The sequence below is a fragment of the Melanaphis sacchari genome, unplaced genomic scaffold (genome assembly GCF_002803265.2).
Source record: "Melanaphis sacchari strain LSU unplaced genomic scaffold, SCAv2.0 Contig77_pilon_pilon, whole genome shotgun sequence".
In the NCBI taxonomy this organism is placed as follows: Eukaryota; Metazoa; Arthropoda; class Insecta; order Hemiptera; family Aphididae; genus Melanaphis; species Melanaphis sacchari.
In genome coordinates, this window is record NW_020271547.1 from 1,025,890 (window position 1) to 1,086,837 (window position 60,948).

General features: G+C 24.6%; 2 protein-coding genes across 2 annotated transcripts; both read left to right on the forward strand.

The window, feature by feature from the left end:
- The first annotated feature begins 39,581 nt into the window (after positions 1 to 39,581).
- On the forward strand, positions 39,582 to 45,983 carry LOC112601382 (L-xylulose reductase-like). Its single transcript, XM_025348992.1, has 5 exons — positions 39,582 to 39,726; positions 42,546 to 42,786; positions 44,608 to 44,722; positions 44,939 to 45,149; positions 45,880 to 45,983. The coding sequence occupies exons 1-5, from the start codon at positions 39,582 to 39,584 to the stop codon at positions 45,981 to 45,983; spliced, it is 816 nt and encodes a 271-aa protein (XP_025204777.1).
- Positions 45,984 to 48,849: 2,866 nt separating this feature from the next.
- On the forward strand, positions 48,850 to 57,000 carry LOC112601321 (spermidine/spermine N(1)-acetyltransferase-like protein 1). Its single transcript, XM_025348864.1, has 4 exons — positions 48,850 to 49,110; positions 54,454 to 54,505; positions 55,194 to 55,265; positions 56,144 to 57,000. The coding sequence occupies exons 1-4, from the start codon at positions 48,991 to 48,993 to the stop codon at positions 56,293 to 56,295; spliced, it is 396 nt and encodes a 131-aa protein (XP_025204649.1). The 5' UTR covers positions 48,850 to 48,990; the 3' UTR covers positions 56,296 to 57,000.
- The last annotated feature ends 3,948 nt before the right edge of the window (positions 57,001 to 60,948 follow it).

Consider the following 60,948-nt stretch of genomic DNA (forward strand, 5'->3'; position numbering starts at 1 on the left):
TAGTGGTATCAATTCGATTTTCCGATTATTTTTTTTATACATTATATATTACGTTATTTAATTGAATTTCAGTTGATGGATTTCGATTTTTCATCATTGTGTTTAGAATCGTTTTAAGTTTCTATGTTCTGCATGATTTTCCATTATTGCTTGATATTGTTAACATAAAAACTTTTATTTTTTTATTTTTATATTTTAAACTTGTATTTTTGTTTTGATAATCTGAACTAAAAAAAAAAAAATATTTTTTTTTTATAATTGCTACACGCGCATACAAATATTAAACGTATTATTAATTGTTTTAAAGGATTATTTAGGTATAGATAAGCCATTCTACATCACTTCACAAAATTGTCTGTTGTCCAATATTATATTAATTAAAGTTATAAATCACATTAAAATCACGTAGATAAAAAAACTAAAATTAATTCATAACTGTTGAAACAACATTTAATATAATGTATTTTATTCGCAGTAAGTTACTCGTTTCTTGTATGGTTTAAAAATGTTTTCTAGTCATCTTAGAAATGATCTGTCAAAGTTTCTTTTAAAATTTTACTACCCTTGCTTCCAATGTATTATGAATTGATATAAATATACACGTATCTTCAAAATGACTTAGATAATTTAATTACCTAAGTTATTTATAACACTAAAATGTCAATGTCTATTTTTCTGATAACGTTTACGTACAACATCATTGGACTAATGGTTCATTCACTATATTATATATTTAAAGCTAATACTTTGAAAGGTAGCTTATGGTAATCCAATAACGGATAAGAAACAACATTTAGGTACACGAACGCTCGCAAGCCTCGTAGTTTTTACCAGCCACGACTTAAAATAATTGTGCTAACAAAAAACAAATACCTAATTTGTTTAATGCGAATGAAATATATCAAAATTTACGAAATGATAAATGATAATAATTGAATATCAGCTGATTGAAAATCAAGTTTGCATCACCTAGATATACTATGAAATATTGACCGTTATTGGCTTATGATTCACTTGCATAAAACGTGTGATAGACTGCAGAAAACCCATTCAAATTAATAACTGCCCGATACTTATAGTCCTCTCACTGGAACAATCTTCTTGCAAACTTCGCCTCGAAATATAGAAATATTATGTCTAATATCCTTAAAAAAAACTTGCTTTTTAATAACTTACGCTTAAATATATCATACATAATCTAATTCAATCGATTACGTATGAGGCATTATCTACTACCCTGCCACTCATTTAAACTTAGCTTAAAGGATTCTCCATTTTGTATACTTCATTTAAATGAATATGACTGTAACCTTTCCCATATTTTACTTAATTGACCTGTTCTGCAGGCTAAACGCTTAATTTTAATATACTCTCTTAAATTTCTTAACTTATCTTTTTTTAATCTCTGCTCCACAATCAATGCAAAATCCATAATTTCTATATAAAATCATAATTTATTTATTTAATATTAGATGCTGCCTTTATTAGATAATATATTGTAATTAATATTCTCTGTTTTAACTTTTTTTAATTGTTAAGCTATCATAGTTTTAATACTAATAGCTATTAAAAAATAAAAAACTATCCGATACGGTTTTTGTGAATCTTGATTTTAACTATGATCTTCAGTTAATTCCCAAAATTTTGCGATTTCTCTGTATAATAAACAATATAACTGCACAATTGAGGATTATTATATTCGTTACATATCAACTGCGTCTACCGCTATAATATTACTTCACGCAACCAAAGTATGCGAACCGTATACAAATTGATAAGATTATTTTTTATAACTATATAAGGACGGCTAAAGATATTATTATTTTTTTTTTTTTTTATATATTCTCTCTTTGTTCATTCGTAAAAACACGCGCAGATTTTGTTATAAGTATACGATCGCATGTATAAATGCCCCCGCGGGGTTATGGTTCTTATTTGAAATGGACGCAAATACGCCGCGATTAATATAAGTACCTAACGTTATATAATTTATATCATACCCGAAAAAAGCAATAAAATTTCGGGGCAAATAAACGTTTTGTTTTTAATTAAATTCATTACCATCCGTAGAGTATCAAATAATTATACGGCGGCTGCACCGTCCCATAAAATCGATTGTGTTATGCGTATTATCCATCATTTGGACAGATCTTTTGCGATGAGAATATTTTAGAAATACTAACATAAATCTAAATGTTCGCGATACTAAATATACAAAAATTAAATTATTCTCCATTATAAAAAAAAAAGAAATAGTGTCGATTCGATTTTGTAACCTAATCTAACTTAACCTTAGCCTGTGCTATCTGTAAGTTATATACATATAAAAAGTGTACAATATCAACGTTGTTTAAAAAGTGTAAATTCTAAATAGTCAAATCAAGTTGGAACAAACAAATAAAAAAAAAAGAAGTTTGAAAAAAAATATAATGGTATAATGGATATTTATACTACATTTGTATATCATAACTAAAGGATTCTAACACTCGCCTCGCTTTTCATCTTGGCAATTAATATCTGTAATTTAAAATATTTAAGAATGAAGTTATAAAACATTAAATATAATATAAAATCTTTTTAAATAATAGAGATATTTTACTATTTAATTAACCATAATAATTTTTTTTTTTAATTGCAATAAAAACTATAATGTGGAAGACAAAATATACTGAACTTTTTTTATATACAAATATACATAATAAAGAGATAATGTATCAAATTATTACCCACCTATGTAATTATGTCAATTTCTGAATTATATTTTATTTTCATAACATCATTAATTAATTAATGAAATAAGATTTGCATATTTTTATATTACGTTACTATATTCAGAAAAAAAACATTTCTCCTTATTTAACATTTATAGTGAAGCAATGAAGATACTTTACGTATATTGAATATTACTGAAATAGTCAGAAACGATAGTAATTTCATAACTACGATTAATAAACAGTTAAACCTAATCACTGAATAATACTAATTAATTCAGAAATCACCATCCTCTCCACACATTTTTTCTAGCATTCAGCTAGACAACTTTTCGAAATAAAGTTATAAAATCTAAAGACAATTTCACACTGAACTATGATAACGAATGAACCTTAATTTCTAGAAAACAATTATTTTTAAATTTGAAATCTGTGATAATATTTAAATGTAATTAAGAAATTCGAGTGTTTGTATTTATGGACCAGCCCCTAAAATTGTATGTAATATGACACACTTTGTGTACTACAGAAAGTGAAGTGTACTTAAAATAATATTTATTTTGATAAAATATACAGCACTCTTTAAAATAATTGATTTATTAATATAACTAAAGGTTATAATATAATATATAATACAATATTTTAATAATATATTACGAGTAGAGTGAATTAAATCAATTTTTTTGGTTAGGGGGGGGGGGGGGGGTAAATGTTGTAAAATAATATATTTATACATATTATTATTTAATTTATATCATTTGTTTTAGGTTAAAAAATTCACAATCCTTGGTGCTAGTTTTTAGAATATTGATTTTTTATTTAAATTTGGCCGATTCGAGACAATCGGAACTATGTGTGTAATACAAAAATTTGGATATTTTAGGGGGCTGTTATAGATTATAAATAATAATTAGTAATTGATTTAACTATTCCCTGAGTGAGATCGGACGATACTCTCTAATACAGAATATAAGGACTTTTATGACATTATTACTTAATATGTCATTTACTAATCGCAAGATTTAATTAATCGCGGCACCAAATTATTTTTCGAAAATCTTGGTTTATGTTATTACAGTTGAATGTTTGTATTGATTGTAATGGTTCTATTAATACTGCTGTGTCATATACGACGTTTATTTTCAATTTTGGTATTCTGGGTTTAAAATATATTATAATATAATATTTTTAATTTTAATAACGGTTGTTTCATACGAAGAATCGGTAAACGCTATAACCTCGCACGTCGATCGAGTTGAAATACTATTGTATTTCAGATTTATTGTTGTAACCTGTGTATGAATTGTTCGAAAACTTGAATTGACCAATCGAAAAATATCGTTTCAATGGTTACATGAACACGGCAGAAGTGGAATAACGCCTTTAAAGAGGGGTCACAACCATTGTGTCGTATCTTGAATTCCGAACACAACAAACTTTTTAAACGTACCCAATCATATATTATTACCAACTAAGCAACCAATACCATATTCACTTACTAATAAATTATGATCATGATTGTATATTATCAGTGAACAGCCTAACTATAGACTGTAAAAACGTGGCCAATAGTTGAATATATTTAACTTAGTGATGTTTATGATATTGTAATAGTAACTACGATTAAATTTTAACAATCACAAATTGTTAAGCCAATTACAAAAAAAAAACAAGAATTTTACACGTTACGGCGAATTGTGTACTCTCCTTAAAAACGCCATGATACGCAGCTTATGGGTGTAATGGTAATACCACAGATATAAATTATATTTATCTGTGGATAATACTATAACGAGGCAACCACCAACAGCCGTATACTCGATAGCCGTAAATAATATCGTAAATGGACTCGTGCGACCGGTAACCACGATATTTTACGTCAAACATGAGACGTCAGTCGGTGTTTCACCGGTAAATGGGTTTGACGATCGCGTGCGTGTATCTTCTGTGGACTATTTTCTGAAAATCTCGTTTTCTTGTCGCCGCTTGTGAGTGCGTGTGATTTATTTTAATATAATATATTATAATAGTGTTATATTGTGCGACGAATTTCTGTCGAAATAAGTACTATGCGAGCGTATTTGCGAACATCTACACTTCCGGCGATGTAGGAAGTCTTATACATTAATGTGATCAAAGACCGAGAAACAGGCCGCCCGTTGCCCGAGGATTACGCCATGCCTAGAGCGATGTGACAAGATAAGACGCACATCAGTCACCTATATATTTTATTTAAAGGTTCTTTGTATATAAAGGGATAATAACTAGGCAGCTTATTGTTCATATTAAAGTTTAGCCTCTCTACGATCGTAATTTATATGATTACAATATGATGCAATAAGTACATACGAGTCTATAAAATACTAATAATTTATTAATAAAAATAATCACTTTAAAACTGCGGGTATTTCTACTTAACCAACACCATGTTTTTCGTAATTTTTTTTAAACTTATATAACTTATGTAATCAGGTAAAATTATAGTAATAATGAAGTCAAAATTTGACGGTGAAACTAAGTTTTGAAGACTACGAAATGTCGTATTTATACGTGAATAGGTCAGTACAACTTATAATAATGTAAAAGTGTCCAAATAATCAATTTCATATAAACATAAAAAATAGGGTTCTCGATAAATTATAATAATTGAAGGATTTACAAATAAAACATGTAACTGAAGTTGAAATTAAGAAATATTATAGAAAATTATTGAATATTTTAAAATATTATTTTTCTACTACAATAATTTGAGTAACATTTTAAAATTCATAATTTAATATATACATTATATATAAAATATCATAAACTACGTTTTAAAAAAATATTGTTATTTAAAAATAAAATGTCGTATAATGAAATCGAATTTTGGAAAAATGTAAAAGTTATTGAAACATTTACCACATAAAAGTATCAACTTACCTCGTTTTCCGATCGATAACTACATGGCATTTTTCCATTGTCCACAAAAGAGTATTGATATAAAATAAAACATCGTTGTTAAACCAATATATCTTTATTTTTACTCGGAACATTAAACAATATGCTCAAATTATTGCAAGTCAAATGTATAAACAACTTTTTTCGGCACATTATGATTTATGATACCTAATAAATAATAATAGTCTTAGTAAATTGAAACACGAGTCAAGAAATCTCATGGATTGCTCGTATTAGTTTCGCAATAAAAAAAAAAAAAATTCAACTTTAGAAATTATGTTCACAATAAAATATTATGTTTATCGGATATTTAAAAGTATTAAATAGAAAAAAACAGTGTAACAGAAGTAGTTTCCAACAATTAATTATGATTTTTCTTAACTAAACAATAACATTATATCGGTATGGTATAATTTACTAATGGAAAACACGACAATAAATATTACCTAGTTTGTTCAGAAATAGTTGTATTTTTATTATATATTCTTTTTCGTTGTAAATTTCAACGATATTTTTGACCCATGGCGAGAAAAAAAAGTCGTCTATTACTACATACAACGCTTTTTAAAAGTTAATATTTTCTACTTTGAAACAATCGCGTTAAAAGCTTTTAAAACGAATTGTTATTAATATTTATATACAGCAATGGATGAAAAATAATGATTTTTCTTCTGCCCTATCTGATAATATATACTTTTAAAATGGCACCTACGTTAGGTTACCCCACCCATGAAATTTTTTCTGATTTGAAGTGAATTGAGGCTATAGAATTCTTAAATATGATGTATAAACGAATAATTTATTAATGTTCAATATTTCTATGGACTGGAATATGAACATTTTGTTTTATATTTAAAGACATTTTTAATAGTAAAAAAAAAGAATATGTCAAAAGTAAAAATTTTCACAAATGCAACAGAATACAACAATGCATGCGGAGAAAGGCCATCCAATAAAAGAACCCGGAAAAGAAGTGAATTGGATGCAAGTTTAGCTTTTAATGAGTCTGTAATTTGAAGTAAAATTGTTTATTATGATTTAAGACTAACCGATTTACTGATTTTATAACTAAACGACTAAACTTAAAAAATCGGGATTAGAATAAAAAAAATAGAAATCTTACATCCAATAAAAAGTTGCTCACGGATTTTTTAACAATTAAAAATTATTGAGAATACCATAATTTTTCTAGATTTGGTTGCTATGGTAATTATTTTTCATTATTAAAATAAACCTAACCTAACTCTAACGTATTAAAGAAATTCATCAAAATCATTAATGATTTTCTTCGTACTCATTGATACAGACTCAGTGATGAGATATTATTAACTGACACCTATACACAACGGTGCAATTTCTCTGAATTTAACCATTTAATATGAAATGAATAATTTATTCAAAAATAAAGACTGCTAGTTGATACTTAATATAGCGTAAGTGACTTAAAAGAGAAGCCGCACACAAACGACACTTCAGGGAACTATTTTTTTTTTTTTTTTTTTTAACTCATTGAGATTAATGAAACTTGATTCTCGGTACCATACACTAACTACGTAATAAACTTAAAAAATAAAATGCACTTGTTGTGCGTGTTTAATATATATACAAAATAGAGTCATCGCCGACGGGAGATTAAACGATTTCGCAACATCTCGAGAAAACTTTACTCTGCACAAAATACTTCATAATCACGCGTTAAGCCATCTACGTTAATTAAACATTTATACACAAATATAAGTCGTCGTCGTAATATTGTATTTATAAATAATTATTAAAGCTATGAATTTGCGGTTGATCTTTATTTTTAATTTATAATTGTCTGATGATAATGATAAATGAAACAATATCAAAACACAATATACGCCATATAATCTTTAACGCATTTACATACGATTATAGGTAAATTGTTAGATAGATTAGTGTGAATATTTATCAAGACTCAAGAGTGATAACCATAAGCGTATCCAAGGAAGAAAACAAATTTTAGAAAAAAAATACAACCAGCTTTACAATACTTTACATTCACATCGTTGAACTTTATTTATGCCGATTATATTGTGTTATTCGACAACAAAATGAAAACAATAAGTACATTATAAAAAGAATTAAAAAGGTATAATGTACTTAATATATACATAATTAATATTATATAGCACACACACATATAATATATTTATAAATTCATTGTGAAACCATAAAAATTCAATTTACATAACTATGATTAACGCGGTTTGTCGGATTATGATAGTTATAATATTGTGGCAAAAAAAAAACAAAAAAATTTCTTTTTTTAAAAACATTTCTTGCATGCCAAAATAACTACTTTAGTTACTTAAGTGTAGCAGTAGATAAACTGATTAATATCAGCTATCATTATTTTAATTTAATTTACTGATCGTACCAGCAAACACAATAATATAACATATTTATTTTAATATTATACGAGTACCTACTCTCAATATTCTCGTCAACTGATAACCATTCATCTTTTATATATTCGGTAAAAGTTTTCATCAACATAATTTATTATACATAATAAAACAAATCCAAATTTCTAATAATTTGTTTTTTTTTTCATTTTATAAAAATTGTTTTTTTATTTTTAATTAGATATAAGATATGTCAAAATGTTATACAGATTTATTTTATTTTTATATAACTTACTAATGATTAGCTTAAAATAAATTTTAATTAAATATTTTTTCCTAGTTAAGTATTATAAATACTAATTAAAATAGTTTATTTCATAGTATATTATTATTTATCTACAATTGATTGTTGAGATTTTTTTACATACTTCATAATTTTGCTATGAAAAAAATATCAAATATAACTTTTATATATATTTATATTATTATGAATTTCATTTTATGCAATGACATTAATGATTTATTTTAAAATATGATCTATTTTTATTGGTTTATGATAATTATAAAAACATATTAACACGTTTTTTAGTTATATAAGTTGATAAAATACGGTATAAATATATATTATTTTAATAATTAAGTACTAATAATATAATAATGCAATAGTTTTGAAAAAAATTATTTCAATCTATTGTAATACTTTCAGTAAAATAAATAATTTCAATAGCTATTTAGTATGTTTATATAAAAAAAACATACCATCATGAAATATTCTTCATGATATAGACTGACAGACCGTCTCTGCTCAGAATCATTTTTTATATACGATAGTTTATCGTTGAATTCAAATTTAATACTCCCATAATAGTGACTTATTCAACATGTTATGTACAATAGAGCGGTATCCCCTTGCCTGCTCTTTTTAAAATTTAAATTTCCTTTCAAAATTAAGTTAAAAAAAAAATTTTTAATTTAAGAATAATAAATACTTTTTTATAAATTATTTTATAAACGAGAGGTAAGAAATGAAAAATGTCAATCAAGATACATTTGGGATGAAAACTTCTAACAAAAAAAACAATTATCATTTTTGATGCCTTTAATATATTAAAATTACAAACACTATAAGCAATTTAGATTTTTAATCTAACAACTTTTAACATAAACGATTAATTTATGACATATGTGACAATGCCACAATATGATTATATCAATTTAAATTTTAAATTAAAATAAAATAAAATTATATAAATCATAATTTATTATGAGTAGAAATTATATTTCCAGAATTAAGTGTATTATAATATATGACTTTACAGATACAAATCATTAACTTTTATAGTTTCATTCTTAAATTTTTTATTTTATTTGAGAAAAATTATTTCAACCATAATTTTAACTATTAAAGTATCAACAAAAATATATTAGTAAAATATTTAAATTATTATTTCAATCATTAAAATTAATATTTATTTTACTTCCATTGTAGTTTTGAATTCAATAGATTTATTTTTTTAATAATCAACCACACGCATAAACACATAATAGTTAGTACATATTTAAGTAATTTTCTTTGTGTTTTCATGTATAGTAATCTAAAATAAACGTTCGTTCATTTATAATTTACAAATTATTATATTTGATGGTTCATAAAATATAAATATCAAAAATAATTGTCATTCAATTTGTAAACACACCCCAAAAATCAAATATGGGTGTTTCGATCACGACTGGTGCAGCAACTTTCTTTTAAACGTCACACTGAACATCCTTAGTGACTTTTAAATGATTAACTATTTTCATTTATTTTCTTTCTTGAAAATATAATATACCATTTGGTGGTTCTAATTTTTTTTAAGTTATATATTTTTTAAAGTTTAAGTAAATAATTAAATTGTATAATATCTTCATTTGTATAATTTAGATGATTATAATATAGGGATCAATATTAACCTGTCAAATAAAAAAAATAAATAAAAAAATAATAACGAATTTAATAACATCATTTTACAGCAATAAATTAATCTAAGAGTGATTAAATGAGTTTTTTTGGTATCTCAATGTTTTCTATTTACACCGAAATAAGTTTAAATGAGTGACAGAGTTTGACTTTCTGGTACTTTAATTTGTCAGTAAAATTAATTTGTTCGCGAGGTAAATATATACATAATAACTAATATTGGGGTTCTGAAAAAAATGAATATTTAATTATGAATAGTGGCTGCACATAAAATATTTATGGCTAAATGCATATATTATATTATATGTGTAACATTATAGTCATATAAGCCAATTGTGGTGGTTGGCCAGTATGATGGTTGCATTTCAGTTATGTTTGGTAAGTGAGAATGGTCTTTGGGTAGGCGACAGTGGTAGTATGGTGATGGTAGTGGCTGTACGGGTAGTGAGCTTGAAGCGGAGAATTGTCTACAAAAGGTCCAAACTTACCAAAGGATATTAAATTACCCAAAGGAATTTCCCACTGCGTTCAGTTATTCACTATCTCTCTCTCTCTCTCAAACACTATCTTTCTCTCGTACACACAAGTACATTCTATTTCTCACTTTCCTTTTTCTTTCTATCTATTTGCCCGTCCGTCTGTGAGAGTATACACTCCGAATATCCTGTTTTCCGCCAGTTGACATGAACAAGGTTCATTGTTTTACATGGGAAAATATCCTAAGAGGTTTTATCACACCCCGTGTGTCGCATCCCCCCCAGTTTCGATCGTTTCCATTTCCACACCCCTGCGGCGGCCAACACCCACGAAAGTACCCATAGCCACCACCACCTAGGTGTATATATATAATGTTGTATACGTACACATATATATACTCGCACATAACGAGACCCTGGAGAACCACACGTACACGTAAACTAGGCCCGCGTATAGCAATAATTTTTATAGCCCACGATGAATAAGGCAGACAAAACTGTGTAACGAACGGTCAGCGCAGTTTTACAATGAGTTTCCGTGTGTATTATATATAAATTATAATAGTAAACAATACAATACCTCGACACATATTATCATATTATAGGTAGTATAATAAGAGCCGCAGTGACATACAAATATTAGAATTTTATTTTCTGTTTTTATTTTTGTTATTATATTACTGTTTTTCTTTATATAATGTATGCGGAACGCTTATGCAATGAGCTTAGGGACCGGTCTCGTGTAAAAATTCAGTACAAAACGCTCGTAAAACTTGATCCGGTACCCTGAATCCTTGACATATACATACCGCCGCAGAATACAGAACGTGCAACAAAATTGGCAAAAATGTGAAAAAATCAATAATCATTTTAGTTAAAATTTTAAAATATATAGTATAATTAATATAGTACTTTGAATCGGTTATCACGTATTCCACATACATATCTAGTACTAAGTACTTATATCATCGTACTTTTAGATAGTTCAGAATATTGCTGCGTGATACGTATCTTCAAATGATATAATACATATTATTTAAAATGTAACAAATCATTGTGCGATGAGAATGTTAATTTTTACCGCTTTATAAAAATTAATTGTTTACAATATTTTTCTTAGGTTCTAATATCCTAATAAAAATATAAGTCAAATAATGGTCTACCAGATTAAATAAACTATCAAAGTTGATTATAAATAAACATTTTATCACATCATCAAAAATTAAAAATCTTTACACGATAAGTAAGAATACTACATTTACAAGAGATAATTATAGTAGAATTTGTTTTACATTGATTGTTTGTCTTGAAATATATATGTCAGCAGGAGAGGAGTCAAATCGATTGCAATCAGGGTAATAAAGAACACGTGAAAAAAGACTACGGATGTGGGTCGTTTGAAGAACCGCAGAATTAAATATAATCAATTATGGTAATTTGATAATAAAAAAATTTCCCTGGGTAATTAATACATTATATTACCGGAATAAATAAGTTTTGCGTGAAAAACGTTTTATAATGTTGATTATCGACATAAAATATATAAATATATCTTCAAAAATTAATTTACCTCTTTTAATTTTTCAACTTAAAGGTTGTTTCATATCCAGCTCACTCGAAAGTTTTGAATGGGAAAATAACAACATACGTTCAATAGGCGTGGTCCTGTATTATAAGCCATATGCAAATGTGCACTGATCCCCAACCAACGAACACTTTACAACTCTTTAACTTTTCAACAAGGGAGAGTACAGTTTCTCGTTTTCGCGTTTAACAACCACAAATGTCGGTGGTATGTAATGCGAAAAAAAGTTTGAATTCTCTCTCCGTGTGAATGTACGTGTGTGTGTACTTATATATATGTGTGTGTGGTTTATAGTTTTACGCTGTGTAAAAAAATCAAAAAAAATCAATACCTACTAGTGGTTGTGACGCAAATTTTTCATGACAAAACAAAACGCTTTATTTTCGAGTTGAAGGATAGTCAACTATAACACTACTACAAGAGAGTATAATAGGATAGAAATACTGATACTAGCCATATAATATATGTGTCACAAGTCATACAATATATGAAATAACTTTTTACGCTAAACTAAAGTGTGTGAATAAATGTTATTTCATTTATTATGTCAACTTCAGAAATAGGACGTACACTTATAATGTATATGAGTATTATATATAACTTAAAAAATATATCTTTAACATTTTATCAGTTATTTAGTTATTACTGTTTAAAAAAAGTGAATAAACCATCTCTACACAATAGTCTCGTTGTACTTAAGTATATTTATAATATACCTCATATATATTATTATATACTTAAATATATTCTATAATAATCAAGTATGTTATTAATTATTATTAGTTATTGTATATGCGTGTTTGTTGTAAAAAGGTGGAAAATCCAAATATAATATAAATGTATTTGGTATGCTATCAAAACCATCCAAAAATCTATCATCGGGTCAGAAAAACTCACTGTCAATTTATTAACAGATGGATATTTAGGGAAATATAATTGTGTACGATTTATTAAATAAATAAAATGCACCCGTTTACGTATTTGTTGCACTGAATTGCAAAGTCTATACACGCGTACTTTCTGTAGTGCATATTTTTACATAATGTTTCAAACGACTTGATTATAAAGGAGAGTACACTTAAGAAGGAAAAAAACGAAAATCCTCGTTGGTGTTCCTACATAACAATGTTAATTCCAAAGTGGCATCACAATATTTCACATTGTCCATAAGTTATACTTGAAGTATTGCAATACTTACGAACAATTGACATTTAAATGCAAATTTTAATTTTTCTAACCATTTTATCATTTTAATCTACTTTTTTAAATATAAAATATAAAATATAAAATTTTTAACGAAAATATAGGTACCTCATCATACAAAACCGATTTAGCTATTATTTAAGACTTAAGTTCTAAAGTAATAGTTATTGATATAAATTAAAAACTTAGAACTCAAAATCACAAAAACTATCATGGGGTCAAGGAAAATCAATAAATTGTGAGCAATACATATTAGAATTTGTTAGAAACATATGCGGTATGAATATACACTCGCCTGCTTATATCGTAATACAGGTAAATATACTATATATGTATTATACATATTCCTACTTATATCTAATGTAAAATTCGTTTTATTTTGAACGCTGTACTGAAGATTTTTGGACTTAATAGATACCTTATTTTTTTTTTACTAATTGATAATATTAAATAAATACAAAATTTGTATTGATTACTAGTATTTTTTTTTTTCACTGTACATCATGTTTATAGTTAGATGTTATTTTCTTGTATATACAATTTAATTTAAAAATACTGTAATGCTGTGGAATAAACTATTATTCAATTACAAAGGAGCTTAAATTTTTTATAAGTAAACGTGAACCATTGTCATTTGAATTCGTGTAGAAAAGACTTAAAGCATTGACGCATCGTATATTTGACATATCTTAGAAGTATAAATCAATTTCTAAATAAATCTGAAAACCCACATTATTTTTTTAAATAATAATTTTAAGCATTACCTATATTTATTTACGAAATTGTAGTTAAATTTTTATAAACCAAAATTAAATTAATTTCAAAAATTACCTAACAGTAATATTATTTTTAAATTTGAAAAAAAAACGCAATCTTGTCATATGTTCATTATAAGAACATTGTTAACTACCCGTATACAAAATGATCAATCATTCTATATATAAATAATTGAAAAAATATATAATTATTAATTATTAGTTTTAAAAAGAAATGTAATAACTAATTAAATATTTGATATTTAATATGTGTGAAAAGTATTATTTACAAAGTTAGAATAAATAAATTGAAATCATTTATTCCATTATTAAATTAAACAATTCACCTATTAATAACTTTAATAATTCATCAGATATTTTTGTACAGTTTATTCCACCCAAACCTTATTGTTATTTTTATATTTTTCTCAAATATTATAATAACCATATAATATAAAATAAATATCTATTACAATTCTATTATGATAAAAATACGGTAAAATATTAAACACAATAATTTCAATATAAATGTCATCTAAATTATTAATTTTAAATACTAAACTGTTGATCGCTTTTCCGTGAAAAAAATATTTACTAAAAGTACATATTATCATGTGTATATTATATATATATATATATATATACATATATATATATGTATGTATATAATTATATAAACTATTGGTTTAAAGTGCAATAAGCATTAGAATAATGGAATATAAAAATCTACATTATAATTTGTAATAAATATAATATAATATATATATATATATATATATATATATTACACATAGGTACCTAATATCGTGTCATACTCATATAACTACATAAAATATATTATAATATATGCAGCAGCTGGACATTGTACATACATATTTTGATAAACTCTGTTTTATTTCCTACTCGTCCATTTCCTATAGCTTTTTTGGAGTTAATGCAAAAGGACCATCCTTTCCGTTATGACAAAATAATTACAAGAGCTCAGATAATGGTTTTGTCGTGTTTCGAATAGAGCAATAATTTTTAGGACAATATTTAAAATGTACCGTAAAAAATTATATTTATTTTAACAACAAAAACTGTTTTAATGAATTATTATCAGTTGTACCAATATTATTTATGCTTCCATAATTTGTTAACAGCGATAAAATAGTTAAGTTATTAAAAAAAAAAAAAAATACAAAAACATAAATAATTTAAACACAAAAAAAAACTATTTGACTATTTTAAATGTGACAAAATACCTTTAAACATTATGCACAATACTTTTTGAAATACTATATTGGTTTTAAAACATAACCGAAAAAACATTTTTAACAATTTAGTAAAGTATTAGTTTGAATTATTTTTTAACTTTTACTGTTTGAAATACAAATAAATTACTTATAATTTAAGTTTTTTTTAATTTCCATACTTTGAATACCTAATTAGAGTATTTTATTTTATTCAAACCACTCAAAATATCAGTTTTTCAATCTTTTTTTTTTTTTAATAAATTTTATTAACAATTTTTAACAATAATAATAACAATAAAAAAATGTTTTTAAAAGATTTATATTTCAACGTTAACAGGTAGCATATAAAAAAGAAACCGTGCTTTTATTCAAATCAATTAAACCATATTGTCAACAAAACAACAAAAAAAAAATTAAATTTTATATTTTTCATGGACGATGATGCTTAATTATGGCTTATCCTAAACAGTATTTAAGTTTAAACTCATCTTATTTTTGGTATTCATCTTTAAATTATCAAATAACAATATTCTTACCTTTGCGTAAAATAAATATATAAATTACAAATAGTTGTATGTAAACAAAAATATTACTGAAATATTAAACTTGATACTTACTGTTAATTGTTAAACACCAAGTTTAAAGTTTATAATAAAGGCTACTTCTATTTTTTTTTTTTTATATATAATATATATGTTTTCGTTTTCATTATTTCATTATTTTGATTTAAAAAAAAAAAAAACACTATCTCCAAAGTAAATAATGTGTTTATTTTTAAATCAATAGTTAAATAAAATTATTATATCTATATTTCTATACCAATATTTTTCTCATTACATACATTATAGATTTTTTTTTTTATTATTCATGTTTACTCTACTTGAGAAATAATTACTGTATTTAAAAACTATTAGTTATTGAGTTGAAATTAAAAAAATTAATATATAGCTATAATTTTTTCATAGATAATAGAAAAATTTAGGTTTTATAATTAATTTGATTTTATCTAGATCAATTAAGTTTTCCTTATAATTATAATATTATTTCTTCCCTAGTACATACATTAATATTATTATATTTACATACATATGTAATGGGTAATATGTAGTGGCGTTAACTATACTTTCTGTACTTGGTACCTAACATATTATTTTCCACGATTAAATCGCAATCATTTCTATTTCATATTTATGTTAAAATTAAATTTCAATAAAAAAAATTCTTAGAAAAATAATGTGAAAAGAAAATACGTTTTTGTTTTTATCTTAATGCCATGTATTACAGAACACAATAATAAAAAAAAAAACCAAGCGGAATGCATTTCGTAAAACTCGTTGCGCGTTTACTGTGTGCACACGTATAAAATATATACGACAATAATATATTATTTTGTATAGGCGTATATAATAATAATAATAATAATAATATGCGTACTCTTATATTTTTTTTGTATCGAGACGAATTATATTTTTCTTAAAGTTTGTTCACGTAGCGCGAGAAGGAATCAGCCAAGGGGAAAACTGAGATTAAAGTCTATACCCCGCGAAATTGAGAACAATATTCCGGACACAACTTCCCATTTGCATAATCAGACATGGTACACTAGTTTGTAATTTTCATTTTTTCTTTTTATTTTTTTTCCTTATTCGATCCGGATCTTTGCTCGCACTCTGTATACACACCATACCCGTTGCAATGCGATGCATTTTGATTACACCCGTAACCAAAAATACAAAAATGTGTATTTTTTAACAATTTATTTTATTATGTATACTAAGAAGCAATACATTATAGATATCAAATAACAATTAAAATATAAAATAATAAAATATTAAGGTTAAATTTTAACACAGTAGTATGGTATTCCTTAGATATATAGTTGATATAATCAAACATTACAAAAATACTACGTGTAAAAATAATTAAACTATACTTGTTAATACGCGTATTTATTGAATTTTTAAAATCTGTAGTATCATACAATTATTTTACATAATTCAACGATGACTGTCTGTATATACATGGTCTCTTGATAATATAATTTAAAATTTGTAACAAATTTAATGGTAGACATATAAAATCGATATCGATGATAAAATTAACCCTGCTTATTATCTTATATCAACAAAACTACATTTTATTTATTCATTTTTATTTATATACATACCTAAATTAATTTTTTTATCATTAACAGTTGAAAATAGTTTTATCATTGTTAATATATAGATTTGTTTAATGTGTACAATATTATACAATTAATCACTTGTTATAACTTGACAAGAGTATTAAAAAGTATAAAGAGCTTAAAATATAAAGGCATGCGTGCTTAATCAAACATTATCTAATTGTAAACTTGAATTTTGATTGCTCCAATTGCTCGATTTACACGCAAAACTTAAATTTTTCATTGTAATATTTTTTGTATGTATCGTGTATATATATGATATATGATAATATTTCAGTATACATATGTATTATGTGCATATATAGGTAATACCTTTCTTTTCGAATAATCATATTTTTCTTTTTCTGTAAAAAAAAACTTTCAATAATTTTATTAATTTTATCTTTAGTACATTTATTACACTCAGAGTCGTTAAATATGATTAAAATAAATATATTTTTTCATTTAACATAATATATATAATATTAAGAACGAATTTCATTTGATTTAAAATTAATCTTTTATTTAAAATTCACGTAATTTGATGAATTTGTTTTAAAATAATATTAAGTGTTTACTACAACTTTTTAACTAAATAAAAATATATTGTAAAAAATTCTAATCTAAGTATACATATTAAGGCACTTATCAACTATTTGCAATATGACTTTAGTACACCGAGTAATAGTTAACACGATTCGATATTAGGTTTATATTGTAGGAAAATCAGATAATTTTACGACTTAATATTTATAATGATATTCTAATAAGTTATATAATAATAGGTGTATATCAATTAAAAATCTATAATAAGTGAATAATTAAATTTGTATTACGCATAATTAGTTATTACTTCAGTTAGGTGCATTATTATTATTTTTCTTATTATAGAACGTACAAATGAAAACTTGCTCTTAATCAATAATTAAAATGTAATTGAACCAATTTCTTTATTTCAATTTAAATTAAATTTTTTATTTGATTATACATATTTATTTTTTACACAATCATGTATAATACATATACCTGTTATATCTAGTATACCTAGTATACCTAGTATACCTAGTATATACCTAAACAAAATACTATTTTCCTCAATCCCAAAATAATTTCTTTTAACAGTAATGGAAAACAATTATTTTTCTTTCTTTTATATCATATCTTTAACAAAGTTAAAAAAACAAATTAAATTACTTTTATACATGATCATTATTTAAACAAATATATATTATATATTTAAATGTTATTAGTCTTATAAGTTTTAATTCTATTAAAACTTAAATTTGAATAAACTTATCTAAAAAAAAAAATTAAAGTAAAGTACTTATATTATCGAAATATGTATTAAATAAATAGTAGATACACAAAAACTATAAAAAAAAAAATAATTTGCCATTAGTATAATTTATTTCTTACTATTATTATTATTATTTAACCATCGTTTAGAAAACTTGACAATAAACTCAACATACATACTAAAATTTATTGTACACATTTACTTCGCATTAACAAATAAATAATAATAAAACCTACATGCATATCATGCACCTTTTCGTGTCATAAAAAATCTAAATGACCATATATTATACATACTTTGTTTTAAATATTTAGCTGAAACCGCCAAAGTAGATTTCATTGCCTTTCAGAATAATTTAAATATTATATTATATTCTATAACCTCAACTTACGAACTCGATAGAGAGGACGTGTATTATATGCAGTACGACGTATATGAGCGATTCGGAACTTACACCTTTGTTTATTACAAGTATAACAACATTCAACCCGTGGGACTTGTATATTATAATATATTATTATGTATACGTGAATATGTTTAATATGTATAAAAAAGATTACTTCTAAAACGTGTGTGGTCTGAGATGTGTATAACGTATACATTTAAGTGTTAACAGCTAAATACTATACTTCACTAATATACGCCAGACAAACTCGCGGTTAAAAAGTTTGACTAATTAACAACGATATTCCGTTTATAAGAAATTCTAAGGAATATATTCTTTCCCAAAAATAAATCATAACTAAACTCATATGTTACTCTCAGTAGATGCATTAAATAAAACCATTTCGTTTCAAATAAAAAGGTAAAAGAATCATAGTGTCTTTCACTTTAAAGTTATACAATTTCCTCTCGTGTCAAAGCTAATTATACGTTGTACATATTAATATATCATACATAATCTCTTAAATGTATAAATCTATATAAATAGTATGTATTACATCATGTTCATAATTTATACGAGGTCTCTATTTTCTCGTAGTGATATATCAAGAAATTTAAATCTTTGAAGTCTCAACTAGAATTAAGTTTATTATTAATGCAGCCAGTGTCGATATTTTGTTAATTTCAACAAAAATGAGGAGTTCTCTTATATATATATATTTAGAGCTTTTCTATTCATTCATAACTGCTTATCACATATTACTGTAACCAGTAGGTATATTGATTTTCGTTTGGATGGTTTGCATATTATTCTTTGTTTATTCATTAAAAAAAATATATTATCTAGGTATTTTATTATATAAAACTGTTCACTTACACAGACTTATCCTGTTTTGGTAACTTTTAAATCGCTTGCTAGGATGTAATATATGTTATTCATGAAGATTAACATGACAATTGATTTATCACTTATATAACTAAACTAAACCAATCGTCGCACTGATGATACACTGTAATAGTTTAACAAGTTTAAAAAGTTACATTAATTCGTTTTCACATCAAATAAATTGATAAGTTGATATATGTGTATATGTAATTGCATACATTTTTTATGAAATAAACTCTAAAATTCTGAATTAAACCATTGTATTTTAAAATTAAAATTTTAAATAAAAATAAATTATATAATAATTGAACAGCTTTAAACCAGGTTTGAGTATAAAAATTTAATTTGATTTTTATTGTATGTATTGAAATATAGTTATTATTGTTATTAAACCGCAATACAATTATGAGAAACAATAGGTATATCTTATAATAAAATATATAAATATATGTATGTATGTTTTTTTTTATTTTTTATTTATATAAAATATTTCAGCATATTGCATGTTCTTACAAATTTTGATATATGTGTGTAAATATGATAACTAATTAGTAAAATTTAGTGATTGATAAAAATTTCAATTATAAAACGTGAAATCAAAAAGACGGTTTGTGTGCTTTGGCTTCTGATGGCGCGTGAAGTTCTATCGTTCCCTTGGGGTACTCTAGAACCATTGCCATTCGCCGTCGTATATATTGTGTGCGATTGCCGTCCAAACTATTTTTTTTCTTTACGTTGACAAAGTTTCAAGGCTGAAAAAGAAAAAGTAATCTATACAAATGTCCATAAGTTGGCGAGAAAATTAAGTGTATTTTTTTAGTGATTCGTTTTATAAACGTATTTTATTATAATAACAAGTAGAAAATTGGAAATACATACAGTTTTGTTATTAAAATATCAATACTGAGGTTACATATGTCAAATTGCTCAATTCTCATTCTTAAATAGTGAATGTTGTCATAAAATAATGATACCATCATTTTGTCTTAAAAATCAATCATGTTATTAATTCTTTAAGTCACTCAACACAGAGATATATACATTATACCTACACCTAGTAACAAATAACTATCTATGCGTATACTCAAAACGACAATAATATGATAAATATAATGTTATAAATAAATATATATATATATAACAGGTAAATCGAATCAAATTTCCAGCAAATTTTTTTAAATGCCTTTTTTTTATTTATTCTCGACCAAAGGTGTCTTTAATTTTAATGCTTTTGTTTATTTTGCCTTTAAAAATACCAACGTTCTTTTTTTTCAACAATAGCATAAAAAACATGTATTTTTTGTACTTAATTACATGTTTTATAGATTTAAAAATAGATACTTGAATAATTTTCAAAATGAAAAAAAATAAAAATGGTTTTTACTGGATTTTTTTTTCAATAATTTGAGTTAAATGCCTCAACTAAATTTTCAAATATACGTATCCCAACTTTTTTTCTAATCAAAACACATTTTTATTAAAAAAAAAAAAAAAAAAAAAAAACAATACAAAATATGAGTAAGTATTGATAGCTGATACAGTGTTATATAATAAATATATAATGATTACTTTTTATATTCAGGTATAAAAAGAAATAAGTAACCAAAATTTTGTTCAAAAAAAAATCTACAACCTTATAACCACAAACGATAAGAGATTAAAAATTATTATCCTAAAAGACAAGAAGATAATTATTTAAGAGAACGTCGTACCCACACATACCCTCGTCTTACCAATACGCATCGTAGTAAATTTGCGTTTAGTAAAATCTATTTTATACTGTATGCTTTAATATTAAAGTCAATTTACCTGTTATTAAACTTAAAGGTAAAAATATTATCTAGAGCATCACGTAGATTTTTATTAATATTTTAACTTTAAGTCAATTATGAGTGTTTAAAATTGTTATACTTTACACTGCTATTACTCAGTTTAAAATAAAAATATCAATAAAAACCTACATGGTTCCCTAGATAATATTCTACCTTTAAGTTTAATAACAAGTAAATTAACTCTAATACCAAAGCTAATAACATAAAATGGATTTTGCTCAACACAATTCACTATGATATACGTTAGTAAGACGGAGATAACATATAGAGGTACGACGTCCTCTTAAGATTAATGAATAATGTTCATTTACAATGTTAAATGTATTTTATTAGTCCCGTTGAGAGATCATATACCTCTCCTGACTCCTGCAGTGTCAATCTATTTCCTTACATGTTTCTTGTTATGATTAACATTTTTAACTGATTTCAAACATTTTGAACAAAATATTAATGTAAAGAGAGTCGTGCTGTGGGAAGGACAAAAAAATCAGTGCCTTGAGGACACATTTTAAGAGGGTGCCAAAAAGTTCATCGCCCAATTTAATAACACTTTACAACAATATTTTAACAAATCATTTCTAACAAAATATGAGTTTTAGAACAATTCTTGCAATCACAATAATTTTATTATTAGTATAGTATTTGGTTATTACCAAATTATCGTATTCTTTATCCTGATTCACTACTCCGTATCCACAATAAGCAGCACTCACATGCTACAGTTGAACTCTTCCAATATATTCGCGATGTTTGAGTGACCGTGTTATGTCATTATCAGAACTCAATATTTATACATGAGTTGTGTTGGTATGGTAAGCCATTATTTTATTTTAAATTTGTGTACTTAGGATCTTTTAAATTATTTTTAAAATAAGAATTGTTACTACTTATATATCATTAATATTATTAAAAATGTAATTAGTTATTATGTTCATTTAATAAGTATCCACACTAATATTAATTCTGTATGTATATTTATACTGCAATAGTTATTTTTGTATAATGAACCCCAAATAGCTATTAAATGTACAAAATATAAAAAAAAAAAACAAAAATATTAACAGTTATAAAATAAAATTTTAGCAAATCAATGAGGAAAATAGTTCAATAATAAATTATTAAAAGAAAATCATCCTACAACTTTGACTGATAATTGTAATACAACTAATACTAATAAAATAATAGACAAAACTAGTAAAACTAATTCCAAGAAAGTTCAAAGAAATTGATAGCTGAAAATAAAATATTAAAAGAAACTACTGTATCTAAAGTAAACAGAGCAGAAAGTGTAGAGGTTTAAAATGATACTGAAAGTAAACTATGGGTTAGCGAAGTTGATGAAACATTATAATTGATTTTAGTGATCCCTCTTCTCAGCCATCAATTTCTGATAAAATTTGTATGTTATTAATTAATCATGGTCCGGAACTCAGACTAATTTTTCTGAAAATGAAACTGATAAAAGACGTTTTACTACCAATTATTGGTTTATTAAATTTTTTTTTAATTATGAAAAAGTTGAGCCTTATTGGCTAATGTATAGCAATAAAACTAAAATTATATATTTTTTCCTATGTATGTACAAGCACGATTTCAAAAAATCAATGAGCATGCACGATTTATCCCTTGTGCTGCAGGTATAATTTAATTGGTGTACATGTTGCTACCGTATCGGTAAAATCATTTCATTTTTCGGAGACGTACAAAATATATATTTCACTATTTTTGTAAATCAACAAATTTATGGAAAATAAAGCTTTACATAAAATATCTACTAATTCAACTTTTGGTGATAGGAAATAGCTACAATAGAAAATATATTAAAGCAATTTAATTTGCAATTTGTATTTTTTAATCATGTGGAATAAAATATTTAATTTAATTTAATTGCATGAATAAATTATTACGAAGCTCAAAGATTAACATTGGTTAGGTGTCAAAAATGTTTAGTAAACAATTATCATTTGTAAAAAAAATTAAAATAAAATCTGAATTCAAAACAAAAATAATAATAAGTGAATAAAGCTTAGGTATCATGTAAAGATTTTTCCATAGATCAATTATTAACTATGAAATACTAATATATTGTTTTTGATAATATGATGACTGAGATGAGATGGTGTTTCAAAAAAATGTCTGTTATTTCTGATAATTTTGAATTAATTACTAGCCATCCACTTTTTGTGACTCTGTCACATCAGTTGAAATATTGATTCAACTGACTTAGCAATTAGAATGATGAAGATATAAGTCCAGAAATAATTAACAAAATAGAATTTTTTAAATATCAAGCAAAATCAATATTACGAGATATTTTATAAAACACTAATTTTTTAAATATTTTAAATGTAATAAAATCATATGAACTTGATTCAACTTTTCCAAACTTGGTGATTTCATATAGATTGTATCTAACCATGCCTGTTACTGCCGCATCCGGAGAATGTTTCTTTAGTAAATCAATCAAAATATACTTACGATCAACAATGTCCTATGAAAGATTAACTAACACAGCAATATTATCAATTGAAAATAAAATAAACAATATCGATTTTGAAGACGTTATAGAAGATTTTGTTTTAATCAAGTCGAAGAAAATTAAATTTTAAATTATAAATTACATATCATTTTACTATGAATAATGTTCATAGAATATTTTCCACTTATCACTATTAAAGCATTATATGTATTAAATGTATTTATTAAATTTTATGCTACTAAATTATTTTTACAAAAATGTTTAAAAATGCATAATAAAATATCAACTATAATACCAAATAAGTTAAAAAAGATTTAATAGTAAATTAATGTAGGGGATGTGAATATTTTTGATTTTGCTTCGGGCATCAAATTATTACGATTCGGCTTTGTATAATTATAAGTATCTAAAAGTAAAATAAATTATCATAAATAAGTTAATTAAAATATTGAAAGTATACATTTAAAAAAAATACCACTATTACCACAATTGATTGCGAAGTCTACCACCCACGCACGTTTATGGTTGAAACTTTTAAAGTAAAAAAATATAACTTACTATGAAATATTTATGGTGATAAGTTTTGAAGATTTGTTAAAGGAAATGTGACGACGAAGCCACCTACGATTATACTATGTATATTAATTAGCTAGAAACACAAATTTGTTTTGGGTCATCTAAGTTCACTATAATATTTCTTTTCAAAGCTAATTCCATTTTATACTATAATATTACTATAACCATAGATATAACTATTTATTAATTTTCAAACTGTGAACTAATATTGAAAATAAAATAAAAATTAATTTAAATAAATGATAAGGTGTTTGGCAGACGTACTCGTATACAGTTCAAAGTTTTATTAAATGAAATTAATTTAACTGATTAAATAAACTTTTTTTCCTTTGGCAGTTATATAATAGTTCGAACAACAAAGTTGGACGTTATCATCGAATAAAAAAAATCCTTTGAAATGTATTTTTTATTTTTTCTCTTGCAAACACGACAAATGAATCAAAAAACAAACAATCAAATCAAAGAAAAAAAAATCAACCACCATAAATAAAACTAGATAAAATACGTTTTATTAGCATATTATAAAATTAAAACCCAAATATTATGATCAACCTAACAACAATAGATTATATTAACGCAAAGATAATTGTAAGGTTATTAATAATAATATTTTACGTGAATATATTTATTAGGTATTTGTAGGTACCGTAAATTTATTATATTATATTACTGTTCAAAGATGTTTTAGATTACATTTTATAACATTATATATTTCTTATTAATAATAACTATGCATCACAGAAATTATGAAAATATATTATTTTGCATATTTTTTTATCAATTCCGTTTATTTAAAATATTTCGATAATTAATAAACAATAGCCATATTTTTATTCTATTTAAAAATTTTAAATCAAAAAATTAAATATTACTTATTGTATGATTAAAGTTGAAGCATACAATTCCACTGATGTTTTAGTTTATAGAAAAAATTTTTTATTTATTTAGTTTTTATGAGATTATCAACATTCATGGTTGTTGTGCGAGAAGTGTGATAATATATATCATTTTTACTGTTAAATCGAAGTGTACCTAACAATATATTATTTATGTAGTTATTTTAAAAAATTTAAGAAACACACTAACAATTATTAAATTTAAATAACAATGATATTTGTTCACATTAAATTATTTATAAGATTACATTTTAAACTCACTTGTTAGGTTAGGCACTTGTTTATATTTATCATTATACCACAATATCCCATTTTTCGAATTAACTATACGAGGAAAACGTAAAACACATTAACTCATCAGTCATCCAATATATAGCATTGTTTAAAAATGTAACCTAATTTAAGGAATGATACATTTGGACAAGAATTGTGTTAGAAATTTTAAACCAATTCAGAAAAAGTGAATACCTAATTTCAATCAATTTATATTATCAATACCTATGTTAAATGAGTACTTTATTTAATTATATTATTTACATAGTCTTATAACTGCATAGTTTAAGGCTTTAGAATGTTCAAATAATTGAGATAACATTGTACAATCCTATTATAAAATGTTTATTGTCATTAAATATAGGTACCTTTTGATACAATTAAGTGCAAACATAGTAATACCACATTACACTAAATTTACATCAGAAAACAGACTATGTATTCATAATTAAATAGCTTTATTTAAACATTTTAAATTAAATTTATGAAAAATAATTTCAAACTTTTATAAATCTGCAAAGGAACACATTTAAAATATATAACTTTTATGCAATTTTTAACAGTGCAGATTTTTTTTTTTTTTAATAAGATGTAGACAAGTTTGGTCAAAAAGAAACTGAAATTGTATTTTCATAAAATTCTTTATTAAACTATCTGTCACAAATTTGAACACAAGTTTAATTGATTTAATAATAAAAGTAATGAAATAAATATAAAAGAGTGAAATGATCCTAATGGAGGTACTTCGTCGTGAAATTTAGTTTTAATAATAATAATAGTTATATTAGATGTAAATAGTTAATATTTTTATTTATTTATTTTTTTTTTTTTGAGTTATATTTAAAACTATTTTTATATACAAATGAATTTTTTTCATTCAAATTTAATTTTTTTAAATATTATTTTGAATAAAATAAAAAAATTTCATTCGATTTTCTATATAAATTATAATTTCCTTTTTCCTTTTTATAAAAATTACAATGATTTAAATACTTAAATTATATTTGGATATAGTAATAAATATTGATTAAATACAAAAAAAAAAAATAATTAATAATTAATGTATTCCTTTTGATTGAGATAATTTTCCATCAATAACTTACTTATATTGATCAGTTTTCATTTCAAAAAATATAAGAATTTGTGCTGCATGTTTTTAATATCATCATTGTGGCTATTGGCCATGTAACATTTGAACAAAAACAATACATTTTTAATAAATTTTCCAAATATTTGTAAAGCAGTATAAAGATATTCGCCATAATTAGGTATATAAATATCTTTTTAAGAAACCAATCATACCACTTAATTACGCTTGTATGAGAAGTTCCGGTGATCCAGTGTAATAGATAAATAGTAAATACATTAAGCCATAAAAGCCATAATAACTTAAAATAAAGTAATATTAAGCCCACATTGGACGATATTTTAACATCTAATTTGCCGTGGAAGTCTCGTAAGAATAAAATACCTCGTTTTAAAAATTAAAAATATATAATTTTATTAACAAGTAAGGCAAGCAAGAGTACTACCAAGAAAACAGTTTTTAATAATTTTATTTTTCAAATTTCGAACATTTTACGTTACAGAAAGAATTTATTGTGTTTTAAGTTATTGATCAGAAATCAACAAAATAATTTGCATGACCAATTAATAATTTGATGGCATCACAAACATTTTATAGCTTTTTTCGGATTTGAAAAAAATTGGAGATGTCAATTGAAATATTTATCAGATATTTAGTCAATTTCCATTTTCTGAGTAATTAAATTTTCGGTAATTGCAGCGTAATGATTTTAAGTTGTAAACTGGTTTATTGAATTACTCCGTTTGATTTTAAGTGATGTATTATAGCAGGTTTCAGCAAAAGTGGCTCTCGACAGTGGCGCAACTAGTGACGCTAATTCAGAAAAACAGTGGTTCTCCACATTGGAATGTAAACAACAGGTGGTCGAACAAAAATATAACAGCAATTAATTAATTATATAATATTAAAATGAGTAATTAATTTAAATTTGCCGCACTTTGTTCGCGCCTGTTTAGTAAACCCTACGTAAAAAATCCACCAGTCACGATAACTTCGAGGGCCACTTTTGCTGAACCTAAGTGAAGAAGTATGCTGATGCTTTTGGGAAAGCAGAGACATTACTAAAATTCAATCAACAGATTATAAATCGTTCGAATCGATGTTTAATGGTTTGATTACGATTAATAATAGTAATTGAAGATATCTATTTGTTATTGTATGACTTCTTTTGAGACAGTGAGAGCAACTGCATATTATTTTGATTATAAATATCGAGCGTGGTGGCATGTTATTTTGATTAGGCATTTTGTGTAACAGTAATATTAAAAATATATAGTTTATCTTACATTTGGGTTAAACGGGCCCATTATGTGGTAGATGAAGTTTAAAATACTGGGCCGTTCGATTTTTCCCTTTTCAACGAAACTAATTTTGTTAAAATTGGTAAAGATATATATAAAACATGAAAAGATATCGCAGACAAAATAATAAACATGTGTGCTCGACGAAAGTTGTGCACTAACTGTGATATACACGTACTTACAGTGTAAATTCCAGAATTTCATTTACAAGTACGTGTTATATTATATTTATAATATATACATTAATTATATTATACGATATAGCTATAGTGAACGAGTCATGGCGACTTCTATGCAATAAAATATGGTGTCATTTCCGCCATTCCAACTTCCAACCCATACACACACAAGCATAAGTAACACCATCCACCATGCAAAAACAAGCTTACATTATATTATATTTTACTAACACGTACGCTCAACTAATTATCAGCCTCCGCCACCAACCCTACACAATCACCTTTACGTATAATCGCTCGCCCGTCGTGTAACTTACATGACATACACTAACGGTTTTAGTTTCAGATAACAATTAGTATATTATTATTATTATCATTACTATTGTTGTTGTATAACACGGTTGCCTCTACCACTATTATACCGCCACTGGCTATGTAAGTAATAATATTAACTTACCGTTTTACGAGTCCCAAAACGTTTTCTGCTCTGTTATAATAACGATAATAATAATAATAATAATAAGTAATAACTGAGTTTTAGAACACCTATGCAGCTTTAACTGTATGAATAATAGTTACGTTCTAAAATATGACTTACAGTTTTCTTATGTTTGACAAATAAAACGTTATCAAATCGTATACACTATAGTTAGGTCGTATAAAATAAAATATCACAACAATAAATAATATAATTTATTAATGATATATTTATCCGATTTATGGGTTCCACAAAAATACTAATGGGATTATTGATTTATTTTTTATTTATGCCAATGCTGTATGTTGATTACAACGTTGAAAATAACTAATAAACTCTTAATATCTGTGAAATATTTTCCACTTAACTCAAAGTTATTAACTATAAGGCATAAATTATTAAAGGGTTTTGAATGGCTAAATGTGGTATTTAAATTTAAAATCTCTGTAATAGTTTCTATGTGATTTTAGAAAACATGGTATAATATTATAACTATGTTTACGTATAATTTATGACCATTGTAATTCAAACACCTTTAGGTTGTCCAACGAAAAGTCTGAAATATTTTATTTTTTTTTTTTAACTATCAAATCAATAGACGATATTATAAAATATTCTCTATAGATTTTTATTTTTTATATTTTGAACGAAATAAAGAGCATTAAATATTTTGTCGTAACCAAAATTCTAACAATGTGCTGTTTATAAAATTCTACTTTCAAATAGTGTGTCAATTGTAGATAAATGTAAGTTATAGCTATACCTATATTATATGTAATTTATTATAAATACTTTGTGATGCCGTAATTAATGTTTGTTTTCCTTAAGTTAGGTTAGGTTTGATTAAAATACTTAGGCCCTTCAAGGTAAATAGTTTATAAATTTCCTCAAAAACGTCACCTTTGACAAGTATTATTGTTTATATTATTATTAGAATAATTTATTATTTTTAAATTTGGTTCTATTTTTATTTAATTATAAAACCTCCTATCTCATACCTATAAATTTTTTTTTTTGTACATTTTTTTAAGTTCAAATGTTTACAACATTGTACAGTAACCCATAAAATTAGTATTTTCTTAAACGATTTTTATATTATTTTTTTTTTTTGTTATTTTGTTATTTAAAACAATTAACCGTAGATATTTTTATTTTTTATCAATTGTTTATATATATTTTTTTTACACTCAGTTAAAAACTTAGAAATTGATTTCAAGATACCACTTATGTTTTCTTACAACTATGTAAAAATATTTAAGCATAATTTATTTTTACAGTCATTTAAAATTCAAATTTTGAAAAAATTCTTCAAAATCACTAAAATTTGCAAATTATTTTGCTGTTTAAAATTTATAAAATATTTAATTATTAAAGCCAAGGCTTGAAAATTCAATACAAGTTCACAAGTAATTCATACTGAAACCAAATAATTAAACATATTTTTTTTTTATGGAAATTTTAAATTCAAATTTGGATGAAATCACATACTTAAACTATGAATAATGATATTCATAATTTTGTTAAAACATATAGTTCAAAAACTTTATTTGGGAGACATAAAACTTTTACATGTGATAATATATGTATTTTATACACACAATGATATTTTTAAATGTAATTATCTCAAAAAAAATTGATTCTACTTGCTGTATCAATAATATTAAAATAAATTACTTAAATATTCAATAGCAATATCACAAAATATATCATGAAATATACCTACTTAGTGATGCACTGATGTAGACTGATAGATTATCTCCACTCATAATTGCTTTTACTACATAAATAAATTCAAATTGAATACATCTAACACAATGGCTAACTTGACACTTTTTATAGAATTTAATAATATTCACTTGCTCACCTTTATAAAAATATTTTTTAATTTTTTGCTGTTATTAAAATATTATGTTAAATCATAATTCATATATACTATATAGTAGCGTTTCTCAAACTGTGGGTCGCGACCCACTGGTGTGTCGTCGGTCAATTATTGGTGAGTCACGAACAATTTTTTAAATTATACAGATTCCAAGAAATGTATGTTAAATTAATATTAAATATATCATTATTAATAAAAGTACATTTGTAAAAATACATTGATTATAAACCTATAGAATAATAAAAATAATAATTTAAACCTAATAAACAAATTTTGTTAAAAAAATTGAAATATATTATATTATATTATTTTAAATTAAAATTTTTTTTTATTTAACTACTTTTTGAAAAGTGAAACCATGTGGCCCACTAAAGATTTTTCGGGGGAAATTTAGGTCGCGATACTAAAAAGATTGAGAACCGCTGCTATATAGTATAGTATGATTACATAATAAATAATATTTATGAAAAAAATAAAATAAAAAATATAATGTTTAAAAATTGTAATTTTTGTTTGAAAAAAAAAAACAAAAATATGACTTAACAGTAAACATAAACATGATTACCTAATATACAGTTATAAAAATAATATTAAGATTTTTGTATTATACTTAATAATAGTCTTGTAATAAAAATGATTTTTAGTCTTGAGATAGTATATATTTTTAAATATTTCCCAACTACTTTTAATGATAAGAAAAACTCTTCTGTTATAATCCACGAATTAAGATATACTAAAGTATATCTTAATTCGTGCTACAATCACAAGGACAGTTAAAAATATTTAGTAAACAATATTGACTAAAACTACTAACCGATTTCCATTGCGAATATTTTTAGTATTAATACATTAATATCATTACTCATTGTAGCCGATCTTTATGGAAAATTCAGATAAAAAATAAAAATGAACGGGAAAATTTAAACTCACCTAAAAAATGAAATAGTTAATTCCCATAAAATTATTTTACTACCTACGTACATTTCTCTAAAAACATATTTTACAAAAAATATTAGAACCATTTAACGTAACCCAGAGGCCAGAGGACACTACGTGAATGTGGTTCTAGTCATTCTCCAAAAATATATGTATTTATAATTGCATTTATATTTCTTTACTCATATTTTATATTTACAAAAATTCATCACTACAAAATTCATGCTAGTTTCATTAAAATTATTATTTATTTCGTCATTTAAATTAGTTTTTGATTGAGTAACAATGTAAAACTGTTTTTTATAATGAAATTTAGTAATTTTTTGTTCTTTAAAAATTTTTAATAACTGGTTTAATAATTTTTGTCGTCTTTTTAACTTATTACGTATTATGACAATTAATTATTTATGTATACTTTGTTATTTTAAGTAAATTTCTGTTTGAATATTCCATAATGTATCTATAAATATATAAATATTGGTATGGCTATGGTTAAAATATGCATTAAAATAGGCATGGAATGATTCAAAAGCATTTGTGGATTTTTTCGATTCGGAAGAAGCTTTTGCTCAGACTTTAGGTGAAAAAATTTCTAGTTCATCGATATATTATATGCATTTTTTTAATTATCATAGAATTCATCCAGGCAGTCATCGTTTAGTTTAATTCTGTACAAGACAATACTAAAACATTTTCTAAATTTAAAAATATCAATCTAAAACAGTGATGTAGCTGTTTGCTAATTTCTAATTTTTCATTTTTTTAATCCATTGCGAACCCAAATCTTAGAATTACGCACCACCATGCCTGCAATAAATGAAAACGACAACTATCTAATTTAATTACGGGCTATTGTAACATGCGAGTATTTCCAAATTCTTTCTCAAAATCAGTTACAATTTTATTTGGTTTTAATTCACTACCAACTCCATCATTCAGTTCATTTATTGTTTGAAAACATTGTTTATAAGTTAATTCATTTTTATCTTTGAATAAACAAAATATTAAAGGAATATAATAACCGTTCAAATAATTATAGAAAGTTAAGAACTACTAAAAAAAATTTGTACAGAAATCAAATTTTCCATCAAGATAAAAAATTTTCGGTATGAAAAAAAGCTCTTGAGTTTGATTTACATGAAAAAATTATTAAATTATCTATTACACTATTTATTAACACAAAATATCCGTTATGGATTGTTTTTGTATTCAGTTGTTCAATAGCTTCGTAAACAGAGTTCATATATGTTGGTAGAGGAAGTAAAATATTACGGTGTACATTATATGCGTTTCTTTTAACATGTTTTAAATCATTATTACTTCTAATTTGCTAGTTGACTAATCATTTCAACATTAAATTAAAATTTTACTCGGATATTCCGAATACGTCTCATTTTTAGTTTTTACCATTTTCAAAACCCAAATACGTCAGCAGTCTTATCGAAAAAATATATTGAATAGCCCAAGTGTGTCCGCAATCAAATCGACAAATTATATCGATAGCCTCAGTGCGTCCTCGGTCCACAGCTATAGGTCATATTTAAGATAAAATTATCAAATAAACCTTTCAAGATACAGGGCTGAATGATTTGACGATAATCAAATATATTGGTTCAAATATACAACTAAAATACTTTATTCGTAAAGCTATGGTTGTGGAATACTGGAAACGATGGGAAAATTGCATTTCAACTTCTATAATGATTTATAAAAATAAATAAATAAAATTTGTCTTAAAAAAAAAAGTTTAAAAATAATTAGTACACTTACCCTAATTCAAGAGTGTAAACTAAAATTAAATAATTATAAATAAGAATCAAAAAATATTTTTGGGGTGTAAAACAATTCACCTCCTCGTGGTGCACTCTGGGTAACTCTAAATGAACTGGGACGTCCTAGGGCTATATCAAAAATATGATCTTCTTTTCTTGAGACCCACTTGAATGATATCTTATTTCGGACGCACTCAGAACAGTCGGAACATTAAAAAAACATCATTTCGGTACGCACTCGGGAAACTCCCACCTTCCGATCAATTAATAAATTAATACGTCATGTTAAAATATCACACAAAATACAAACGATATTATTACGTCCCGATAACAACGTCGATTCATATATCAGCGCAGAAATGAAAATATTTAATATATTAAATATAAAGCAAATCTTTATTTAATTTAGACTTAAATATAAAAATACACTATTGCAAGTATAAGATATAGGTGAGTAGTATTACAACCGGCCTCTAAGCGTCTTGGATATACCTAACCATTTTCCAAGCTCTTGCTCTGGTCTCCTTTATAGTTGGTTGACAAAGAATCAATTATGGTGGTGGTGACTTCCGATGACACGAGGGCTCTCGCATTTGATAATTATTCTTGTCGGCTCTTGTACTTTCAGAGTATCGACTTTTCTAAGAAGTGAGCGACGTGTGATCATACCTAAATGTTCTTAATTAAAATAATACAATGCTCACACTATCTGCCCTGACCTCACATTAGTCATATTGTCTTGACTTATTAAATAATCGGAACATCTGCTGCCATACCGTACAATAGGTATATATATTTTAAAATATACTAAATATACGTATTACATGGCCCATAACAATATTATAAATTTATTATAAAATAATTTAATTCAAATAACAACGACAATATGTGATTGACTGAGAAGGAAAAATAGCCAGACCCAGTTATCTTTATTACTAGTTATTATTAGTATTACAAGGGAAACTAAATTATTCATTCGAATAGATATGTACACGTGTTTTAAAAGAACACGACGATTAAATAAAAAAATAGGATTAGATTAGATAGATATAATATTATATGACCTTAAATTGCTATTTTATATAAAAAAAAAAATTATATTTGTTAAATTATTAATTGAGATGTGTATGGTTTAAATATTTAATAATCATGTAAATTAAAATAGATATATACACTGTAAAATGTAAAATTTAATAAATTTTTTTTATTATAATTTAGGAAATTAGAAAGAACACAGTTATTCTTTATATAGATCTACTCGTACATATTAATTAATAAAAGTAAGTTAACTTTTTTAAACTTCTAATTTATCGATACTCATAACTAACTTGAGTTAAATATTTTCATTAATTTACTTGTCTTTGGGATTTAACATAATTATAATGCGGCAGCAAAATATTTTTTAGAAGAATTAACGTGAGTATAATATAATATCAAAATGTTTTTAGGATAATTTACAAAATATTAGGGGAGTTTCATGTACCCAAATAAACACTATCGTCTTAGTTTTATGCGTAAATTATAAATAATGTATAATCTATATTATATTAAACATGAAAATACGAGATATTTATCATAAAATGGTTTTGCGGCTTGCTCAGATTTCAGGTAAACTAACTTTACCATTAGTTTTAAAAACTAACGGCTACAATACATTTTTTGGTATAAAATATTCGATATTTATGTTGGAAATTTTAATTTTACATTGAATTCAAACTAATGTATAAATTTAATATCTTAAATCATTTCATCTTTATCGAATAAAAAAAAATATATTAATAAAATAATAAATATTACTTTAAAACTATTACAAAGCTCAGCTCTTGATATTCTATTTCAACCTTCAATATTATATAAAAAATGTGTCTTAGACAAGAAAAATTTCCTGCCCTATAATATTTCTCAGGCCGTCTTTGTATGGCAAAACCAGCTTAATTTTTATAAATTTAGGTGCTTCCTGGTTTTGTTGTCAAGGAGTTATGTTTAAATGTAAAATTCGACATCGCCTGTTGATAATACGTACTACAAAACTGAAAAATTGAAAAAATTTGTAGCTTTGTTCGTCAATTATTTTTATTAATAAAAATATACCAGAATAATGGAGTTCAAAATTCGAATTTCATACATAACCTCAATATTCTCAAAACAGTTGACACACTCGGTCGAAGAAACCTACCTATTATATAATATAGATTTGTACGATTTGATCGCTACGATAAGCATGGGCGCCCATAGGTAATATTTTAGGGGGAGGTCAAAATAAAAAAATTTTCGAATGTAAGATAATAGTTGGTAAAAAAAACGAGAGCTGAACATTAACGGTATAGTATATAATATAATACGATGTTAAATAATATTTAATAGGTACCTGATACTCATGTAGATATAAATTATAATTATTTTTTCTCGATGCTAAGTTGCCTTATGAACTGTTTTTATATGATTTCAAAATATACTATTTTTTCGTTAAGTTTGTCGATAATATTATTATGGTCGTTTTTCTGTGGGTTTAGGCATTGATTAATTCATAACATTTCTAGGCTATTTTTTGATTGTGATAAAAAAAAATATAGAGATAATAACAATCATTTTTTTATAAAACTGGAAAAATCACTGCAGAATGAAGGAAATTCAAAATTTTACTTATGGTTGGATAGACGACCTACCGGAATACCAGGATTTTTCTGATTGGCCGCTGTCTGTATTTACAATATGTATTTTAGACAATGAGACCCTTTATTATCATTTGGAAATTGAATATGAATGAATAGTCGTCATTTTTATATTGATCGAACGAATTATATAAACTAAAGTATATTGTGTAACTACTAAAATTAGGTTAAGTTAGGTACTATATAAAATATAGATTAAATCCAGTGCTATATACTTAGTTCCCTCAAAGCGATATTAGCACAGATTATAATAAAAAAATAATTATATTTCATACAATCTGTAGTAGTAGATAACTGAAACAAAAACAAAATATTTCTTATCGGTCCGTTGCCATCACCGCGACTTTATCAATAAGAATAGCGATGACCGGTTAACACGGTTGCGAATGATGATATGCATTATTTGTAATACTATTTTTTAGAATAATCCTAATATTTTATTAATATTAATTATTTACAAGAGTTTTATGTAAATTAACAATAATTATCAATCAACTTCTATTTTATCAGTTGCACTCGCCTACAATAAAACAATAATTTTCTAATGAAATAAAATGGTCAACTGAGTTGAGTTACTAACTCAGTTTAACATATGTTTCATGTTTAAATTTATATTACTTAAAAATCCTACCATGTTTAAACCGGTGTTGGCTGTCGACAAGTTTAAACCCTAATGGATTTAAAAGAGTGGTCCTATATATGAAAGTTAAAGAAAAGAATTTGTATAAAATACTACTAAAATAGTATTTAAAAGTTTAATGTATTTATGCGCTACGTGATGTATTGTAATATTCATGATAATATTATATACTTATTATATTCTATATCTATCCAACAAACAATTTATACAAATGTTCATACTTCCATTTTATCAATTTATCAGAATTTATATTAAAATTAATAAAAACTTACTATTACCACTTTTATTTAGGAAACAATTATTCATTTAATTCAATGACTATAGGTACGGTAGTTTATTCAATATTTTATTTTAATACAAGTCGAGATATAATAATTAATACAATACTTATATTTTATATATTGCATCATGGTGCATATTCATTTTTACAATGATTTATATTTTGCATTAAAACAAAAAAATAAAATTTCAAATTTGTTTCAATTTAGTTAACTACAGATATTACATAGATAACATAAGTAAACATACAACAATAACATGTATCTAGACTATAATATTGAGATATAAATTGTTAAGTGAAATTGGTCTTGGTTTTGTAATGATGTTTTTTTGAAGATAGATATAGTACCTATAGAATAGGTATACTACCAGTACCCAATGACACTGTCAGGGCAAAAACTTTGGAGTGGGTGGTAAATGACTTAAATACTTATTATCTAGATATTATGAAAAATAAATGACTTAAAAATTTACTACCTTGCTCTATTTATTTTTTGTATGAAAACTTTAATTTTTTCAATCTAGTTAATTTAACTTTTTTTATTATTTAATGAGTAAATAATACTGACTATGTAATAACATGTAATAAATGTAACTGTAATCACAAGAGTTTTAAGAATTAAGATCGATAAACTAATTTACGAAAATCCTACTTTAATAAATAAAATTAACCAATTTACGTGATTAAATAACTATAATTTTAAATATTTTAAATTTTAAATTTTTGAAGGAATTTTTTTAACAAAATTGATTTAGTTTTTATTGCATAACTCAAAAACAAATAACCGTAGATAGATACTTGAATTTTTTATCAAATTTATATATTATGACTATTTTTCATTATTAATGCCATTTAAAAAATATTTTATCTCTTTTTAAACTATTAATATACATCTGAAATTTCGATTTTTTTTTTCTTTGAATAATAATAAAAAAAATTTTACTTAGAATAACTAGTGAAAATCATGGCACTGAAAATTCAACCAAAAAAATAATTTAAATATTAACCCAACAGTTTAAAAATGGATGTAAATCTAAATAATTAAATAAACATAATAATAATAAACTTTTATAATAAATATAATTAAATAACTAAATATTTTTGGGGTGTGAGCCAGTTCATCTTCTCGTGGTGCACCCTGGGTAACTCTAAATGAACTGGGACGCACTTGGGCTACGTCAAAGTAGTGACCTTTTCCTCTTTGGACGCACTCGGGTGAAACCTTATTCCGGACGCATTCGGAACATTAAAAAAAGGACATTTTGGAACGCACTCGGGAGTTGCCCCTTAGAATGTAAGAATGTTTACAAATTTATAATCACAACATTCTTTATAAGCGTTTAAATTATTATTTGAACAAATCTATAAAATCTCAAATATTACAAATTATTATTTTATAATTAGAAAATTTAATACATAAGTAATGTAATAATGTAATTCTTAAAAAAAATTTCAATTTATATTAAAAAAAAATCTACCAAAAAGTTAAATTAATATTTTATGAGAATTCAAAGTTCAAATTTTGTTAAATTTACATTTTTATTCATAAAATAACTATTACTTTTCAAACGATTTGATATTTTGTTATAGTTAAAAAACAAATAACCATAGATTCTTGAAATTTTCACTAAAAATATTTATAATATACGTAATCATTTTTTATATATATAATGATGTGATAAGATTTTCAAAATATTTAAGCTCTATTTGAGTTATTTATAGTTAACTTAAATTTTCAATTTTGTTTTTGTTTTATTTCAACAAATATTGATTAAAATTTTTTGATCAAAAAGCTTGATCCCAAACAAATAATTCTTATAAATATGTAAAAATATTTAAAATTCCTACTTAGGTACAATTTATTTTTAAAGGCATCTTAAGTTCAAATTTTGACGAAATTACATATATTTTAAACTATGAATAACAATATTCATTATTTTGTTATAGCTCAAAAAGATTATTCGTGAAAATAAACACTTACGTAGGTTATTATATTTTATACACACAACGATATTTTCATTTGAAATGTTTTCGACAAAAATTAATTAAATCCTACATTATAACTAATAGTAAAGTTATTTACTTAATAACAATATAAAAAACTGTAACATGAAATATTTTCTACTAGTGATGTAGTAGGGTGAAAGACTATCTCCGTTCAGAATATTTTTTCGTTTACAATGATGTACTATTACTATTAAATTCAAATTAAATACATCTATAACATTGGCTCGTTCAAAATGCTCCAAATCTTACAGCAGATCTATATCCACTTATTCACCCTTTCTTATAATTAGTTTTTCTACTTTCAGTTTAAGAATAAAAAAAGTATCAAAATGTTTCGTTCTATCTACAAGTTACCAATACATTTGAACAACCGATACGTTATGAAAACTTTATCTAGGGGTATAGCTGAAAAGCGTTCGAGTATGGAAAAATATTTCAAAGACAAAAGCTTCATCGTGACTGGAGCAAGTGCAGGTAAATATTAAAATATTATTTAAATTATTAGTTATATTTTTTTATTTTATAATTTATGTTTAGATTCTTTTATTTATGTGAAATATTTCAATTTTATTGAATTATTATATTACTCTATTTATTTTATTTATTTTAATTATCGTATTTTGTTTAGTTTTATTTTGTCATTAAGAACTTAAATTATCAACGTTATATATGTATATTGTATAGTTGTATTTATATTTTTAAATTCGTAGAATTAATCGGGTAACAAATTAATATACAATATACACACTAACGTGATCAGAAATTATAATTCATACGCATATAATGTACCTTATATACCCTTCCTAGTTGGTTTATCAGTCTTATTTAAATTTTTAACACCAAGACATAATAACAATAGTTCAATAGTTTTATTTTGTATTCATAACCGTCAAATCAATTAATACTTTTATTATTCTCATATACTTTTTATAGTAGATACCTAAAGATAGTTTACACTGTAATATTGTCTTCAATTCGATACGTCTAACTTTTTAGTTTCACACGACTGTATTATTATTTAAATTTTTTAACTTAAATTAAATTTGTAGTGATCTATTTATGAATGTAAATAAACTTTTCGTCTTCCCTAAATATTGTAGATCTAAATTTATTCGAAGTTTTTAATGGGTTATGATTAATTAATTTAAATTCATCTACTAGTTTTGATGGATTTTTTACATTATTTTTAAATGAATATTCATTCATTCTACTTAAAGTCATTACTTATTTGTATAATATTTCTTCAAATTTAGGTATATTTCCAGATAAATAAAAATTTTCTTACGTAACTCCAACTTTTAAAAAAGGTGATAAATCTCATTGTTACCAATTATTATCGTCCATTATCTAAAATTTCTATACTTTACAATAGTATTTCCCAATCTATGAGTGGTATGTAAGATTGAGTCGCGAAATATTTTTTATGGGTCACCAGTCGTGACCTATAATTAAAATATACGTGAAAATAATTTTGACAGAAAATTTATAAATTCCTAAATTATGTTTTATTGGATACCTTTTATTGAAAAATTTTTAGTTTACAATTAGATACTCATTTTTAAATACTCAAATTTTATATTATGTATATTAAGTTTTAATTTTCTGATGGATAAATTTATTGTTTGTAACCACAAGCAGTAAATTGATGGGTCGACATTACAAAAAGGTTAGGAAACACTGCTCTACAACAATGGCGTAGTTATGAAGATAGATTCTCCCTCCCCCCTAAAACCTTTTTTTTTATGTTTAATGCATTAACTTATAATCGATATAAGTTTTTAAAATTATCCATATTATGTTATAATCACGGATATAATATAGAGCTATAATGGCATAGTTATATAAGCCCCCACTTTATGTTTATCCAATAAATTGTATATCCCCCTCCCCCAAAACAAAATCACAACTATGCCACTGCTCCACGAATTATTCTCGAAATCAGTTGATAAAATATTCGGCCCTTTGCAAACGTATTCATTCCAATAAACAGTATGAATTTTTAAAAAGACGATCAACAGTTACAAATTCTTGTATTTTCAAGTAGTCTATCATTGCTTTTTTTAATGATAAATCACAGTTTGATATGATATATACAATTTTTAAAAAGGCTTAAGATTATGTAAACAATTTTTTTTTTAATCTCTAAACTAGAATCCTATGATTTTATTGATTATCTTTTATGGTGGATTAACTATTTTTTTAGAAATCGAATTCAAGCTATGAAATATGAAAATCACAAATATTATTAATGTATCCTCGGGCGTTCCACGGAGTGACCATTTGTCACTATTATTAATTTTTATTTTGTGTAAATTATAAAACTTTTAAACTGTTATCCAAAAATTAAATGTTTAAATGTTACTAAAAAACTCCAAAAATTATTTTCATAAGTGGTGTATTGATAATGATATGTTAATGAATGCTAATAAATGTACCTCTATTTCTTTTATTTAAAGAAAAATACATTACTCTTTAACTATTGCCATTTGCCTTGATGATATAAACCTACCTCATAAAAATATAATTGATGAATAAGATTCTTTTAAATATCATGTTCATTGCTAAACAAATAAATCGTGTAAGAAATTAAGTTAAATAAAACGAATGTGTACGAGTTTTAATAACGAATTAACCTTAAAAGTTTTGAATTATTCTTTAGTATCATCCAAATTTAAATATGCCTCTTTAGTTTTGTATTCGAATAATATTTACCAATATCATTGTTTAAATTCTGTTCAAAATAATTTTTTTTTAAATATTTAAGCTACAAATGTAGAGTTCAAAAACTTTCTTATTCAGGGTTAGGTAATAATTTAAACTACTCAATAATCACATCGATTACCCAAAACTAATAGAGCATTTAAATTTTAAAATTAACTAATTTATGTCTAGAAATAAATCCTCATTTTATTCTTTATTTGGCTCCAGTACTTACAAAATGCACTATCCTGCAAATAAACTTATGTTGGTTGGTGGTTTTATGTATAACACTGATTTATTTACTATAATATTTTTATATATTTACTATAATACATTACTTAAGGAGTTAAATAAATTATAATTTACTAATTAAATATATTCACTTACTTTTGTAATTTGTATATTTCTATAATATTATTTATTATTACATACAGTTTTTAGTTAAAAGTTAAAGTATTTTAAATGTAATGATTATTTATATTATTATTTTATTGTGTCTCTTTCATTATCTACTATTTTTCCACTAGAAATGAAAAATAAATATAATATCTATGGACTTATACCTATACTAAATTATTCTTTAATATTTATAAGTATGGGAAAAGTGATAACTGGAAGATTATTAGGTTTGGACGCGCACGTATTTGCAGTCGGGAAAGATATAGAAAGTCTACCGACTAATCAAAAAATGACCAAAATAAGCGTGGACCTTAGTGATTGGGATTTAACGTATTGCAAAATCTTAGAAATTGGGCCTGTCCACGGTTTAGTTAACAACGCCGAAGTGGCACATATTGAACCTTTTTTGGAAACAACACAACACGGATGGGATGAGTACGGATACAGATTAACTTTTTATTGGCGGGGAAAGGGATTTAGGACTTTAGGAACTGTCGTAAGCGGCACATCCCAATAAGAAAAAAGTTAAGCTTACATTTTTTTTCTCAAAATTAGTATCCAAAATTGCAAAAATTTATAAATTAGTAATTACCATCTCTTTTTACCATGAAAGTTAATCATTTTAACACACATCAGCTCCAAAAGCAAATTAAATTTAAACATCTTTACCGTAAATAAGTATTGAACAATTGAGCTTTCTGTTTATAAAATTAATTTTTTTTTTTGCGATAGTTATGTTTTACGGTATTTGAATATTCTCCATGAATCAACTTTTTTTAGGTACTTTCTCATAAATTCCATTATTATTTAATATTTATTATTAAAACGTTTAAAACCCATTAGTTAGTATATACGTAAACTATCTTAAAATTAAAAAATATTAGTCAGATTAAAATTTCTGGTATAATAGTTATTATTATTTACTTAATTTTGTATCTGTAATATTTATGTTGGTAGTTTTTACATTTTTTAAGAAGTTCGATTTGAATTATATTTGTATATTTAATGCACACACCTCACGTATATCAAGTTACTCGTATACAAAAAATTAGTGAAACCAATCTGTACATACAGCATTCAGCTATGGGAAAATGCAAAAAATTCAAACTTAAATAAAATCCATTCCTTCCAAAACATTTCCCTTAGAAAGTTGATAAATACTCCCTTATACATATTAAATCATACTCTCCGCAGACCTAAAATTAAAAACAATTCACGAAGTAGCCAAACAATTCTATAAAAGATTCCATGACAGCTTTTTCTCTCACTCAAACTCTTTAATTAAAAACCTTTCCTTCCTCACTATCCCTGGTAGCCCTCTTAGATGCTTAAAAAGTAAATGGTTTAGAGACCTATTAAAATCATAAAAAAAACAAATAAATAAATTTATTTTATAATTTTATTAAATTAACTGTAAAGTTTCTTCGTTTGGCTTCTTTACTCAATATGTGTATTATATCATTTTATATTATTATATTTCTTATATCATATATACTTATTAGTTATATCTACTAATGAAGATTCTATATTTAACTTAAAATTTAAAAAAAAATATTTGGTACATAAATAATGATAAAAAAAAATTAAATATTGATTTTCATATATATTATTTTTTCCAGGGAGGAAATTGTGTTATCTGGTTGGAAAACTCCAATTTCCGGGAAGGGGGGAAATACAAATGAAAACTTTCTATAAATTCATGTTTTTCAAGTCTTTTACTCTTTAATTTATTTTTATTTTAAAAAAAATTATATTTTTAAGTTTATCATCTAAAACTAAATATTTTTTTGAAAATTTAAAAATAATTTAATCTATGGATATTTCATATTACTGAACAAAGCTATAAATAGTTGTTCATCATTACTAAGCCATTAATATTATTTTAATAAGTATTGTAGAATTAAAAAATATCAAGCAAAATGATGAATGTTGTTATATTTTCTCTTTTAACCTATCCTAATTTCCAAAAAAATAAAATAGGTACCTAAGTATTATTAAAACGGATTAAACTAATATTTTATTAAATTTATTTTTTAATTCTTATGTGGCTATGTTTATTAAAATGCGTATTCTTTATAAATTTAAGTGTCATATAATAAGTATAACTACTTATTTATTAATTAATTTTTATAAACATCCAAGCTCTAAAGTAGTTATTTGAGTTATTTATAATTATTTTTCACTTTAAAATGGAAAAAATATAATGTTATTAATACATTTATTAATAAATAACTTAAATGATATTTTTATTTCTAGTACATTAAATGTTAACTCCAGAGGTGTGGTAAGAGCAAGCCAAGCTGCAGCTAAAAATATGATTTCTGAAAAAATCAAAGGATCAATAGTCAATATATCCTCTACTATATCTGAGGTTAATTTTATTTATTGATAATATTTTGTATTGTTTTATGTTTATCATATTTGTATTTGACTTATAATTTAGGAACATTTTTATTTTTAACTTTCTAAACTTCGAATTATTTTAAATTTGCAAAAACCAAATAGGTAGTTCTAAAAACATTTAATTCTTTATAAATTGTTCATAGTAAATAATAATGGGATTATAACTTATAAACGACATTTTTAGAGAACAATACTCGATCATGTATCATATTGTGCAGCTAAAGGAGCTTTGAACCAAATTACAAGAACAATGGCCCTTGAATTAGGACCTCATGGCATAAGAACAAACAACGTTAATCCCACTGTTGTATTGACTAGGATGGGGAAAATAGCATGGTCAGATCCAAAAAAATCAGGACCAATTATGATTAGAATACCATTAGGAAGATTTGCAGGTAAGTTAAAATCAATGCATCTGAATTGCATGCCAAAAAAAAATAAACATAAATTGGAATGTTTTAATTGCATACCATCTCTTAGAGTAGTCTGTCCGAATACATTACCTATAGGCTATAAGATTTTACTAAATAAAATAATTTAATGTATTTTTCCACTTAAGCTACATTAAAATAAAATATATAATTATTTGAGAAGGTGACACTGTAAATAATAAGAATTAAATATGAACAGTAAATATATCTTTCAAATTTTTATATGATATTTAAAATAAATAATAATATTTAAAAAATGTATTAAATTTGATTGAATATTTTGAAATATGGAACATTGAATATAATAATTTCAATGTACAATATATTATGTTTAATAATAATATTGTATACATTATTTATTCGACGTCATTATTAAAAAGTTTAAAAAAGAATTGTTTTATTTATTTTGTTTTCAGCAAAGCCATACATATATAGTTTTATTAATTTCATCATTAAATGTTGCACACAAGTACATGATAAATAAGCTTGTGGGTACCTACATGATAAGCAATTCGGATAGACCCGTTTATAAGGTGGCATGCAATTTTGACTTTTTTTTTGACATACAATTCGAATACAGCCGTGAAAATATTTACATATTTGTTGAACATTTTGCATTATTATTGTTAAAAACTATACCGTTATTGTATAATGTAGTAAACAGATATATAATAATTAATAATGCACTTTACAGAACCTAATGATATTGCTAATGCAGTGATATTTCTATTGAGCGACTATTCAACAATGATAAATGGCCTGAATTTATACGTGGATGGCGGTTATATGGCTACATAAATATTTTGATATTAATTTTGAAAAAAATAAAATAATTATATAATGTTAAATCCTACAATAAAATCTATTGTAGGCCCATTTAAAATTTAAATAAATAAATTTGAATTGTAATGATATGTACATTTTCTGTTTATTGTTTAATTATTATCCTTATAATGTTTACCTACTTTCTAAGTCTAAAATCTTTTAAGATCATACAACTTTTATCCCAATTATGTTTTAAACAAATATTTAGCAAAGCAAATCACATAATGTTTTGAAAAAAATGCAAATCAACAATCAACAATTTATTTTTATTTTTATTTTTCACAACAAATAATTTATAACATTTTATAGATGTTTGATATGGTTATTGATTTGCTTTAGTAATTTTGTTTGTTTAAAAATTTGAATAAATATATAATTTCAACCCTGAATAAACTATCAAAATATGATTCTTGTTTTATTATATTATAAACAAGAACAACTAAAGGAGCTTAAGTTTAAAAAATATTTTCAAATATTTTAATTAGAAGTATTTACCATTATATATCTATTTAGAATCTGTCGCCTTCTCTTACAAACTATAAAATTATGAATTTTATTTTTAATTCATAAGTACCTAAAAAATATATTATTAAATATATTTTTTACTTGTATTTATTTTTCTATACTTCTTCATTCTAAAAATCTAAAAATATAAATAATGGGTACTAAATAGTTCATACTTTTTGTCTCCGCGATCAGCGTTCATTAGATTATAAAATTATATAAGTTGGGCCTTCACGACATGGAAGTAGGCAATATAATATGATGCACTTCCTTAGTGCCTTCAAATGAAATATGTTAATAATAATAAAAATAGTTAGTGGTAGTTACTTTAATACAGTAATATAAAATTGACATGCTCTTTTGGCTAATAAATAATAAAATTAACTAGGAATATAAATGTCTATATGGCTTGATAAAATATAAATAGATAAAAATAAAACAATTTGAATGCTTGTTTTGGCTTAATAATAATAATAATAAAACAATAATATAATAAAAAAAAAAGGTCTGAATGGCTACTCAATAATTTAGTATAGAAAAATATGATGTATATAAAAAATAATATAATATTTAAAATACATATAATCCGGTTCGTCAGCCGATTACCTGACGAACTGGTGTCCTTTGGCGGCTTCAAACCAGAACGCTACCGTCTCGAGATATCCACAAATTTACAATACAAAAAATACAATAATACATAGTAAAATGTATGAAAATCTTGAGAACGTACGGCCAACGGGCCACCAGCTCAGGCGAACAATCATAAACCAATACAATGAATAACACTTAATAAACAAATCACGTAGTTCTGCGAGTACGTTTATTGACTGCCATGAGTTGGAGAAAAAACTATTATTGACTATACAAATACGAATACAATACTCACAGCAACTAATACATAAAACCAAATTACATTGAAAACTAAACTGAATGAAAAAATGTAGACAAAACAATGGGAATAGCACAACTGAATAATGAGTTTACCTCTGGCTGGGACCGGACCGAGCAGCTGCCAGCTCGAGAGATGACATGAAAGAGTGAAGTAAAATGAATTATAAGGAATGAGCAAAAGAAAACTGTATGAACGGTCTTTCAGTGTCACCACACTAAACAATTAAAATTGGAAAAACTAAGAACTTTGTGACACTGAAAGCATGACTAAACGAAAAGTAACTTTGAAATTTAAACATTAACGAATCTTAGAAAACGTGAACTAATAATGATCACACAGCTGGCCGGTCACACACGAAGACATGATAAGTCTCCGCCGATGAAGGCGGCTGCAACTGTGGAACGCACCATTGCGTACACGTGAAAATGATAACATGGAACAAAATGAAATGTGACAAGTTACAACACATAATAAACTTAACATCAACACTTTTTGCTCATAAATATTTTTCTCATTTACAAATAGCTAAAATAACTGTTTATTATTACTATTAATTAAATCAAAACATACCTATGGCTATGCTTAATCATCATTAATTTTTTTTAATATTTTAGATTCAAGAGAGTACAATAGTTCATAACATTAAACTCATTTAAATATTATACAATCGTATTTTGTAAATTGTATAGAAACCTAATTTCTCGATTTGATGTATTGTATTTCAGGAAATCGTTCATATAATGATATCAGTGATAAAAATAAATTGAATTAAAAAATAATAGGCATTTTACCTTCGGATTAGTATGTTGTACGTCATAGTTCTATTACTAGAATGGTATTTTAATAAATACTGATATGATTTAGTTTATCGAAATAAAAATAAAAATATTTTTATCGGTATTATTTTATTACGTAAAAGTATGAAGTGTTTGAGATGAAGTACTTAATATAGATTATAGACTATACACTTTATTTAGAATAATATAATAATAATATAATTATTGCGTTACTTAATTAATATAGATTTCAAATCTCGCTATCAACTTCGAAACAAGTGTGAAACACATCTAAACCGAGCACCCTAAAATCTTTAAAATTTTAATTGCAACTAGAATTACCATATATTTATAGTACCTACTAAAAATTAACCGCAAACAAACAATTGTTATTTAAATAATAATTTTTCTACCACTCTGTACAACAGTCAGACATTTTAATCTCGATATGAACTCTTGATATTTAATAAAAACTATCCATAAAATAAATACTTAGTAGTTACATACATAATATATAAGGTTATACTTCAAAATTAAACTTTCATTTCGATACCGTCTACTGTCTAGTCAACGTAGTAGGTACATAACTACAAATTCACGTAGTTTAATACATAATTATTTTAATAAATTATTAGTTATTTTACTTTTGTTAAATTCATAATATTATAATTTATAAATACAATATAATTTAGGTTTTATACTATTAAATAAATATAACACCTATAAGTACACCTATACTAAGAATATTCAATATTCGCAAAGACAAAAATTATCAAAAATTGAATTTATTGTTATAAATTAAATCAAAATGAGTCGTATGAAAACGTTGTGTGCTATGGAATCATTGGTAGAAGGTGTTCCACAAATTAATTTCATTATCTGCCCAGCTGTGATTGATGACTGCGATCAAATCTATGAATTAGTTCAAGTAAGTTAGTTTAGTTATTATTATACATTTTATAAATAATACTATAATTTAATTTAATAAAAATTATACGTCTCATATAGTTATACCTTTGTATAAAATACAACGATTTAAAATATTTAATCATGACAAGGTGTTAATTAATAAAAAATTATTTTTTATTTTATTTTTTAAGTAGGTAAATGCCCAATTATCTCATTTTTAATCTTATTTGATTCAAAACTTGAATTTCCAGCTATATTTTATATTTCATTCTCGTGAAACTACTAAACAATATTATATAAGTTGACTTACATTTTAAAATAAACATAATTTTTTCAACTTTGAAATAAATTATATAGTTCTATATTATTTTATTGTTTGAATCGTAATAATTAATAATCGATATTTTTAAGAGTCTATCTTTTTTTAATTTTTATTAATAATCAAACAATAACAGACAATAACCCACTAAAAAAAATCCATTTTAAATATAAATAATTGAAATATATATATATTTAATTTATTGCTTTAAAAATTAGTAATTGATCAGTTTGTATTTTTGTAAGACCGAATATGCTAAATAGTGAATACTAAATTATAACTAGTGATCTTGATGATATACAGAGTTATAAAGAATACTTTTAAAAAATATTTGATTAAATAAATAAAATATCATTAAAAAATGTATTTAAAATAATAATTAAATACATCGTTTTCAAATAAATTTAAAAAAAAAATCAAGTACTTAAAAATAATTGTTTTTTCTTGATATCATTTCAATATTTTCTATAAAAATAGCAAGTTTAATTAAAATAATAAAAATTTATAAGACAGAAATATAAAACATAAAGGCGTTTAGGATACACTAGTATTTAATACCATTTAAAAGTATTAAAAAATTACTTAATAGAAAAAGAAAAAATTATTTTAATAAAGTATTCAAGACTCAAAAAAGTATTTTAGTACCAATATTTAAATACTTTTATTCAAATACTTAACACCTCTGACAGTATATAACTATAGCTTGCGTAACGTCCCGAATGGAAATAATATTTGTTTGGTTCAATTCTATGACGAACATGATTATTAATTACTCGCAATGAACATTTTTACCATGTAAAATTAATAAAACTATAAACATAGAAAGGGTACATTAACTTCACGAAACGCTTTGAAGTTTGATATACATTTTTAGTGATAAAATTTAAAATGCAAGTGAAAGCCACCTCAAATGTCTTCTCATCTTACCAGTCGCATCTGTCCGTGATATATATATTTGAGGTTTCAATTTAATGTTACTTATACCTATTTTCTCAAAAAGAAATATTATTTTCATATAACATTAATTATAAAATCATCAAATTGGTAGTTAAAACAACATTTTAGAAAAAACTACATTGTTATTTGTTACAGTAGTTATAAGTTTTTACTTTTTTGAATAACGACATACATTTTTAATTTCATATTTTAAATCAAACTGTTTTATCAAGAATTTCAATTTATAAAAGTCGTAATCGGATTTAGAACAGATAGGTAGTTAATTAATTAAATGTATAATATATATATATAACCGATATTCGGCATGGCTAGTATTATTATAATAATATACAGTTAAATATATAATATAGATATAACTTAAATACTAATCTGTAGGTATTATTCTGTTATGCGCTACTATACAATCTTTGAACAAAGATAACCAAAAGCCGCCGAACTATATTAATACATCTAAGAGAATCGAACTTGGTCCCGCAGGGGTTATTAGGCCAATAAACCGGATTCGAATTATTGGCATTTGACACGATGCACGTGTACAGTGTGATATCTGTAGCAGCTCACGTGAAAAACCTATTGTACTAGTAGGCTTTTATATAATAGATTAATAATAAATAAACGTGGACACCCATAATGTACGAAATAAATAATTGCATAACGCCTATACATTTAAATAGAATATAGTGATTGTGAGTGCACGACTACAACACGTGTTGCCTATAATTACAAGCTTATCGACTACGACGGTCAAACATAAAACGATGAACACTCGTAGAAATAACAGTAATAAAATAACCGCCAGGTCTGAAAGTCTGACATAAAAATAATAAACACCCGTTGGCCGTTAAATGATTGTTATTGAGGGGACGGTGTGTTTTCTCTGTTCTAGTACCTAACGCATAATTTTATAACTTATAATATATCCCAAAATGTACATCAAGCGGTCCCATTAGTCTGATATTGACCTATTATTGATTTAAAAATATTAGAGTAAGTCGATTTATTATAATACTTGAATTAAGAACACTATCTGTGTCCTATCATTGGTTATAAGTTTTTAATCATAAATTTAAATACCTTATATTATAGTTATATCTCATCGCCGTGTTCTTATATTAGGTATATATTATTAACAAAGTATGTCAAAAACAAAATTATCAGTTACTAAAGTAGAAAAAAGAAAATAATTAAACATACGTGATCATTATTTGTTAATGGAATTATAATTTATTATTTAAAATACTTTTTTTAATTTTTTAATTAGTTGTGAATATGTAAAATTATTTTTTTATTAAAAAATAAAAAGGTCATAACTACCTTGAAAATTAAAACAATATTTTTAACTTTAAGCTTAATAATAGGTCAATAATTTACTTTAATATTATTACAAACAACACAAAACTAGTCCGGCTGAACACACATTTTCTATGTTGTATTGTTGTCTATATGTGTAAAATTGAAACACCACGTGTAGGTGTTCTTAACCCACGTATTACAATTGTAACTAAAATTTGTAAGACATTAAAGATTTTAGGTTTGGTAAAGCGGCTTTCCAGAGAATTACAATTTAAAATGTCTATTGAAGCACATTAAATTGTATATTAATTCGTTTAATTTTAGATTATGAGTGGAGCGTGCGATGATTTTACTGATTTTACAATAAAATGTGTTTAATTTTTTTCTGTTTGTTATCACCTTTTGGGGCATTAAAAATGTTATGATTTTCAAAAATGGAAGTGATTTTTGGTAGCAAAGTAGATCTAGTAGGTATTTTGGGTAAAAAGCAAAATTCATAAAAGTAAATTTTATAATCGGAAAGACAAAAAAAAAAATAAAGGAAAACAAGAATTTTTCAGAAAATCCAATTTTCGAAAAAATTTATTTTGTTTTTTGGTCCAACTCAAAAACGAATAACCGTAGTCCGTAGATACTTAAAAAAGATACCAAATATTTAAATTATTATTTCCTGTTTATGATAAAATATTCAAAAAATGTCTACTATTTTCAAGTTATTTATAGGCATGAGTGACTTTCAATTTTTTTTTCTATAAATGTCAATAAAAAATGATTTGCTGGATAAAAATGCTTGAAAATTTAATAAAAAGCACTCATACGTTGTTAACTTTACAATTAATAAATATCAAAAACCTAAGATCACAATGTTTTTATAAGTTTTAAAAGTTAGAATTTTGACAAAATTCTTAAAAAAAACTCAAAAATGCACTTTTTATTTTATAGTTAGAAATTAATAAAAGTTTTTTTTTATAGCTATAATTTGAAAATTTAATACAAGATTCTTTTTAAATTGTTTAATCTCTATACTAAAAAAAATTTACCGAAAAGTCGAATTAATTTTTTATATATAAGCATTTTACATTGAATCTCCACAAACAGTTTGTGATAGTTTATTATATTTCAAAAAAAATAACATTATATTCTTGAAACTTTTATAAATGTTTATATTATCATTTTTATTTACGTTAAATTTTCAAAAATGTTTAAGCTATTTAACTATTTTATAAGCTATTTATATACAGATTAAATTTTAATTCTTTTTAAGATTTCTCATAAGCAGTTCGTACCGAAATCATAAAATTTAAAAATATTTAAAGAAAATCACGAATTTATGGTTTTGTATTAAGAGGTACCTACTGCATATGTTTCCAATACCAATAAAATCCAACAATTCCAGAATATTGTTTTTAGAAAGATCACTAATACCCACCCTTTGAATCTGATTACACTTAACATATAGATTAAAGACCTTTCAATAAAAACAGTAGCAGAAAAAGCTGAACGTTTCATACTCAACTTTTAACTTTCATACTCGTCTCCAAAGTCCAAACACACTAAAATCCACTCATAAAAAAACGTATCCTCCCAAATCTTACCTGGCACCCCCAAGCGTCGCCAAGGGACCTAAAACAGGACTTGTCAAAAAACTAACTAAGGAAAATAAAATATGCATATGTATATTATATAATATATAAATTAAACACATAACAAAACTATTCCCAGCCAAGTGTCACTAATGGATTACTTCTCCAAATATGCTTTAAATTTTTGTTCTGTCATCACTTATACTTATTGTGCTAATTAGTACAAGTTGTGCATATTATAATACAAATAAACACAAAACCATATATTTCTTTTTTTTATTTATTCTTAATTATTATTTCAACCCACTTAGTATATTTATAATATTACTAAACAATATTTAGAAAGTAACCTAATAATCGTCGTTTTTGAAATATTAGCTATTAAAAAAGTTAGTAATTTAAAGCTATAAAAAATATAAGGTTTTTACATCTTTATAACAATATGTACATTTAGGCTATTACAAAACCCAAATAATTTTTTTACTTTTCTGTCGTTATCATTATGACATTATAAAAATACAAATACATGCAAGATTGAAACGATCGGTATTAGTCAAAATCACTATAATTAGAGTATTAGATACCAGAGTATGCAAATAATATTTTATTATTAACTATTTAAATCACAAATTCACGAAAGTATTAAAATATAATACTATAATCTATAATATAATGTATAAGTACACTGATAATAACCGAAGACTTTATACAACAATAACTCGTTGATTGTGTTTATCCATGTGTACCTATTTATATTTTATAGTTATAATAATTATTATATTAAATGTTATAACTAATAATCTAGTGTAATAGTATTACTGCTGCGCTATTTGCAAATACAATTTTTAATCTCTAAATACGAATTTTTACAATAATAGCACGTACAACACTAATTTTAAGTGGTTTATTATGTTATATTATTCAATTGAGCTATTGAGTAGTATGCACATAAACGTAAAAAACAAAAAATATTATTATTTGCTATCTAATCGCTGTTACAAGTTTCTTAGAATATGAGAGTGGTTCTGTGTAATTTTGCACAAACCGATCGACAAAATTATATTTACTTAAATAATAATAATTTAATAAATCAACGACTTTTCATTAACATATAATAATTAAATATAATGTATTCAATATTGCATATATTTGAATTATCTTGATTTTTAAAAAACTGTAACTAATCAGCTGATTATTTTGCTTATTTTAGGAATACTACTCCGAGTATAGTATACCAAGCAGCAGACAATTGAACAAAGACAGTGAGTAATATTTTAATTACTACTAAAACGCGTAGTAGGCATCACGGCATTAGATAGAATGGTTACGTAACGAAAGGAGGACAATTGATTACTGGATGTTCTCAACAATAGGAGTGTTTAGAATAATTATGTTGCAAATCCTATCCATGAATAATTTTTTGAGAAATTTCTAGTCCAAAAATTTCTATCATACTAAAAAAAAAATACCTTAAAAATTAATCTTGAGTCAGTTTAAATTCGCAAGGGTAATCATTGTTACGAGCCTACACATGATTTCTGTTGAATATTACAATACCATTGTTCAGCGACATACTGGCACCGAGTCTTTAATAAGTAATAATTTAATGAAAGTGTAAATGAAAGAAATAAAATAATAAAGATTACTTTGCCCTCCAATACTAAATGATGAATTCTAATCCATTTTTCTAAACTTTTATATGAATAAATACTCTTAGTAGGTACAAAAAAACTATTTTTAATCCTTACAAAATGAAAAAAACAAATAATAATGATGTATTTATATTAATGCGTTATAATATTATATGCAATGATGAATGAAAATATTGAAAACATTTTAATGCTCATTATTTATTAATAACTACATCTGTCACAAAAAAAAAGTGCTAAATCCTAATTAATAATAACGTATTATATTGCCAATATTGTAATATTACCTATGTGTTTATAGCTTTCAGAAGGGACGGATTTGAATCTCAAAACCCTAGTTTCCAGTGTTTTATAGCAAAAACTAGAAAAGAAGGTAATTATTTTTAATTTAAATTTAATTTTAATATTTAACATACAATTGATGTCTTGTATCAAATCTATAAGCGAACAATAAACATTTCGAAAGATAAGTCGAAACAATTATAATGATAATATAGTTATGTTGTAGATTAAACTAGAGTTATAATTACAATTTTGGAGGATTAAGCCCTCAATAAAACTGTAAAATTAAAATAACCAAATAAAATGCTTACCAAAACCATCGTCATACAATGAATTATACATTTTAAATTTTGATTGAAATGAAATACGTATCGATTTTACAAAAATAATTGTGCTTTTTTATCACGAGCCAAGTAATAACTTAAAATATAGAAATGGCCTATCAAAATTATACACACCCACTATTATTATTATCTTAGCTGTTTTTTTTATAAATTACTTATCTAAATAACAAAACTAAAAAACTATTCATAATCTACTATTTTCAGCTTACTATAGCTTACTTCTTAAGGATACCACTATGATAGGTGTATAACATATTTTGCGTACTTAAACCAAATTTTCTGGTCATACCATGGCTTTATAGTAACATTTGTCCTACACCAATCTTTATAAAGCTCTTTTAATTTCTTATCCTATCCTTCCTAATTATTCTACATATTCACTTACTATTCTTATCTTGCTGCACTCACGCTCTGTTTTGTTATACTATCTACTGCCCAACATTCCAATCCTTACACACGAATACTTTACAAAATCTATAATTTAATGTCAACGGCATCCTATTAAGAATTGTTATTTCATTCGCTCACACATGACCATGAGTGTCTAATCACAATAAACATTAATACAATATGGAATTGTACACATTACTTAATTTATGCTTTATTTGCGTGTGTGTTTATGTAGAAGATATTATCATCGGATTTGTACTGTGGTTTCGACCGTTTGAGAATACGAATGGCCAACAAGTGTTCCTCGAAGCATTGTACGTGTCTAAACCTTACCGACAAAAATACGTCGAACAAGCACTCTTTGAAAAAACGATTCAAATCTATTGAGTGGAGGTGAACTAGATGTCAATCGCCCTGCCGCCGCTGTGTCGTAACTAAACTGACTATCCATCGATGCGCCCAATGCATAATGTTATACCTATCAATAGCAATAATAATAAAAATAATATTATTATCATCGTTGTATAATTATATGCTGTGAAAATCCGCTGCGTTATCGAGAAAACGGCAAATTTTGAAAACTACTAACTGAAGAAAACAAAAACAATAATTTATAATATAATATTATATTCATATGTTTATAATATTTGTTGCGGATGTCCGTCACGAAAATGGAACCATAACGGATTACCCGGTGACCGAAAGCGGAAATGAGTGCCCCCTTATGGGGCTCGTAGAGATGATCCAGTCTGGTCTCTTGTTACACGCCACCTCAAACAAAAAACACCATACCACGTCGAATTAATATTATCTATTTATCTATACTATAACTATCATCACAACAATGACATTTTATTCTTTGGGGTTTTTGAGGATTGCGACAAGGTGCTGTACTATGAAATTATATAATTTGCCCTTGCCAAGAGTACGTTGAAATCCAACTATCAGACAACATTTTTTTAATGGATATTTCTAACAATTCAGCTACATTCACCTTTGATGAAATGAAAAAATCTATTTTATAAAGGACCCACCTTAAAAAAGGGGCGTGGTTTTCTTTATATGTTTAATAAACAATAACAATTTATTTTATTTATTATTTATTGAAGTCTCTCTACACACGTTGTACACGGTCACCGCAACATATTTTATTATCACATCGATGGACTACGTCGGACGTTGTCGACTTACAAATCTCATATTTTTAATTATTGTTATTATATATTGTGTTATTGATTTAAATCATAACGTGCAATATAAATATATGGATGAAATCGAATTATTTCAATAGATTATCCTTTTTTTATGTGTATATTTTTCTATAATTGACACAGCTGAAGGAAAATACTTGCTGATGAACTTATTATTTAGATTTTTTTTCTTTCAATGGGAACGTAATTTACTTCTGATGAATTTGTCAATTATAAATCATTTGAATGCTGCTTCCAACTATGCAGCTGTTAAATTATTATTTAAACCTTTTAAACGTATTTAAGAAAATTTCTAAATAATATTGTGAAAATGTATACGTCAAGAACTTCATAATTTATTGTTATAAAAATATCTTAAATTAGAATTGAAACCAAAAAAAAAAAATTTAATCGTAGAAAACCAGTTTTTTTGGAAAATATTATTAAAATCATTGAATTTAATAATTTTGTTTCACGTCAGATATTGGTTATACTTAAAGTTCTGTATTGACTTAAGAAAAAATTCTTTTATATTAATTGCATTATTTAGGCTAGTAAATTTTTAAATTTAACTTATCAATAATATGATTAATTTATAATAAATTTATAAAATTATTGATAATTCAAAGCCATTGAATTCATTTAAATTTAATTTATTTTTGGTAAAATTTAAATCCATAGCAACCATATGTATAAATAAATTTCTTTAGCTTTTGGCAGAGCGTCATTTTCACCAGTTTCTGTTCTATAATCTACATAAGTCGAAAGCAATTATAATGTATTTTTTCCTTGATATACATCTCATTCATTAAAAGTCGACAAACTAGTTTAATTTTTATTTCCATTCCTTTTTTGCACATATTGACTGAACTACAAACCTAAACCACTTCTGAGGACTGTCAATCCAATACTTATTTCGATTGTTATCAACGTAGAGTACCTAACATGACTTTCAATTGACGGTAATCCGTGACGTTACATCTGTTTTATATATGAAGAAATAACTAGGTAAAGTTTGCAAACATTTTTTTATATTGAAAAGAATAATGTTAGACTGGTTAGAGCCAAACTTAGTTTTAATGTAATAGTGGTACAATGTTTTTACACATACATCTTTAATTTCAATATAAAACAATATAGAAATTATCAGTGTTGAGACTTATCTAGGAAAAAATTACTCATCTATTATCTTATCTAATTATTGCGCTATTTATCAATCGATTATTTTAGATGACATATTTCTCCATTTATCTAGATAAATTTATTAAAACCGTATACATTTTTCATGAATAATATTCATTTTTTTACTAAAATTTTCAAATCATAACACCATCCAATCAATACTATACTCATAACATTGCCATATCACTATGTTCTATTATCAAATTTTATAAGGTTTATACTTAGAGACGTTATTTTACGAAAAATTTTGACAAAATGAATTAGTATATAAATAATATTAATGTATAAGAAATTTATAGGTAATAATTTATTATTCAAAATGAAAGTTTACCTAAATGGGTGTTAACCTAAGTGAATTACATACTAAATGATTAATTGGCAATTGCCAAATTTAAATATATTTTATTTTACGCAATTTATCACTGGGTTTCCAACGATACAATTTTAACAATTCACGTAGACTATAAATTTGGAAAAAGTCTAACACTAAAAATAGCTTTCCATACAAAAAGATAATAATAATAATATATTTGGTGAACTATACACAATATTATGTAACAGAGTACTTTGTTTTTTTTTTTTTTTTTTCATAAAGATATAATATGTTTTTTTTCTTTTGATTTTTTTCGAAAAAAGATAATAATCATAACAATACAATTATTCTTAATAATATTTTAGCTATTTACATAAGTAACCTTTTTCTAATAAATTTTAAAAACAAAAACTAAGGTAAAATTATATAATTAACTAGCCACAAAAACATTTGGTACTGTATGTGCCAGGCATACATATTAACTATTAGTTACCTACTTTATGTTCACATAAGTAAAGAAGTAAGTACCTATATTTGTTATTTAAATATAATAAAAATAAGTTCAAGAATATTTCTATATAATTGTCACTCAAAATTTATTCTCAAAAATCTGAAAATAATGGATTATTAATCTGTACAGATTCTGATTACTTTATCTTAAATTAATTAACTACAAAATTGCAATTATAATTATTATATTGAAACATTCGTCTTTAAGGGGTTTTGTGTATGCAATTATACTACAAATTTTAAATTTTTTAAATTTTCCTCACTAATCATTATAAACTGCAGTTATAAAAATATAATAAATTTACTATACAATCCAACATTCGATATTTCCCGATAATTCTTTTTGGAATCCGTATTTAAAACCATTAATTACGAAGTTTTTTATTTTTCTCACTTAACATCACTTCCATTTTAACGCACGTGCTTATATTTAAATGAATAAACGAGTGACTAGGTTGTCACAAGACTGACACCGATAATAAACATAATCAATTTAATATTTATTAGATATAAAATTATACATATAAACTTTACCTACCAAATTTCGATATTATAAGTTTATCGAGTAATTTTATTTGAGAACCAATTCAAACAATTGTATCTATACTGTCATACTGGAATGTAATTTTTTCGGAAACCAATTCATACACTTTATCTAACCCATGAACCAATTCCATGTTAACCACAGAATATATTATATCTGTGATATTGACCGATCAGAGCATTATCTTATCGTATAAGTATAATACACAGACTTCTATATATAATATATTATATTAAATAGAAGTCTGTGGTATAATATCGCCATATCGGACTAGTTGTAGGCACTGATGTAATCGTAATTTTTTTAGTGAATATACGCTTAATTGTGCTTGACTACATGTAAACGTAGAGGCTTCGCACCCACACCTCTATATACTAAATTATTATTATTTTTATATTTATAATTACATGGATACATTATGTTACTTTATTACTACCATACCGCAATTAAGTCTCTACAGTCTACAATCATACTCCTAGAAATATATTATGCATTTTAATTTTTTATGATTACCTAGATAATAAATAATTAAGTAATTTTAATCAAATAATGGATTTTTAAGTTTTAATTATACATTAATCTAATACAAAATAAAATATATCTCATACTCTTTGAAATTACTACAGGTATGTTAAGCTATTGTTAAATTTGGAATACACTTAGGCACATAATATGCAAAAATAATTATTATATAAAATAATAAACAAATGAAAATTAAAAAGGCATATAAACATTATAAACAAATAAATAAATTATAAAATTTTCCTCAGACTAGCTTTTTTTTCATTTAATTTTATCCGTGCAACTTTTCGAGATCTGTCAGCATCTTATCAGTTACATATAATACGTTTTTCCACAATGTATATAAATAACTCTATGATCAGTATACCTACGCTGTGCAATAGATATTAATGTCTAATTACAATGTTGTACTGTCGTATATTATACTAAAAAATACTAGACTATAGCCTGTAAGTGCGAAACGCAAATCAATTTTTTTTAAATAAAGTATATTTTTTAAGTTGAGTATAAGTTTATACTGTATATTATATTGTGAAGTTATCTTAAATGATTACAACCTTCACTGTAATTCGTTACAATAATGAGAAACTTTAACTGAACTCGATTACTGTTGATGTATTTTTGAATTATAAAAATACATATATTTAATTAAAATGAGTAATTTAATTTAATAATTAATAATTTTAAAATGAAACTTATAGTTTAATGGGTACAGTATTTATTTTTGCGCTTTTAGTCTATTGAAAAAATCGACGTTTTGCGTTTTTTCACCGAAATAC

What these genes read in the sequence shown, in the direction of transcription:
- LOC112601382 (XM_025348992.1), top strand. Translation starts at nt 39,582, where the DNA reads ATGTTTCGTTCTATCTACAAGTTACCAATACATTTGAACAACCGATAC. An exon ending in ACACAACACGGATGGGATGA is followed by an intron (nt 42,787 to 44,607) that starts GTACGGATACAG and finishes TTTTATTTCTAG; the next exon opens with TACATTAAATGTTAACTCCA. An exon ending in ACCATTAGGAAGATTTGCAG is followed by an intron (nt 45,150 to 45,879) that starts GTAAGTTAAAAT and finishes TGCACTTTACAG; the next exon opens with AACCTAATGATATTGCTAAT.
- LOC112601321 (XM_025348864.1), top strand. Translation starts at nt 48,991, where the DNA reads ATGAGTCGTATGAAAACGTTGTGTGCTATGGAATCATTGGTAGAAGGT. An exon ending in AAATCTATGAATTAGTTCAA is followed by an intron (nt 49,111 to 54,453) that starts GTAAGTTAGTTT and finishes TGCTTATTTTAG; the next exon opens with GAATACTACTCCGAGTATAG. An exon ending in AGCAAAAACTAGAAAAGAAG is followed by an intron (nt 55,266 to 56,143) that starts GTAATTATTTTT and finishes GTGTTTATGTAG; the next exon opens with AAGATATTATCATCGGATTT.